We start from the raw sequence: 61850 nt of genomic DNA on the forward strand, positions 1-61850 counted from the left end.
CCAGTTCAGTGGGATGTTTCCAGCCAGGCAGATGAGCTTTGTTCCCAGCTCTTTGCTGGCCCCTTGCTCTGAATTTGGAGGGAGTTGGACTCTGTGGTTTGAGAAGGTCGCCCACCCCCGCCGTAGGGCTGAGCAGGTTCCTTTGGGCACAGGCTGGTGTGGGTAAAACCCCCCATGGGCAGGCGGGTGAGATATTGTGGCTGGAGTCGCAGTGTGGGCAGAGCTGCCAACGTCGGGGTGTCAGGCAGGGACCGGTTCTTGGATTGGGGTTTCTGTGCTGTGGGGTGCGGCTGCTGGCGAGTGTAGGAGTCGGGTTGGGGCTGTGTGTGGGCAAGGCCTGGCCTGTCTCCCAGCACTTGTGAGAGGGAGGGACCGTTCCTAGGAGTGGGGGTGGGTCCGTGAGGCACTGGTGGGACGTGAGCTGGGGCTGCACATGAAGATGGGCTGTTCTATTAGTTCCCTTCCTGGGCCTGTCCTGGAGCAGGCGACTTCTGGGCACAGCTCTGGTTGTGTCCGTCTGTGGCCTCTGTGTGCCAGGCGGGTGTTGCAGTTTCAGCAAAGCCCAACACAGCCCTGGGGTGTTTGTCTCTGGCAGATCAGAGCCCATGTGGGTGTGTCTCAGGACTGGGCATTAGACACTGACCGTGTGACCTGTGCTGGGTGGAAGCTGGAGGCCGGTAGGAAAGTAACAACCACGCGGGTTTTGCCCACAAAAGCTGATGCCCAGATAAATCCATTAGTCGAAGGCGCTGCTGGACTCCTCATTGCTTCTGTAGTACAGACTAACGCGGCTCCTGCTCCCCCAACACCTGTTTGTTAATCTGGGTCTCCCAGACACACCAGTCCTGGTGCTCGGCCCAGTGCTCAGAGCAGTGAGGTGGAAATGACTTTGTGTTTCCTCTGAGCCCCAGCTGTGGTGGGTCCCACCGAGACATGGACCAGGCAGCGGGTGCTGGAACCCACCTTTTCCCTGGGGCTGGGGAGTCACACAAAGGGTCCCTGCCCTTGGGGAATTCTGTCCCAGGAAGGGGAAGCCATGCGTGGCCATCTTCAGCCACATGGGATTTCTTTGTACAGGGTGTGACGGGGTGTATCAATCCGGCATTGGGAACCAGGGCGTTGCCTGGCCCAGCTGGCTGAAAGGGCCCCACCCCCAGTGCTGCTGGGCCTGCTCCCGGAGGAAGCGGAGTATTAAAGCCTCTGGAACCGCTCAAGTGGGGCCGGCTGCAGAAGGAGCCGAGCTGGCGGGAGACCTGGCCCTGCTGGGTGAAAGGGCTCCCCACCCCCGTCCCCAGCTCCGACCCACGGCTCTGACAGCCACCGCTCTGACTGCTCGGCATGACTGCTCCAGCCAGGAGCCCCAGAGGGATTTGCCTGGGGAGGGGCTGTTGTCTTGGCAATAGAAACTCTCCTGGGCGTGTGGGCTGCATCCCAGGGAGGGCTCTGCTGGCACCGTAGCTGTCGTAGGCCATGGCTGTGAGGAGGCAGCCGTGGGCGCCCTGCCAGTCCCTGCCTCTCTCTGGCCCCTCGGGGTGCGGGGGAGCCAGGCTGCCCCCGGCAGTGGCACAGAGGTGGGGTTGCACTCACAGACCTTCTGTGCCTCTGCTGGGGGCAGACGCCTTGTGCACATGGCGACCGCTCTCTCTCGCCGCCCAGCTGAGTGGTGAGAGGCTCCGCCAGCAGCGGCACAGAAGGGAGAGTGGCAATTCCAGCCCAGGCCTCCCTCCCTCCTGCGCTGCTGCTGGCGGTGGGGTTGCCATCCAGGTTGGGCACCGGACCCAATCCCACTGCCCCAGCCCCCGTCAGGCAGTGCCACCAGCAGGGTGCACAAGGAAGGGAGGCAATGGCTCGCCAGGCCACCCTGCCCTCTGCGCTGCTGCTGGGGCGGCGCTGCCTTCCCCGCCGCCCACATGGGCAGACAGAGCTGCCCCCAGCAGGGGCGCAGCAGGCAGGGCAGCAACGCCATCGAATGGCGCCCGGCGTTCTGCGCTGCTGCTGGTGGCCCTGCTGCCTTCCCAGCCAGGTCAGAGGCAGCCGCTCTGCGGCCTCCCAGCGTGGAATTCAGCACGGCCAGCAGTGAGGATGTTTGCACCAGTCCACTGTGGGATGAAGAAGTCACATCGATGAGCTGACTGTCCGGCTGCCTGGCGGGAACAGTGGTGCCGCCGGCGGCAATGACAGAGAAGGAAGAAGGGCAGCACCATGCAGGGCCGCCCTCCCTTCTGCGCTAGGGACGTCAGACAGGAAGTCATTGAATAACGGTGTCACCGCCCCAAACCGCAGCAACTCCACAGTTATTCCACAGCTCCTGGGGGCGGGAGAGCTGGGTGGGAACCCACTTTCCATGTGCACCGGCTCCCGCCTGCTCCCCGACCCTCCCCATCGCTGCATCTCTGCCCCAGGCAGCAGTGCGCGGGCAGGAGACCAGGCAGCTCTGTGGGATCTGGGGCTCATGGGGAGGCAGCTTGAAAACCGGCTCCCCACAGGCACCAGCTCCCACCTCCCCTCCCCTTCCTGCCCCTGATACTGCGGCCGCCAGGGGAGGGGTGTGCAGCCGACAGGATTAACCAAGCGGCCCAGGCGTATTGTTTAATCTTGTCGTCGACGACACACGTTGACACCCCCAGTTTGTGCTGCTGCTGGCACCGGCGCTGCCCTCTGTAGTAGCCCCTGGCCAGTGGCACCCGCTCTTTGGTCCCCCCGTTTGGGGGTCAGGGCTGCCCCCAGCCGTGGGGCAAAAGGAAGTGCTGCAATCCCACCCCAACCCCACTTCACGTCCTCCTGCACCGCTGTTAGCAGCAGCACTGACTGCCCAGCGGGGCGGCCAGAGAGTCGAGGCTGCTGGTGAGACGCCCAGCTCGGAAGGCAGGGCCACCTCCAGCAGTGTCACAGACGTAGGAGTGACAATACCACACGATGCCACCCCTCCTTCTGTGCTGCTGCTGGCAGGGACTCTGTCGTCTGAGCTGGGCCCCTGGCCAGCAGCCACTGCTCTGCGACCACCCAGCTCAGAAGGCAGCTCACACTCAGCAGCAGTGCAGAAGGGCAGGTGGCAGTAACATATCCGGCCCCCTTCCCTCTGTGCTGCGGCTGGTGGAGGTGCTGACTTCGGAGCTGGGTGACCCGCCAGCAGCTACTGCTCTGATGCGGCCCAGATCGAAAGGCCGCCCCACGCCAGCAGAGGTGCAGGAGGAGGGGTGGTGATATCGCACCAGGCCTCCCTTCCCCCTGTGCTGCTGCTGGCAGTGGCGCTGCCGTCCAAACCGGGTGCCCAGACAGTGGCCGCTGCTCTCCAGCCACTCAGCTGGGAAAGCCGGGAGAAATCCGTCATTTTTAATATTTCCAAACATCCGCCCAGGGGAAGATCTGAGGACCAAAGAGGAGGTCATGTCTGGGAACACCCGGATGGCCCGTGACCCTACTCGCGAGCCCCCTACCCTGCCCTGTGACCCCCTTGTGGGTTGGGAGCCCCAGCTGGAGAAAGGCTGCACGAGGGGATTCCCCAATGACCCTGAGATCCAACAGGGCCAAGAGTTTCTGGCAGACCCTTTCCCACCACTTCCATGGAACACGCCGTAACTAGGGCCCCATCGCGTTCTCCTGCCCCCTCGCCCATTTCACAGCCAGGCAGTTCCCACGCTGCTCCGGTTCCCCCTCTCGGCTGTTCCCGTGGGGAATTTCACGGCTTTCTGACCATGCGGGACCTGGCCCGAAATAGGGTGTGTGCAGTGGGGGTGGGGGACAGACCAAGAATGACACTTTCACTCCTGAGCAGCCTGCGGGGCAGGGCCAGAGCAGTTCTACCCTCATTTCTCCTGCCTCTCAGGGTGGCGCTGATCTCCCCACCAGGCGTGGCCGTGTCAGGGAAGCACAACTCCTGTCCCATCCCGGCCTGGCCAGGATAGCAGCTGGGCGCCCCAGGCTCCTCACCGCGTGGGGAGATCAGATTCCACCCCTGTCACACATCTCCTGGCTGTGAAATAGGTGGGGCCCGAGTCAGGTTCTCAGGGACCTTCCTCCCCGCAAGAGCAGGACATTTCTCTCCCCCAGAGCAGGGGTGGGGAACCTGTGTTGGGTCAGGGCCACTGACCCACAGATAAATCATTCGGGGGCTGCACACAACTGAGAGACAACCCCCCCACCCCTCCCAGCGAGGGCTCCCCAGTGCAGGGGGGAGCTCTGAGCTTCAGGGGCCGGATCCCCACAAGCTGGGGGCTGCATCTGGCCCCTGCCCCTGAGGTTCCGTCCCCCTGCCGCAGCGCTGTGCACTTGATGGGAGTCTCCCTGGGAAGGGCCTGGCCAGGCCATGAGCGCCCAGGGCAGGGCTGTGACATGCCGTATTTCTGTGGCTTCTCCGCCCAGTGCCGTGGCTGACGGGCGCCGCAGCCCGAGCTCGGGGTCTGGGGGACGCGGTACGACGGGGAGGCCCCTTGGTGTGTTGAACTCTTCAGCAGGTCCCCGTGGTGCAGCCCCCGTCTGCTTCTCTGCCCTGGCTGGCAGGTTTCTCCTCCGCTGTCCTTGTCCCGTCCCTGGGCTGGAATTCTCACAGTCGGGCCACTGGGTCCAGCCCGCGCCTGGCTCTGAGGGGACGGCAGCTTCTCCCGCCACAAAGCCTGTGGGCTCCGAGCTCCCCTCTGGCAGAACTGCCTTGGGGCAGGGCAGCCTAGTGAGCGGAGTCCATAACCCGCCTCTTTTCTCAGGGCAGTGCGGCCCAATGGCCAGAGTCGGTCCCGTGCCCCTTTTCTCCGGGCAGTGCGGCCCAATGGCCAGAGTCGGTCCCTTGCCCCTTTTCTCAGGGCAGTGCGGCCCAATGGCCAGAGTCGCTCCCTTGCCCCTTTTCTCAGGGCGGTGCGGCCCAATGGCCAGAGTCGGTCCCGTGCCCCTTTTCTCCGGGCAGTGCGGCCCAATGGCTACAGTCCATAACCTGGCCCTGGCGCACAGGGCTGGGCAGGTCCCTGTGCGGGACAGGAGACGGGGGCGGTTCCATCCCCCGCGGGGGGCAGCCCCTCCCTCTCCACGGGAGCCCGGTCCAGGCTGCAGGTGGTGCTGTGGCTCCCGGCCCGGCGTGAGCGGGAAAAGCTGCGACCGAGGCGCTGACTCCCGCCGGCGGCTCCCTCCCTCCCCAGCAGCCGGCGCCTGCCCTGGCCCAGCCCCTGCCGAGCCGCGGGCACCTGGCGCCAGGCTGAGCCGGGGGAGCTGGCGCGTCCCCGTGGCCGGGCTGCTCCTGTCCCAAGAGAGCAAGGGCCTGTCGGACGCGGGGCCCCGGGAACCAGGGCTCAGGGGGAGCCGGGCCCTGGGATGGACACAGCACCTCTCTAGTGCCCCCAGGGCCAGACCCCTCCCACCTATGGGCGCAGGAGCTGCTGCCCCCGCCCCCGTCCCGCCCCCCAGCTGTTCTGTTCCCTGCAGCGTGCGGCTGCCCCAGGGCCTGGCTGGGGCTGGGTTCCCAGGGGGCTGCAGCCCTGGCCCCACAGAAGAGCCGGCGCCTTGGTGCTGGGGAGGGGCTGGTCCCACATGGAGCGGGGGTGGGGGTGGGGGGCAGACAGACGCCCCCTCCCGCGGGCCGGTCCAAGGGGCTCTGGCGCGTTGCGACCGGGCTCCCATTTCCCGGGGGGGGGACAGGCTGGGGGGCATTTCCGCAGGGCCCCGGCCTGGCGCCTGGCGGTGTCACTGCTCCAGGGGCCGGTGCCCAGCGGGTCCCTTACCTCTGGCGCAGCAGCAGTGGGGAGAGGGGTCCGGCACCTCCCTGGCCGGCCGCCCGGTGTCCTCGGCTGGGCCCTGAGGGACGGTCCCGGCTGGGCCCCCAGCTCCCTACTTGGGGACTGTGCTCAGCTGTGCTGGAAGGGAGGAGACGGGGCCCATCAGCGTCCTGCTGCCAGCCCCCAGCCCCCCCCAGGAGCCCCCTCCCCACGTCCCTCTGCTGGAGCCACTGGGGAGAGGGGCCGGACGAGACCCCCAGCTCCTGGGGCAAAGGGCGCTGGGCAGGGCCCTCCATGGGGACTCCCCCCAGCTGCTCCAGGGGGCGAGGAGGGACCCAGGGCCGGGCAGGAGCCTGGCTGGAGCCGGGGCTGGAACATGGGCCCTTAAAGTGCCAGGGGCTCCCTGAGCCAGGAGCAGATGAGCTGGGCCCACGTCTGGCTCAGGCCCGGCTCTGACTCTGCCCCAGGGTCACTCCCAGGTGCAGCCCTGCAGCTGCCGCCCTGCGGCCTGTGGGAGCCGCCTGCCCACGCCGGGGTCCGGGAGCCGGCTCAGAGGTCACTCGCGGGCAGTGCGGGTGGGGGGTGAGTTACAGCCGGGCTCCGCCGCTGCCCCAGGGAAACTGCCCCCCCACCCCCACGCTCCCCTCCCAGCTGTCCTGCTGCCCTCTGGGGCTCTGCCGCAGGTCCCCCGCAGGGCCGGCCCGAGGCCAGACCAGGCCGTGCAGAGCCTGCAGGGGAAGGGGGGGATGGGGGGTCCCAGGTTTACATGAGTTTTGCACAAAATGGCCGCGTGTCCAGTGCGGTTTTTTGGCAAAAAAGCCTCTTTTGCAAAAAGTGTTTGACGGGGATATGCAAATGAGAGTGTGACATATGCTAATGAGCACTTCATTTGCATTTCCTCTTCCCCAGGAGGGCAGCAGTGCAGACACAGCCCCAGAGAGACTCGGGGACTGCGCCAAGGCAGGAACTGCAGAGAAGCAGCTCGACCCCCCAGCCCCTGCTGGCCTGGGACTGGTCGGTCTGGGCTGTGAATCCCACAACAGGAGACCTGGAAGGGACCTCGAGAGAACGTCGAGTCCAGTCCCCTGCGCTCGCGCCAGGACCCAGCACCGGCTGGAGCCTCCCTGACAGGTGTGTGTCCAACCTGCCCTGAGACGTCTCCAGGGATGGAGATTCCACAGCCCCTGGGCGATTTATTCCAGTGTTCGACCACCCGGCCAGGTGGGGAGTTTTCCTCACGTCCGACCTCAACCTCCCTGGGGGCAGGTTCAGCCCATTGCTCCTTGTCCTGCCCTCAGAGGCCCAGGAGAGCAACGTTTTTCCCTCCTCCTCAAGACACTCCTGAAAATACGCAAAAGGCCGGCCCAGGTCACCTCCGGCTCCCAGCGCTCCGCCAGCCCCAGCTCCGCGGGAGGCCTCCCGCCCCCACCCCAGCCCCCACCCACCCTGCTTGGTGGGGGGCCGGGAAAGGGGCGGAGGCAGGAGGGGGCAGCCAGAGGGAGGGAAAGGGGCGAAGGGGAACCAGACTGAGCAGGCTCCAAACCCCTCGGAGGCTCCCACCTTCTCCCCGGGCCCAGCCCCACCGGCCGCAGGGAAGGAGAAAACGCCCACGAGGCTCCTCCTGCCCCGCCCGTCGGTCCCAGTTCTCCCTCCGGCCCCCGCAGAGACCCTGGGGAGGCGCCGGCTGCTGCCAAGCCGCGGGAATCTCTGAGCTTGTCCCCCTCGCGCCTCTGTCCTGATTGGCTGTTGTCAGGGTCTCTCTGTGAGGTCATCCCTGTCCTCCAATCGGCTGAGGTCCTGCCACAGGCCTTTGTGATGTCACTGCTACCCCCACCCCTCCCCCGCAAGGCTGGTGTCCTGGCCCTGGCCAGCCCCTCTGGAGGTTGGAGGGGTTCCCCTGGAGCCCCACTGAATAGCAGCTGGGTCTGGGGAGGAGCCGGCCGGACAGTAACATCCCAGGGGCTGCTCCCTTGGCCCCACCCAACTCATCAGTCCTGAGCAGACAGGCCAGTGTAACCAAGGAGGTGTTAACCAGACACTGGTCTATGCCCTAGTGTGGACACAAGGGCGCTGCTATTAAGGCCCCTTCTCTTGCTAGAGTGTATTGTACGTCCTCAGCTGGAACCACGGCCTGCTGGAGGCTCTGTCACACAGTTAGGACTGACTCTGAGGTCATCTCTTCAGCAGCACACAACCTACTTTCCAGAGGAGAGAAGGTCCATTATCCCCATTCTACAGATGGAGAAACTGAGGCACAGACAGGGGTGGGGCCTTGCCTAAAGTCACCAAGCTGGAAACTGGTGGGCCCAGACCTGCTGAGTCTCAGTCCAGGGCTGGACGTCCTCCCCTTGATCAGGAACTTTTCTGTTAGTCTATAAGGTGCCACAGGACCCTTCGTTGCAGAATAGAGAAGAGTTATTTACTTCTTCCCGTGGCACAAGAACTAGCCGGTGACCAAATGACATCAGCACGAAGCAGATTTACCACAACCCAAAGAAGTGTTTTTTCATATGGCACAAAGTCAGCGTGAGGAAAGTTCCTAAAGCTACTAACGATGCCTCTTGTGGGCAAATCCCCAGAGCTCCAGAGCAACAACTTTCGTGATCGTTCCTAGTAAAGCTCCAGGGGATTTCAGCGTCTCATCACGCCCAGCACCAGGCTTAGTGAACACTTAATGGGGAGATTTATGAGGCTTTCACCTCTTTGGAACTGCGTTGTCTTCCTCTGCTGGCCAGGACGGCAATGATCAGCTCGGACGCCCCAGGACACCCTCGATGTTTGGGAGGCAGCCGGCTCTGAGGTCACAGCCACGGCCAGTCGCAGCAGGTACGGACTTTTCCTTCACACAGTGTGCGGTGCGATGGTGGGGACTGGTTATTAGCATTACGATGAGAGCTGCTCAGGGCTGCACTGCTCAGGAAAGAACAGCCTTAGCCGGGGAGGTAGCATCTGGCACTCACAGATCGAGTGCTCCTCCAAAGGGATCTCCAGATGTTACCTGGAGTTCCCAGAGCAGTCTCAGCAGATAGGGGAAGGACAAACCACGGATGCTTTGCTCCCAGGATGGTCCAAGGTCTTTGTGCCTCTGGCTCTCCCACATCAGGTCTGCAGGACTCAGCTAAGAGATGCCGGGGCAAGGTGGTGGTGTGAATGAAACCGAGAAAGAGCGATGGGAGGTATCTGGGGCTGCAGATGAAACCAGAGTGAGATTGCCCGGGCGGCTGCTTGCTTGTAGAGAAGGTTACCCGTCTGTAGCTGTCTCGTAGCTTTACTGTGGAATTGCAAAGCCCCAGAATTTCAGTGGGAGCCGGACACCGAACGCCCTTCGTCTGCTGGGACCTGCCAGCCCCCAGTGTCCAAAAGCCACCTGTCCGACAAGGGCTGAGGAGCATCCCGTACTATCCCTGTGAGTGTCTCTCTCCTGCTCATAGGCTGGCACCTGGATGGAGCTTTAGGGGTCTCCTCCAGCAGCTGACCCAACAGCTGTGGGTGCTCAGCTCAGCCCAGAGGTGCTCAGGCTTTTACATCAAGCTGTCTGGAGCTGAGTCCTTGGGCGTGGCTTCAGCCTCCACTCCTGAGCAGCTGCAGTGAGTTCGGCAGCCTCTGAGGTTAACATGAAAGTGGTGAGCAATGTCCTGTCCGCTTTCACTGCCTTTGTCCCAAGGAGATCCACCTCCTGGCCTTGTACCTGAGTGCTCCACGGTCGTCAGGGGACTGGCCCTCAGAGCCTTCCTAGCAAGGCAGGTGTGATGGGGTTCAGGGGTCCCCCTGCACTGCACCCCGCCCGCTGGCAGGAGAGACTCTCACTCAGCAGGCACAACAGCAGGTTTATTAGGCAACAGATGTCCAGTTTCTCACAGAAGCAACAGCATAGCCGCCAGAGACAGTCCTTCCAACCTGTCCTGGGGGGAAGACCCCGAGGGGTGCCCCTCTGGGGTGTAGCTTTCCCCCTCCTCAGGCTGGCTGCCTTCCAGCTCTCCCTTTTCCTCGCCTCTAACTGCCGCCCCCGATTCAAAACCCCGCTCAGCTCCTCCCTGCTCTTTGTTTAGGGCAGAGGTGTTATCTGCCAGTTGTAGCCCCAGGGTCATCCTTAGCCACTGGGAGCTGCTGCTTGCCTCGGACATCCAGCCTGACTCACACATGCACCCCCCCCACTCCATCACATCTCTCCCCCCTTCCAGACCGCACTGAGCGGGGTCACTTAGCTAGTGACCTGGGGAATTTCGGGGCCCTCCCTGCGTGACAGGGCATCGGCTATGGTGTTGTTGTTCCCCTTGACGTGGACCACCTCCATGTCGTAGTCCTGCAGGAGCAGACTCCACCGCAGGAGCTTGGCGTTGGCCCCTTTCATGTGATGCAGCCAGGTCAGGGGTGAGTGATCGGTGTACACGGTGAAACGCCGTCCAAACAGGTACGGCTGCAGCTTCCCCAGTGCCCACACCATGGCCAGACATTCCTTCTCTATGGCTGCGTAGTTCTGCTCCCGGGGCAGCAGCTTCTTACTCAGGTACACGATGGGGTGTTTCTCCCCTTTGTCAGTCACCTGCATTAGCACCGCCCCCAGCCCCACGTCCGAGGCATCGGTGAACACCAGGAAGGGCTTGTTGAAGTCTGGATTTGCCAGCACTGGGGCCCTGACCAGAGCCTCCTTCAGCGCGCAGAGGGCCTCTTGGCACTGCTCGGTCCAGACCACCTTGTCAGGCTTTCCCTTTTTACACAGCTCCGTGAGGGGGGCTGCGATGGAGCTAAAGTGGGGCACAAACCTCCGGTAGTACCCCGCCATCCCAATGAAGGCCTGGACCTGCTTCTTAGTCTGGGGTGTTGGCCAATCTCTGACAGCCTCCACTTTAGCTGGCTCTGGCTTTACGCAGCCGCTGCCCACCTTGTGGCCCAGGTAGGTCACCTCAGCCATTCCCACCTTGCACTTCCCTGCCTTGATAGTCAGCTCAGCCTTCTGGAGTCGGTCCAGCACCTGCTTGACTTGGGACACATGGTCCTCCCACCTCTGGCTGAAGATGCAAATGTTGTCCATGTAAGCCAGGGCAAAGCTCTCCATCCCTTTCAGTAGCTGGTCCACCAGACGCTGGAAGGTAGCGGGTGCCCCCTTGAGGCCAAAGGGCAGGACCAGGAACTCGTAGAGCCCCACAGGGGTGATGAAAGCCGACTTCAGCCGGGCATCTTGGTCTAATGGCACTTGCCAGTACCCCTTGGTGAGGTCTATGGTGGTGAGGTAATGGGCTCCCCCCAGCTTGTCTAAAAGGTCATCAGGCCTGGGCATGGGGTAGGCGTCCGAGACAGTGATGGCGTTGAGCTTGCGATAGTCCACACAAAACCGAACAGACCCATCTTTTTTAGGGACTAACACCACGGGAGAGGCCCAGGGGCTGGACGAGGGTTGGATCACCCCCAGAGCCAGCATGTCTTCAACCTCCCGCTCTATGTCCTGAGCCGTCCTCCCTGTGGCTCTGAATGGCACACACTTGATAGGGGCGTGGGTGCCTGTCTCTATCCGGTGGACAGCCAGGTCAGTGCGTCCGGGCCTGTCCGAGAACAGCTGTTGATGCGAATGCAGCACCTCCTTGATCTCCGTCTGCTGGGCAGGGGTCAGCTGGTCTGAGAGGGGAATAGACTCCAGCAAGGAGCCGGCTCCAGTCCTTGTGAGTAAATCCACCAAGGGATCATCCCCCTGCCCCTCCCAGTGTCTGCACACGGCCAGCACCAAGTTCTGTCTGTCCCAGTAAGGTTTCATCATGTTCACATGATAGACCCGGTGGCTGTGGGCCCGGTTCGACAGTTCCACCACGTAATTCACGTCATTTAGCTGTTTGACGACCTTGAAGGGCCCATCCCAGGCCGCTTGCAGCTTGTTTCGCCGCACAGGTATAAGGACCATCACTTGATCCCTGGTGGCATAGGCTCGGGCCCTGGCGTTACGGTCATACCAGACCTTTTGCTTCCTTTGGGCCATGGAGAGGCTCTCCCTGGCCAGGCCCATGAGCTCGGTGAGTTTTTCCCGGAAGGTCAGTACATACTGTACCACTGACTCCCCTTCAGGGGAGGCCGTCCCCTCCCACTCTTCTCTGAGCAAGTCCAAGGGTCCCCGTACCCTCCTTCCGTACAGCAGCTCAAACGGGGAGAACCCCGTGGATTCCTGGGGCACCTCCCTGTATGCAAACAGCAGGTGGGGTAAGTACTTGTCCCAGTCATGGGGGTATTGATTCATGAAGGTTCTCAGCATCTGCTTCAGAGTCCCATTGAACCTCTCCACTAGCCCATTGGTCTGCGGGTGGTAGGCTGTGGCCCAGGTGTGCCGGACCCCACACTTGTCCCACAAGCTTTGCAGTAGGGCCGACATGAAGTTGGACCCCTGATCTGTGAGGACCTCCTTGGGGAACCCCACTCTGCTGAAAATGGACAGCAGTGCATCTGCCACGGTGTCAGCGTCGATAGAGGTCAAGGCCACTGCTTCTGGGTATCGCGTGGCAAAATCTACCACTACCAAAATATATTTCTTCCCCGAACGCGTTGCCTTGCTGAAGGGGCCCACTATGTCTATAGCCACTTTCTGGAAAGGCTCCTCTATGATGGGCAGTGGCCTCAAGGCAGCTTTCCCCTTGTCCCGGCTCTTCCCCACCCTCTGGCAGGGATCGCAGGACAGGCAATACAGACGGACAGCTGCAAAGATCCCTGGCCAGAAAAAGTTCTGTAGCAACCTTCTCCTGGTGCGGTGGATCCCCTGGTGTCCTGCGAGCGGGACATCATGGGCTAGGTACAGCAGCCTGCGCCGGTACTTTTGGGGAACCACCAGTTGCCTCTGGACCTTCCATGGCTCCGCTTTGCGTCTGGGAGCCCATTCCCGGTACAGGAACCCCTTTTCCCACAGGAATCTCTCCCTGCAGCCCTCCCCCAGCTGTGGAGCTGGGCTGAGACTGGCCAGTTCCCTCAGCTTCTGCAAGGAGGGGTCTCTCTGCTGCTCTGCCTGGAACTCTTCACCTGGGGCAGGGGCGGAAGCTACTTTCCCATCCCTGCCTGGCTCCAGCACCCCTGGCCTGTGAGATCTGGTTTTTGGGAACCCCCTTTCTCTCAGGGTTGGCCCCTGTGGCTCCTGTGACTTTGGCTGGGCCTGTACCCCTGAATCTGGGGAGCGCACCCCTCGTTTTCTTTGGCTACGGGTCAGGACCAGGGCACGAGGGCGTTCACCTTGCCAGTTCTCCAGGTCAGCCCCCATCAGTACATCCGCCGGCAAATGGCTGTGCACGCACACTTCCTTGGGGCCTTCCTTCTTCCCCCATTTCAGGTGCACCCTCGCCATGGGCACCTTGAAAGGGGTCCCATCAATTCCTGTTATCGTCAGGTGGGAATCGGGTATCATGCAGCCCGGTGCCACCACCCCGGGTCGGGCCAGCGTCACGTCAGCGCCTGTGTCCCAGAACCCCGTGACCTTTTTCCCGTCTACCTCGAGGTGTTTGAGACACTTGCTCCACAGAGGTAGTGCCGCCCCCACTCTGTAAACTGGCCTCTGAGCATTTGGTCCCCCTGAGGAGCTGGTCTGTGGGGCGGATTCGGCCCAAGCCGAGTGCCCATTGTCAGCACCACCCGCCTTGGCCGCCAGCCCCTCTGGCTTCTGGGACCCCACCCAGTTGACTCCATGACCCCCCGGCCTGCTCAACCTGTCTGGGAGCTTGGGGCACTGGGCTGCTCTATGCCCCTTTCGCCCACAGCGATAACAGCCTGGGTCTTGTTGTGTCCCTCGGGCCGGCTGCTCTGTCCGGGCTCTGCTTGGCTCTCGGGGGGTGGGTGGCTGGCCCCTCTTTCCTGGGCTTGCCCAAGAGGTGGTCCCCTCTGTCGTACAGTTAGGGACCAGTCTCTCTGAGATTCTCGGTTTCTCCAGGACTCCCTCTCCCTCCGGGACTCCCTCTCTCTCCGAGACTCCCTCTCTTTGTGGGGCTCACTTTCAAACCTGGCCCGGCTGTTTGTGAAGTCATCTGCCAGTTTCCCTGCATCATGTGAGTCCCCCGGCTTCCGGTCCACGAGCCACACCCTCAGGTCAGGTGCGCACATCTCGTAGAATCGCTCCACGACCGCCAGCTCGATCAGGTCGTCTACGGACTGGACTCCCATTCCGAACGCCCACTTCTGGTAGTATTGCTTCAGGCGGGAGGTTGTATCTACATGGGTTTCCTCTGGCCTCTTCTGCGCCTCCTGGAACTTCTTCTTGTACATCTCCGGAGTCAGCCCGAACTTATGCAGCAGGGCCTGTTTGAACCGTTCATAGTCCCCAGGCTGCAGCCCCACCAGCTGGCTGAGCACCGCTGTGCCCTTCTGGCCCAGCAAGGGGGTGAGGTGCCGGAGCCACTCATCTGGGGGAACCTCATGCAACTCACAGGCTCGCTCAAAGGCGGTAATGAACTCGTCCATGTCCCCTGTGTCCTGACACTGGGCCAGCACACACGTCTCCAAGTGACTGGCCACCCCGATCCGTCTGGCCCTCTCTCCGCTTACCGCAGCTGGGGTCTCTTGGCGTCTCGCCTCTGCCATGGTTCGCTCATGCTCCCGCTCTCGCTCTCTCTCCTCACGCTCTCTTTCTCGTTCCTGGCGCTCGTGCTCACGCTCTCTTTCTCGTTCCTGGCGCTCGTGCTCACGCTCTCTCTCCCGTTCCTGGTGCTCCAGTTCCCTTAATTTCACTTCGAGCTCCAGCCGTCGCAGCTCTGCGGCAGGGGACTCTGCCCGCGATGGACCACCGCTAGCTGAGCGCGACCTGGCGGGCACCGCGTCTGTCTGACGGCGTCGAGCCCCTGCTCCTGTCGGAGAGTCCGAAACGCTTCCCGAGGTGGACCGGCCACTTTCTGTCGGGACAGGCTCTGCCCCCCCGGATCGGTCATTCTCTTCCAGCTGTGCCATCAGCTGGGCCTTGGTCGCCTTCCCTACGGTCAGGCCCCTCTCTCTGCACAGCCCCGCTAGCTCTGCCTTCAGGAGTCGGGTATAATCCATCTCCCCACTGTCTCCCGGGGTATCCACTCACCAGCAGCAGCTGCAGGAATGGCTCTGTTCCCCCTCTGGCTCTTGTGAGACTCCTTCCTTCTCTGGTGCTCAGTCAGCCACTGCTGGGAGCTCATCCGTGGGTGCAGTGCATCCCACTTCTGACACCAGTGTGATGGGGTTCAGGGGTCCCCCTGCACTGCACCCCGTCCGCTGGCAGGAGAGACTCTCACTCAGCAGGTACAACAGCAGGTTTATTAGGCAACAGATGTCCAGTTTCTCACAGAAGCAACAGCATAGCAGCCAGAGACAGTCCTTCCAACCTGTCCTGGGGGGAAGACCCCGAGGGGTGCCCCTCTGGGGTGTAGCTTTCCCCTCCTCAGGCTGGCTGCCTTCCAGCTCTCCCTTCTCCTCGCCTCTAACTGCCGCCCCCGATTCAAAACCCCGCTCAGCTCCTCCCTGCTCTTTGTTCAGGCAGAGGTGTTACCTGCCAGTTGTAGCCCCAGGGTCATCCTTAGCCACTGGGAGCTGCTGCTTGCCTCGGACATCCAGCCTGACTCACACATACACCCCCCACTCCATCACAGCTTAGCTCAGCCCAGAGGTGCTCAGGCTTTTACATCGAGCTGTCTGGAGCTGATTCCTTGGGCGTGGCTTCAGCCTCCACTCCTGAGCAGCTGCAGTGAGTTCGGCAGCCTCTGAGGCTGACAGGAAAGTGATGAGCAATGTCCCGTCCACTTTCACTGCCTTTGTCCCCAGGAGATCCACCTCCTCGCCCTTGTGCCTGAGTGCTTCACGGTCATCAGGGGACTGACCCTCAGAGCCTTCCTACCAAGGCAGGGAGCTGCAGCATCGCCCTGTTTCACAAAGGGAAAGTGAGTCGCAGTCCGTGGTTTTTAAAGGGCCCTGGAGAGGTCAGGAGTGAGAGGATCAAGGGGAATTGGTCACCCACCTCCATTATTCTCCTTGGAAGAGCGCACACCAGGAGAGGGCGTGAATTGTTTATGGGCACAAAAGGGCTCCAGCTACCCTACAGTTGTGTAGACAAAACTGGGGTTTTGTTGGGTGTCGTTGACAAACCCTGTGAAGCAGCTATGTACAAAATGTGTTAAAAAGCCTTGTAGATGCTCTGGGCGGCGGGAGAGGGGGGGCAGTTTGTTGACAGATCGGATTGAAAGATCGACCTGCTTTTATGTGCAGACACAATCTGTGGGTAGAAGTTTTGGAAGGACACCTCTTCCAGCAGTAACTGCTGTCAACAGAGGATTCTAGTGTCGACGTAGCCAAGTTGTGTCTGGTGGGACAAAAACTGTATCTTGGTCTCTGCAGCCCAAGGTCAGTGGCTTTCCCACAAAACCGTTCTCCTGAGTTTCTCACAGCAACTTCACCCTCTTGTCTGCAGTTGACATTTATCTACAGAAACAGTTGACTATGCAAGTACATAATTCTGTCAACAAATTGTGGATGACAAGATCTGTCTTTAGTCATTTTTTAAAAAGTGATCTGAAATTTTAAGAGCAAAATATTTCTTTCATGGAATCCTGGGTCAAAATTTTCAATCTTTACATTTTCAAGTAGTCAAAAAGTGAAATAAAATTAAACTTAAAAATTAAAATTATTTTCTCAACTTCTCATTCATTTTTCTCCCCTTTCTTTCCTCACCCCTCTTATTTTTCCAATGAGCAAACTTAAAACCAGGAGAAAATGCCTGGGAGTGTCTGGAGAGTATCCAAAAAAATAAAAATAAAAATAAAAAACCCCTTGAATTCAGGTCTTTTTTCCAAAGACTGAATCCAGGTGACAGATTTTGCTCAACAGTTTCACAATTTTCATGGAGATTAAGTGTCTGCATCCTCTGGGTGTTTTAAATATCTTCTCCGTCTTAAAAAACAGACAACATGGACTGAAAACACAGAGACAAAGACAAGCGGCTCTTCCATCAGATGAAAATGAAGAACTCCGGGAAACTCACCTTCATATGGACAAGAGAAGACAGTGAACATCTCAACCCAGTGACAGTGAGGAGCCCAAACAAAATGCACAAACCAAATGTCCCTGACTCTGCTTAAAGCCTGAGCAAGACCGGGTCTGTCGCTGTTATTTACAGAGAAATTTCAGCAGGTGTTAGTCAGAAGGGTCCCAACAGGAAGGAAACCAGGACAAATGTTTTAATTTGCAGTCATATTTCTGATGTGCCTCAGACCTGGTCTCTTTTTCCCCCTACAGATGACCTCTTCCAAGAGTGACCCTGGAGGGAACCAGACCATCTTCGATGTGTTTGTCCTGGTGGGGTTCTCGTACATTAACGAACTGCAAATCCTTCTGTTTGTGGTGCTTCTGGTCATCTACCTGCTCACCCTGATGGGGAACCTGCTGGTTATCCTGCTGATAAAGCTGAACCCCTCCCTCCACACCCCCATGTATTTCTTCCTGGTGAACCTGTCTGCCTCGGAAATCTGCCTCACCAGCAGTGTGGTCCCTCAGCTGCTGGCTCACCTCCTGGTGGAGGAAAAGACCATCTCCATTGCAGCTTGTGCAGCGGGGAAGTACGTCAATGCCATCATGGGCCTCACGGACTGCTGCCTCCTCGCAGCCATGGCCTACGACCGCTACGTGGCCATATGTCACCCCCTGCGCTACACAACCATCATGAGCGGCCAGGTGTGTGCTTTGCTCACGGGGGCTTCATGGGCTGCTGGCACCTCAGTGGGAGTTCCTCTGAACACGTGGCTTTTCAGCCTGCCCTTGTGTGGCTCCAACCGCATCCTTCACTTCTTCTGCGATGCTCCACCAGTGTTGAAAATGGCATGTGCCGACACATCAATGATTAAGGCTGTAGGCCGTATGGTGATAGTTCTGTTCACCGTGTGCCCTTTCCTGTTGATACTCCTGTCCTACGTCCGCATTATCTCCACCATCTTCAAGCTGCCATCAGCAGAGGGAAGGCGTAAAGCCTTCTCCACCTGCTCCTCCCACCTCACAGTGGTGACTGTGTTCTATGGAACGGCCCTTATGACCTACCTGGTGCCCAACACTGGCTCCACTACAGAGAGTGACCTATTGATTTCCCTATTGAACACAATCATCTCACCTGCGTTGAACCCCATAATTTACACTCTGAGGAACAAAGAGGTGAAAGGAGCCTTGAGAAAAAGTGTACAGAAAAGCAGCTTTTCTCACCACTGGAGAAACTAGAGACTGAGAAGTCAAGTGAGTCAAAATTGGGTGGTGGGGGTCCTGGTGAAGGGAAATTAGTAAATATTTTACTGAATTTCTCACAACTCTCAACTTCTTTGTTCTTTTGAAAGACTTTATGCTGTCTGGAAAATGGAAGAGAAACTTTTGTGGCCAATTTACCCCACTATTTAAAATGTCTCTCTTTTTTGAAATTCGAAAGGCAGAACGGTTTCCTCAGATTTACAATTCATTGGGACCCCCACCCCCACCCGCTCCCTTCAAAGGAAAAGGTTTAGTCAAAGTACAGTCCTGATTTTCAATTTTCAAAACTGGAAATGTCAAAGGAAAACAGAGCTCCAAGGAGAGATGTTTCATTCCAGTTCCACCTCCGCCAGCCATGTCCTTCCCAGGTCAGACTATGTGAAGCTCTTTTCTTTACTACCCCTTGCTCCTGACGATACCATGTGGGATGCTGACAGGGAGAGGGTTGGGGGCCGTCCTGATACTGCAGAAGGAGGTGCGAAGGGGTTGGTTGTACCTCCAGACCCACCAGCAGTGTACTAGAAGCAAGAGCAAGGCCAAGGACAGGGCAGGCTCCTTGCACAGTGAGGAGGGAGGAATAATACCAACAAAAATTGAAAGTGGCAGAGCTGCTTAATGACCTCTTTGTTTCAGTCTTTACCAAGGAGTCTGCTGGAGAAATGGGGAACATGGGGAGTCCCAGCGGGGAGGGGGTAGGTATGGAAGATAAAATAAAGAAAGAACAAGTTAAAAATGACCTGGAAATTTTCAATGTCTGCAAGTCACAAGGACCTGATGAAATGCCTCCTAGAATACTGGCAGAGCTGAAAGAGGAGATATCTGAGCCCTTCGATATGGTCTTTGAAAAGTCCTGGAAGTCGTGTTAATCTGGATCTGCAAAAGCAACGAGGGGTCCTGTGTCACCTTATAGACTAACAGAAATGGATGCGTATGAGATTTCATGGGCAAAGACCCACATCGTGCAGCACCAGCAGCTGAGGAATTGGGTCTTTTAAGTAAGTAAGGAATTTACCTGAAAACATCTGGAAGACAATCAGGGGCTGGGTAACAGCCAGCACAGATCTGTAAAGTACAAGTCATGTCCAACCAATCGGTTCTCTTTCTGTGACAGGATAACAAGACTTGTGGACAAGGGAGAAGGGGAGGATGTGGTGTACCTGTGTTTTAGGAAGGCATTTGACATGGTCTCGCATGATCTTCTAATCAATATACTCGGTAAATACAACTGAGATGGGGCTGCTGTAAGGTGGGTGCATAACTGGCTGTACAGCCATTCTCAGAGAGTCGTTATTTATGGGTCACAGCCCTGCTGGAAGGGCAGAACAAGGGGGGCTCTGCAGGGGTCTGTTTGGGGACAGGCTCTGTTCAGTATGTTCGGCGATGTGGATCTGGGCGTGGAGAGTGCGCTGCTTACGTCTGTCGGTGATACCAAGCTGGGAGGGAGAACAGGGTCGTAATTCAGAATAATCTGGGCACACTGGAGAAACGGCCTGAGGTCAATAGGGTGAAGCTGAGTGAGGACAAGTGCAAAGTGCTCCCCTGAGGAAGGCCCAATCCGTGTCACACCCAGCCGGGGAAGTGGCTGTCGAGGGAGGAGTCCTGCAGAAAGGGATCTGGGCTCAGAGCGGAGCACAAGCTCCAGAGGAGTCAACAGGGTGAGACTGTGGCCACAAGCGCCAACCTGCTTGTGGGCGGCACTGCCGGGTGTTGGGAGCCAGCCAGGAGCAGCAATTCCTTCCCCCCGCTCTGCGCTGAGCAGCCTCCGTGGGGCTCGTGCCCAGGGCTGGCCCCACATTTGCAGAAGGCTGTGGAGAAGGGGGAGCAGGTGCGGAGAAGAACCCAAGGCTGGTGGAAGGTGCAGAGAACATGAGCTGTGGGGGAGCCGGACAGACCTGGGCTCCTTTCGCTCAGAAAAGAGAAAGCTCCCAGGGGCCAGGGGAGCGGGTCTCAAGCAGAGAGCTGCAAGGAAGAGGGGTAATTGTGGTGCCCCCCAGCCAGCCCCCAGCCCCTCCCACTCCCCACTGCCCCCCTCTCCCCACCCAGCCCCTCCTGTAGCAGGGAGTCCCGCAGGCTCTGGGTGTCCTGATGACAAAGACGGGACCTGATCCTGCCCTGGGGCTGAGGCGGGGGCTGAGCATCTCTGGTGGGGCTGGGTGCAGCTTTCACTCCCAGGGCTGCCAGAGGCTCCTGGGCTCTGTGGGGCTGTGGGTGCCCATTGCGCAGCCCCTCGGTCTCTGGGGCAGGCAGCCAGTGCCCCACGCCCACCCAGTGGGAGCAGGGACCAGACTCCCAAGTGCCACGTCTGCCAGGGCAGCACTGGTGGGTGCAGCTCCTGGCTGGGGGCCACTCAGGGACGTCCTGGGGGGACTCGGGAGCCCGAGGGATGGGGGGGCAGGACCTGGGGGAGGGCAGAGAGGGGCTGGGGGAGGGGCAGAGCCAGAGGTGGTGCTCGGCAGCACTCGGGACGGGCACTGCCCCTTGGGCTCCTGCCAGCACTTCAATTGCTAAACGGGGGGGGTCCTCGTGTGCCCCTCTGGGGGCCGCCTGCACCCCTCCCCCGCCCCCTCAGGCAGCAGGGCTGGGACATGGGGCAGGATGGGGATGGGAAGGCAGAGCTGAGAGAGGAACTCGGGTCAGGGGCAGAGAGGAGCTCGGTTTAGGGGGCAGAGGGATCTGTGGGGCAGGGCTGGTGGAATTCACCTGGCCCTGGAGCAGGTTCCCGTCCCCACAGAGTCTCTGTGCCCCAGGGCCGACATCGCAGCCGGGGCGTTCTGCCGCCGGGGCCCTGAGGTCGGTGCCCGAGCAGTCCCCACCCGCCGTGGGGAGAAGGGCCACGCCAGCCCAGCCGGGCAGGGGCACCTCTGTGCCGGGACTGGAGCTGTGCCCTGGCTGTGGAAGCCATTTCTGTCACCGGTGTGTAGAGCGGCACCGACCCTGGGGCTGGGGGGCCAAGTGAGGGGTCTGATGAAAGTTGGAGATGCCCTGAAGCTGTGTGTGACCTGTGTGTCGGTGCCGTGGTTGTGTGAGAAGTTACACACATTGGCTCTGTAGCTGTGTTAGAAATGTCTGAGTGGTGAGAGTCACACTAGGGGGTGTGACACACACACACACACACACACAGAGAGAGAGAGAGAGAGAGAGAAAGAGAGAGAGAGAGAGAGAACCAGGCTGCTGGGCCAGACACCAGGCTCAGGCGTCGAATACACATCTCTGGGTAGTGGGACTTGTCGTCCACACCAGCCCAAGGGGTCAGGTGGCCTGGGCTGAGCAATGGGGTTGAACTCGGACGCCCAGACGTCCATCCCAGCTGCCATGTGACTGGACTGGGCCGTGCTGGGGAAACCAGCCACCGAGGGCACTTTCCCACAGCGGCTCACCGGGGTCGGGTGACTCTGAGCCGCCAGTGCTTGTGGGAAGGAGAACGGACCATTCGCTCCCCCTCACCCCAGCCAGGCTCCCCCACTGCCCCAGCCCCTCCCAGGGCCCAGTTCAGCCCTGGGGAAGTGGGTCCCCCTGCACCTCTGGAACGGGTGGAGCTGCCTTGGGCTGCGCCAGGCCTGGATTGGGCCCTCACAGCACAGGGTACGGCCATGCGCCAACATCAGGCCAGACGCAGAGGGGACCCCGCCCCATGTGGCCTCCCTGCCCCCACCCCCTCCGCGCCTGCCCGGCTGGCTCCCCACGCACAGGGAGGAGAAGGTGTCCCTGTAACGGTGCCACAGGGGGATCCTGTCCCTGGGCCTCTCCTTCCCTCGGTGGGGGGCAGCTGGGTGGCAGCGTGACCCCTCGCTGGCCTGCAGCCCCTTCTCACCCTCCGTCAGTACCAGCTCCTGGCAGTGCCCATGGGCCTGTCTCAGCTGCTGCTGCTGCAGTGGGATCAGCACGACACCCCAGGGTGCCCCCCACCCACAGGCTGCCTCCCGCCCTGCCCCCGAAGGGTCTGCCCCAGTGTCCTCCCAGCGGGTGGGACAATCCCAGGGGCAGGGCGAGCCCACCTGCCCCCTGCCCACACCTCACCCTGCGCCCCAGGGATCTGGAGGGTGTGACGGCATCGGGGAGCCCCCGGCCCGGCTCCCCCCTCCGCAGCCAGATGTGGCGCCCAGCCGGCCGGGGGAGGAGAAGGGTTATTGCTTGTCAGACACCGCGCAGGGCACAGCAGCGGTGCGAGCACAGGCGCGAGGGGAGGCAGCCTGATTCCTCCGGTGGGGCCGGGCTCACGGGCCTGCTCCCACTTTCCTGCGCCCCGTCTGCTGTCCCCATCCTCCCCAGCCGAGAGGAACTGCACTGCCAGGCCCTGCCCCAGCCTGGGACCGTCCTTGCCTGGCCCCTGCGTCCCTCCCTGGGAACAGCCGCCTTGTCGGCTCAGGCTGGGACCGGGGTCTGCTCAGCGCACGTGTGGGGCGACTCGTCGGGATCCAAACCAGCCAGGAGAGACCGGTGGGTGCAGGCAGAGAGCTGGGGGGCCAAGACAGGGGGGCCAGGGCTGAGCGGCTGCGGGGCCAGAGCTGGGGGACGAGGGGGGCAGGGCTGGGGGGCTAGGGGAGCATAGCTGGGGGAGCACGGCTGGGGGTGCTGTCAGAGGGGCAGGCTCAGCTGCCACCCCGGCCGCTGGGGGCCAGGAGACCGTGGATGGGAGGGACCAGCTGACACCTCTGTCCCTCGGGCTCCTCGCAGGGGCTGCTGATCTCCTGCACCCGGATCGTCCTCCTCTCCATCGGCCCCTTCGCCCCAAGAAAGCGGAGCCGGCCGGGGACTCTGGGCGGGGAAGAGCTACGTGCTGCCGGTGTGGGGAACGCAGAGGGGCCAGACCCTGCCGGCTGCCCTGGGAACTCCGGGCCCAGCACAGACCTGTGTGCGATGGATCGTACTGTGAGTAAGGGCTGCGGCTGAGTGACAGGACAGCGGCTTCCAGCCCAGCCCTGCCCTGCCGTGACTCGCTGGGCGACCTTGGCTGAGACTCTGCCCCAGGTCTGGGCCTGTTTCCCCATCTGTCTCCCCGGGAGGTTATGGCTGGGAGATGCCATCCGGAGAGAGGAGAGCAGGGGTGAGGTTCAGCCCTTGTCCTCAGGCAATGGCCCCACCCTGCCATTCACCAGCCATGGAGTCTTTATCACCCCAATGCTGCAGCGCACGGCGGCGTTACTGGGTGCTGTTATATAGCACCTCTTCCCCACCCCAGAAGTTGCTGCATTTCAGCACTGGGGCAGTGACTCTGGGGCAGCACTGCAGTGCGCTGTCAGGAGATGGTCTGGTTCCCTCCAGCTTCGCTCTTGGAAGAGGTCATCTGTAGGGGGACAAAGAGACCCGGTCTGATGCACATCAGAAATGTGACTGCAAATTAAAACATTTATCCTGGTTTCCTTCCTGTTGGGACCCTTCTGACTAAAACCTGCTGAAATGTCTCTATAAATAACAGCGACTGACCCGGCCTTGCTCAGGGCTTTAAGCAGAGTCAGGGACATTTGGTTTGTGTGCTCAAGGGGTTGACTGTCTGGTTCTGGCTCTTTGAAGTCAGGTTTCTCTGGCCTCCTCATTGTCGTTCGAACGAGCTGTTCATTGTTCTCTTCCGTCTGATGGAAGAGCCACTTGTCTCTGTCTCTGTGTTTCCAGTCCATGTCTCGCTGGTCTGAAAGGCGTGGTGAGAAGGAATGGTGCGGTTGGCTTTGCCCATTGCTGTAGATCCCCCTGGTGCAGCCCAGGGCTGAAGGTAACGACTATGTGTTTGAGGTACTCTTGTATGGCCACACCCAACCCACGGGCTGTGTAAGATATGTCAGTGGAGGTGGAGGCAGGTGACCGAATCATAGAATCATAGAAGAGTAGGACTGGAAGGGACCTCGAGAGGCCATCGAGTCCAGCCCCCTGCCCTCATGGCAGGACCAAGCACTTTCTAGACCATCCCTGAAAGCCATCTGTCTAACCTCTTCTTAAATATCTCCAGTGATGGAGATTCTACCACCTCCCTTGGCAATTCGTTCCAGAGTTTGATCACCCTGACAGTTAGGAACTTTTTCCTCATGTCCAACCTGAACCTCCCCTGCTGCAATTTCAGTCCATTGCCTCTTGTTCTAGTCTCAGAGGGAAGGAAGAACAAATTCCCGTCCTCTGCCTTATGACACCCTTTAAGATACCTGAAAACTGCTACCATGTCACCCTTCAATCTTCTCTTTTCCAAACTAAACAAGCCCTAAACAAGGCTGTGGGGGAGGGAGCCTTGGGGAGCAGGAGGTGGGAGGGGAAGAGGTGGGTGGTGGAGGAGGAGGGGGAGCTGGGAGGGTTGGGAGGCCAGCGCAGGCGGCAGAGGGTGCTGCAGTGACGGCAGGGGGCTGTGGAGGAGGCCTCGTTGTGCATGGTGGTGAAGAGCAGGACATGGGGGTGCAGAAGTCAGAGGAGCTGGGGGGACACAGGGCAGGGGCTGGGAGGTGCTGGGTGGTTGTACATCAGGGAGATGATAATTGACAGGGACGGGCCTATGACACAGGGATGGGACAGGGCTGAGGTTTTGGGGGGTGGGAGGGTCTGGGGTGAGGGCAGGAGCTGGAAGTGCAGATGTCACAGCAGAGTTTGCTGTGGGGGGGCCTCAGGGCAAAGGTGGAGGGGGATGGAATGAGGGGAGGGGGCTCAGGACAGAGGGTTGAGGGGGCGTTAGGGCCGGTGTTTGGATGGGGGGTCCTTGCCAGGGTGTGATGGAGTATGTGCAGGGTGTGGGAGGGTTGGGGCAGCTCAGGGCAGGGGATGGAGGGTGCCAGATGGAGGGTGCAGTGTGGGGGTCAGTGCAGAGTCTGGGGGTGAAAGTGTCACCGCAGCCGAGTTCCCAAATACGATTTCTCAAACGAGGGCACATTCTCTTCTCACTCGTATGTTAATGATGCGAATAATCACACCAGTGCCCGGATTCCCCTGCAGTGACACCTCACACCAGCAAACGGACACTGCAGAGCCTAAACACGCTGGAAACCGTTTTCCGATGGAGAAGCCCCCTGGAATCTGAAAGCAGTGGGGGACTTTGGCCTTTTTGCCCTGCACAGCGTTATTCTTCCTTCAGTGTTAGTGAACGACCCAAATCATTCCTGCCTCCCTCACAGCCAGTTCTGCAATACATTGGTTGGTGTCGACATAAGAGACAAGACCCAGGTCCAGCTCCTTACATGGTGTAAATCGAAACAATGCCAGGGGTGTTAAAGGAGCTGAACTGAGGACAAGAAGTAATGGGCTTAAGCTGCACCAAGGGAGGTTTAGGCTGGACATTAGGAAAAAACTTCTCCACTGTCCAGATGGTTAAACGCTGGAATAAGTTACCTGAAGGGGCTGTGGAATCTCCATCTCTGGAGATGTTTCAGAGCAGGTTAGACAGACATGTACCAGGGATGTTCTGTCCAGTGCAGGGGACAAGACACAAGGACCTCTCAAGGCCCCTTCCAGTTCTGGAGTTCTATGGGTCAACAAGTTACATCAGTCGTGGGGTTTGTTCTGTGATGTTAACAAGGAAATATGCAAGAAAGATCCTGTGACACAGGAGACATTTCCTGCAGATGTTTTACTTCAGGCTCATTTGTTGACAAGAAACTTCATAATTGCAGGTGTGACCGTGAAGTGACAGAGGTGAATTAAAAATGAGACACAATAAAAGATTTTGCCTGCCTGAACTGCCTCACTATGGGGCTCTCACAGGACTGCAGCAAATAACAGTGAGCTCGTTAAGTGGGAACCAGAGTGACAGAAGAGACACACTGAGTGGAAAAGCCCAGAACTGGAGACTGTGTTCTTCTGACTCTCAATGACACACGCTCTCCAAGAGAACAAAGAGAGAACGTGAAATCACAGGAGCAAAGGAAAGGGTGGGGCTGAGCTACGCCCAGTGCACATCACAGAACCTTTTCAAACAGCTGTGAGTGATATTTTCTAAACATACAGAAGCGGTGAGAATTCTTGTGTCTCTCTTAAGAGCTTCTTTGGGGAACCTCCACTGACAATACAAAGGACTTTCCTGCGCACTAAATGCAGAGCTGGCCGGGAAATGGAATTTCCATCCCATGGGAAATGCCGGTGTGTGTTTTCACCCTGAATCAATATGAAATGTTGAAGGAGCAAAAACCCAAATTATAGTTCAGAAGAGCCCGTAGGAACTCAAATGTGCAACACAAAACGGCCATCAACATCCATAATTACTCATGGAAAACATCCATATTGATGAATTTCTTTTTCCAGAATGCATTTTGGTTTACGTGTATTTCTTGGTTGACATCTGGACAGGCTCTAAAGAAATGGAATTACTTCATTATTTGGGATTATTTAGTTTACAGAAGAGAAGAGCGAACTGGGGATTTGATAGCAGCCTTCAACTTCCTGAAGGGGGGCTCTAAAGAGGATGGAGAGAGGTTTTTCTCAGAAGTGACGGGCGGCAGAACAAGGAACGAGGGTCTTAAGTTACAGTGGGGGAAGTCTAGGTTGGATATTAGGAAAACTATTTCATGGGGGGCGGGGGGGCGTGAAACACTAGAATAAGTTACCAAGAGAGGTGGTGGAACCTCCATCCCTACAAGTTGTTAAATCCCAGGTTGACAAAGTCCTGGCTGGGATGATTTAGTTGGGGGTGATCCTGCTTTAGGCAGGGGGCTGGATTCAATGACTTCCTGAGGTCTCTTCCAGCCCTGGCATTCTATGATTTACTCACCACTGAGAATAAGGTCCAGGGAGATTCTTGTCATTGAAAGCTGAGTGGTAATTTCAGTGCTCTTCAGGTCACCCAGACAGTCCCTTTAGAAACGGGAGACCATGCAATAAATTAACAAAGCCCCATTGTGTAACGAAAGGGCTCAGATAAATTCAGCTATGAGAGACCCCCTCTAAATTATTGGGCTTCACCTTTGAAGCATGCACTGTGGTCGTATTCAGGAGAGGATATTCTGATGAGAAGAGATCAGATGGAGCCCACCCAGCTGACTGCTCTCACATTCATAACCAGCACACACCTTACAAAAGAAAACAAAAAACCAGTCCAGTAGCGCTTTAAAGACTAACAAAATAATTCATTAGCGCTCCTGGACTGCTTTTTTGTGTTGATGGGATGTAGACTAACACGGCCGTCTCTCTGTTACCGTTCAGCTTACAAAACAACAGTTACACTCACATTCAGTGGGTAATAACGGTGATGAGGAAGAGGAGGAAGGCTGGGGAGCAGAGTGGAGAAAAGACGAGAGCTGTGAGAAGAAAAAACACCAACATCACCACCACAAAAAGAGTCAGGCATGGGGGGGAGGAGGAGGTGTGGGGCTCATCTGTCACTCTGCTGGGCACTATGGATTGAGGGGACCAGAACTTCACCTAGTGCCTATGACCCCCACGCCCTGAAATCCAGCGCTTGGCCTCACCCAAGATAGCTACATTAGGTAAATTCTGAATGAAAATGCTCAATTCTGAATGACAGACAGACAGACTGACAGACAGACAGACACTCAGGTTCTCCACACACATATGTAGAAAATTCAGATGAAGGAACCAGTGAGGTGATTTGGCTCCCGTTGCAGAGTGGGGCACAACACTGAGGGTTGCAGTGGGAGGATGGCTGGGGGCTGAAGGCTCCTTTTCCCTACCTTGTTCAGGATGGGCAGTTCCATCTCCCAGCTGCTGCTGGTGCTGGACGTGCTGAAGGAAACAGGTGTGTTTATTACATTCACTGGCTTCTGGGACCAAGTCCCTCAGGCCAAATTTCTTGCCGTATTCCCCAGAGGAAAACAACACTGTCTCAGGCTGCAACAAACAAAAGTCACTCAGAGAATCGGTTCGTAGGAAGTTGTATCATCGTCATCCTCATCTTCACCTGTATTTTCTAAATTAAAATCATTCTGAGATTCGCTCTCCTGGTAAATTATTTGACCTGTTTTGCCTACAAGGAGGACTGATTTGTCCCAGGAAGACACCCCAGAGTTGGGCCTGGGACAATCCCCAGGGCTCATGGCTGCAGGTTCTTGATGCTCCGACTCTATTCTCAGAGCCATGATGAGATCCCCGGAGCTCTGACTCCCGCCTGCTCTAACCATTACACCCAACTCCTCTGCCACAGATGAAAACAGAACCCAGGAGTTCTCACTCCCAGAGCCACTGCCCAGACCACAGGGCCAGCTTCCCACTGAGCCAGAGGAAGCCAGGGCCACCCCTGCTAGGGCCCTGGCCTTGGACGGGGTAGAGCAATGAAGGCCCATGTCCCCCCTGCCACCATATACAGGAAGGGGACGGAACTGGTGGCCTTAAGCTCCACTCTGCGCCTGAGTCTGGGGAGAGTGACTGAGGCAGAGATTGTCCAAGTGACCTTGGTGGTTTGGGCACCTGTTATTAACAGGAAATGGAAGCGGGTGCTCAAATCCGCTAGGCAGCTCTGAGCTGGCACCTGAGATGTGTGCGGAGCTGCTGCCGCTCTCAAGGCCGGGAGGGGATCTGGGCTCAGATTCTCCTGACTCCTGCAGCTCCATCCCGCGAGCTGGGCGGAAGGACTCAGACGGGGCAGCGAGTGGTCCGGTGGCACCTGAGAGACTGACAGCGACGAACTCAGTGGGCAGAACCCGTTTCCCAGCTGAGACGAGCCCCACGGGGGTTTTGCTCCAAAAGCTGCTCACGTGTGTGTGCGCAGGGCTGATTTCCTAGGGGCGGGGGCAGCGCTCACACCCAAACCGCCCCCCCCCACAGGAACTCACACCCCAAACTGCCTCCCCCGCTCCCATGTGGTTTCACCCCCCTCCCCCGTAACTCCTCGAGCCGCCGGCGCAGCCGGGGGGAAGCACCACATCAGGCTCCAGGCTGGGGCCGGACACGTGGGGCAGGAGAGGGGCCATGGGTGTGGCTCCACTCAGCCCCGCCCCCTGCTGGCCCCAACCCCATGGCAGTGCTGGGAACACGGGGGGGGGGGTCTGTGTGTGTGTGTATAAGTGTGTGTGTGTGTGCGACTTCATGTGTGTGTGTGTGTGTACTGCATGCCCCGCCCCAGGGCAGAGCCCCCCCCGCGCTGTGTGTGTGTGTGTGTGTGTATATATATATATATATATAAAAGGAATGTGGCAGCAGGAGGGCAACGCTGCTGAAGGCCGGGAGGAATGTGTCTCCCAGAGATCATCTGCATGAGAATGCAAAGGGTGCATGTGTGAGACCTTTCAGGCAAAGCCTGACAGGTAGCAAGTCAGCCATGAGATTTTGTCTGTTGTAAACACATTGCTGTAAAATCACAATTTATGCCGACACTCAGTGTGGGAGTTGTGGGATCTCACATTCCTTACATCAGCAAATCACAATCCTCTACTCAATGGAGAAACATAATCCAGAAGAGTTATTTACTTCTTGAAATGGCACAAGAACTAGCCGATGGCCAAATGACATTCGTAAGGATCAGATTTACAACAATCCAAGGGACGTGTTTCTTCACACGGCACAAAGGCAACCTGTGGGACTCTTTGCTGGAGGATGTTGTGAAAAAAATCTCTCTCTCTCTCCTTTCCTCCTTGTCCTTGTTTCTCTTAGAGATCCCAAACGTCTGTCAAGGCTCAGACAGCCTTGTAGAGCTCTGGTCTGGACACCTTCAATGGGTCCATGATGTCAACTGTCCCCCACTAAGCAATTTGCTCCAACACCCAGCTGCTAGGGCAAGACCAGACCAGGCTCCAGAAAGAGCTGCTGCCAGGTTGTGGCACTCCAGGCGTGGCACAATGAGAGGGGATAACACAACAGCGTGCTCAGACTTGCCCCAGGTGGCTGGTCCCTGCCCAGGAGACACCTGTGTGGGGCTGGTCTGTCCCCTGGAACATCATTTGTACAGCTTGTCCTGCCACACAAGGGACGTCAGTGCCTCTGCATCCGCCCACTCTCGAGGCTGCTCTGGGGACCCTTGTTTGACATTCGAGAAGCACAAGAAGTCCTGTGGCAACTCATAGACTAACCTGGTTTACAGCATCAGATGCATGAAGCGGGTCTTTGCCCATGAAAGCTTTTGCTCCAAAATCTCTGTTAGTCAAAAGGTGCCACAGGACTTTGTGCTGTTCTCGAAGATACAGACTAATAGGTCAGATCAGACAGGGGCAAGTGGCCCATTGTCAGAGTCTAATGGGGAGATATATTAACACCCAGGGCAGTGAAGCTGCTTTTGGCAGGGTCCGGCCACTCCCAGCCTCCCCCCACAACCCCGTGCTGCAGCTGGTTCTCCACCCCCCAGAGCTGGGGTGCTCCCGCAGCTAACTTTGGGATGGGGCCCAGTGCTGCGGCCTGGCCCTGGACCCCATGTTCCCCCCTCTTCTGCACTGGAGCTGGGGCCTGGGCCAGGAAAGCCACAGAATGCAGCTGTAGTGCGGATGCTCCCTGGGTCTGTCAGCAGAAGGCCACTGTAGCGCAGCCCCAGCCCGTCTGTCTGATGTGTGAGCTGAGCAGATCTACGTGAACAACAGGGGTGAAAAGAACCACGCTCAGTTCTGTTTTACACACAGCAGACAATGCCATGTTCCCGTGTCAGCCTTCCAGCTGGCTCTGCTCTCCGCACTGGGAATGCCAAGTGCACACACCACCTCAGAGGTGGGGACCTCGGTGTCCCTGACAGGTAGGGGGGAGAAGGTGGAGGGGGGGCAGTCCCTGTCCACAGGTCCCCACCAGGGAGAGGGAGGAGGGGCTGGGCATTGCTGAGAATGGGGAAGGGGTGCAGGCCGGTCCGTGGGCAGTCAGGGCGGTGCTGCTTGGCCCTGGCATCTCCCCAGGGTGGGGGGAACCCCTGCTGCAGTTCCTGGGGAGAAGTTCTGGGTGGGGCTGCCTTCTTCAGCCCACTTTAGCTCTTGGAGTGGAGGGGCCTTTACACAGGTCGTGGGGAGTCTGGATCCTTGGCGGAGTGGGGGTGGAGCAGCCCGTGATGCTGGTCCCAGGCCCAGGTTGAACTGGAGTGTGGGTGGACAACCTCAGCCCCCCTTTGGGGATGTCAGGCCTCAGCCACAGGACTGGGGTTGGTGGCACCTGTGGGTTAGGACTGGGCCATGGTTCTCTGCCCGGGGCTGAGGTGATCTGAGGTGGCTTTCCTGGCCCAGACCCCAGCTCTGGTGCAGAACAGGGGGCAACATGGGGTCCAGGGCCAGGCCGCAGAACTGGGCCCCATCCCAATGTTAGCTGGGGGAGCTCCCCAGCTCTGGGGGACGGGGGAAACCAGCTGCAGCACTGGGTTGTGGGGGTGGCCTCTGCCCCAGCTCTGGGCGAGGAGGCCGGGGAGGTCGTGAGGGCTGGGGCTGATCCGTGGTGCTGGACACGGCCACAGAGTGATCCAAGAAAGTGGGGGTAGATGGGGGCGTGTTGGCCAGCTGCAGTCCCTGCTCTGGTGGCAAGTGAGGTGATGACGTGTGGGTTGACCTTGGCCAAAGGCTGTGTCAGGGGGCCATGCGCCCAGCCCAGAGCTGATCTGGGGTCCTGCCTCCAGCTCCAGGGGAGTCAGGGGGCAATGAGGGCAGGGCTGATCCCCACCAGTGAATTCGCCTGAACTCCTTGGTGAGGAGAATGTGCCATTCTGGCCAGTCTCAGCTCTCAGGGGTGCTGCGGTGGCTGGGACAGGTCCCCCCACCCTCCATTGCAGTCCCTCCCCCTCCTGAAGATGGGGCTTGCTACCCCCGGAGCACCATGCAGCTGAGCTCAACCTCTCTCCCCAGAGCTGGGGCTGTGGTGAGGACCTGGGGTGGCCTTGGCTCGGCTGCCTCCCCAGAGATGGGTCTGCCCCCACCTCACCTCACTGGTGCTGGCTCTGGCCCCCCTGTAGCCTGAACTACCAGAGGGGAGGGACCAGCCCCAGCTGTGGGGAGAGGGGACCAAGCAGCTGTGTGGCTGGGGCTGTGCTGTGGCTGCTTCCAACCTCAGGTCCACCCAGCCGGTGGGGGTGCGGCAGTCTTGGCCCCAGCTGTGATGCACTGGCGAGAAAGCCAATCTCGTTTGCTTTTCTGAGCGCCATGCCCACTCCTTGTGATTCATCAAGGGAGTGACCAGGCACTGGGCCAGACAGCACGTCCCCAGCAACGACAGATCACAACACAGTAACTCTAACCTTGGAACCGATCCCTGCAACAAACCTCGCTGCCAGCTCTGCTCACAGATCTACCCCAGTGACACCATCACAGCACCTAACATCAACCACATCACCAGGGACTCCCTCACCTGCACAGCGACGAATGGAATATCTGCCATCGTGTGCCAGCAATGCCCCACTGCCATTTACACTGGCCAGACTGGACAGTCTCTCCGTAAAAGAATAGATGGACACAGCTCAGACATCAGGAAGGGTAATGGACAGAAGCCGGTGGGAGACACTTCCATCTCCCTGGACACTCAGTGGCAGATTTAAAAGTAGCAGTCCGAAAACAAAGTCATTTCACAAATCAAATGGAGAGAGAAATTTCTGAGCTGTAATTTATTTGTAAATTTGACTCCATCAACCAAGGATGAAACAGAGACTGGGAGTGGCCGGCCCCTTTCAAAAGCAGCTTCTCTGCCCTGGGTGTTAATATCTCCCATTTAGACTCTGACAATGGGCCACTTACCCCTATCTGATCTGACCTGGTTTTTCCTCTTTTGATACACACGACTGACAATGGGCCATTTCCACTCTGACTGAATAGACCTTGTCAGCTCTGGCCCTCCCTTTTACTGGGACCCCACTCTTTAAATACCCCTCTGTGTTTGGTTTTTATAGAAGGCAAAGGGCAAATAAGCTCGGCTGGTTTAACGAACGAAAGGGATAAACTTCAGTGGCATTGGCCAGCCCTGTTCTCCTCTTGTTTATCAGGCTGTTGCCACAGAACATTAGCGTGCAGTGAGTGGTTTGCTTCATGGAAATCCTTCTTCAGCGCAGAATTGAATCTGCATCACTGTGCCTGGGACGACCAGAGGCGCCAGAGGACATCAACATGCAACTGAAAACAGCAAAAGTCAGACGTCATATTTTTTTGCACACGCTGGCTCAGGCAAAGCCCTGGTGTCACCACACTGACAAGAGGAGGTTACACCAGGGAACAGCTTGGCCCATGGCTCTGAAAATTTCTTGCAATTTTCTAGCAGTATTTCAGGGGCCATGACACAATTAATGTTGCTGTTAATTAATACCCAGAGGGCCTAATTGCAAACCATCCTTCCCCTGGGGAATAAGAAACTTTGGAGTCCACTGAACTATTCTTGTGTGAGTTTAAATCCCCTGTTCCCCAGTTGTTGCAAACAGGTTAGCTAAAGGGGCTGGGAATATTAAGCTGGACTTTTACACGTATGAATCCGGGTCCCTTTGCGGCTGTCCACATATTGATAAAACGTGTCATGGCAATTTGGTAGCTTTGGCATATTTCCCAATGTACATGATAAGAAATGCCCTGTCTATGGTTCAAGGCCCAGGACATGTGTGAGGTCAATAGGTGGAGAACTAGTGACTCCCAATGGAGTCTGACCTGTTCCTCACCATTCCTTCATTTAACACTCAGTAATTTTAGCCTGGGAAGGTATGAATGTATTTTGAGCATTTATGGAAATTTAGGTGCAGAATGACTCATCAGCGAACTAAAAACACCAAAAAGTAGCACTAATTAAACATTCCAGCACATTCATTAATATCTATATCACATCTACCATCTTCTTTGAGAAGTTTTCCATAATTCTTTACCCCTGAGATTTTCAGATAAACCAAAGGAAATGACAAGGACAATGGTTTGTATTGTCCCGAGTGAACTTGTCCAAGATTCAAACATTCTAAGGACATTAAGGAATTATAAAGTAATCCCAGCTGCAGAGTCTCAATTGATTCCTGAATGTAACCCAGCAAGTGGAACTGAAAATGAGGATACTGTTCAGAGAACTAACACATCTTTCGTTAGAGAAAATTCACAGATCCCAATGCCAAAAAGGCCCAGTTCAATCATCTAGCTGGATCACCTGAGCTGCGTCTACACGTGCACGCTACTTCGAAGTAGCGGCAGTAACTTCGAAATAGCGCCCGTCACGTCTACACGTGTTGGGCACTATTTCGAAGTTGAAATCGACGTTAGGCGGCGAGACGTCGAAGTCGCTAACCCCATGAGGGGATGGGAATAGCGCCCTACTTCGACGTTCAACATCGAAGTAGGGACGTGTAGACGATCCGCGTCCCGCAACATCGAAATAGCGGGGTCCTCCATGGCGGCCATCAGCTGGGGGGTTGAGAGATACTCTCTCTCCAGCCCTTGCGGGGCTCTGTGGTCACCGTGGGCAGCAGCCCTTAGCCCAGGGCTTCTGGCTGCTGCTGCTGCAGCTGGGGGTCCGTGCTGCATATACAGGGTCTGCAACTAGTTGTTGGCTCTGTGTATCTTGCACTGTTTAATGAAAGTGTGTCTGGGAGGGGCCCTTTAAGGGAGCGACTTGCTGTTGAGTCCGCCCCGTGACCCTGTCTGCAGCTGTGCCTGGCTCCCTTATTTCGATGTGTGCTACTTTGCCGTGTAGACGTTCCCTCGCTGTGCCTATTTCGATGTTGGGCTGAGCAACGTCGAAGTTGAACATCGACGTTGCCAGCCCTGGAGGACGTGTAGACGTTATTCATCGAAATAGCCTATTTCGATGTCGCAACATCGAAATAAGCTATTTCGAAGTTGGGTGCACGTGTAGACGTAGCCCTGTAGAGCATTGGCCAGTGAATGTCCCCCAAAACAATTCCTTTTGAGTTAGAGCAGAATTTGAAGCAAATCCAATCTTGTTTTGAAACTTGCCAATGATGGAGAATCCACCATGAACCACTGGAAATTGTTTCCATGATTAATTAATCTGTGTATTTCAATTGTCTTAATGTCTAGACTGCTCATAAGTTATTGCCTACAGTTTACTTCTATAAGCTAAATATAAGTGGCTCCTTCCATTTCTGCCAAAAGCCACTTATCTAGAGCATGGATAGATCCTTTAGCGTTTTCTGAGACCATTTCAGTTATTCACCAAGGCTTTCAGTGTAAGGTCTCAAGCAAAAATGGAAAGAAGGAAAATCCAGGGACCTTTAGACAGGTCAGCCTTACCTCAGTACCTGGGAAAATAGCAGAGGGGATCCTCAAGGAATCCATTTTGGAGCACGTGAATGAGGGACAAGTGATTGAAAGTAGTCAACATGGATTCACCAGTGACAAGTTCTGTCTGACCAATCTGACGATCTTCTATGGCTCTGTGGACATGAGGAAGTCAGTGGATGTGATGTACCTTGAGTTCAGCAAAGCTTCTGTTACAATCTCCCACAACATTCTTGCTCATAAGTTGATCAGGTATGAATTGGATCCATGGACTATAAGAGAGATAGAAAGCTGGCCTGATGGTCAGGCCCCACAGATAGTGCTCAATGGCATAATATCTCGATGGTGGTTGGTTTCAAGCAGAGTGTCCCAAGGTTCGGTTCTGGGGCCACTGTTGTTCAACACCTTTATTAATGACTTGGATGAGGGATGGGATTGCACCCTCAGAAAGTCTGTGGATGACACCAAGCAAGGAGAGAGGTAAATAAGTTTGAGAGCAGACATAGGATCCAGAGTGAGCTGGATAAATGGAAGGATTGGGCCAATAGAAATCTGATGAGGTTCAACAAGGAGAAGTGCAGAATCCTGTGCCTGTGACAGAAGAATCCCAAGAAAGAGAGAAAGAAAGAAAAGGGGGTAAAGCTGTTATTAAGGATGCAAATGGTCCTTTTCCCCCAGAGGCAGAAACTGAAAAAAATCTGGAAAAAGAAAATTCCAAAATATTGAAACAGCAACAGAGAACCCCTACAGAGAACCCCCCTCCCTGGTTTTACCCCATTACAGACGTTCACTCATGACAATTGGTTTCTGAAAGTAACCACTTTACGAATCCCTTTCCGCAGGGACTGTTGGACCTCCTTGTTCCTGAGGCAGTAGATGATAGGGTTGATCAGGGGAGTCAGGACGATGTAGAAGACAGAGAATGTTTTGTGTAGGGCCTTGGGCACGTTGGCTGTTGGAACCACATAGACACTGATCACGCACACATAGAAAACGGTCAGCACAAAGAGGTGACAGGAACAGGTGGAAAAGGCCTTTTGCCTCCCGGTGGTGGACGGGATTCTCAGGATGGCAGCGATGGTACAAATGTAGAACGTCAGAGTCAGCAGCAAGTGTGCAAGTGACCCAATGGCAGCAACAACAGTTGTCAGCAGTTCCACAGTGCGGGTGTCCTCACAGGACAGCTTTATGATGGGTGCATAATCACAAAAGAAATGGTCAATTTCTTTGGAACCACAGAATGGCATTTCCCACAAGAAAGTGTTTGCTATAATGGTGAACCCAAAGCTGATGATCCAGGACCCTGCCACTAGCTGGCCACACACCCGGCCGTTCATCAGAGCAGGGTAACGCAGGGGATGGCATATCGCTAAATACCGGTCGTAAGACATGACCGCCAGTAGCACAGGTTCTACAGTGGACAAGCAACCAAAGGAACACAATTGCACAATACAAGCCTTAACAGGAATGGGTGCGTCCCGAGTCAGGAGACTGGCCAGCAGCCTGGGCAAGAAGGTGGAGGTGTAAATGATCTCCAGGAAGGACAAGTTCCCTAGTAAGTAGTACATGGGGGTGTGAAGCTGCTGATCACACACGACCAGTGCAATGATGAGGCCATTCCCAGCCACAGTTGCAATGTAGGTCACCAGAAACAGCAGGAAGAGAAGGGGCTGCAGCTCAGGGCCATTCCCAAATCCCAAGAGGATGAATTCCACGATGACTGTTTGATTTCTTCCTTCTGCTTTCTCCATGGTGCGTATCTGCAAAAAGAAAACCATGAAGTACTGATGGAGCGCGCACGGTCAGGCTGTGCTGTCAGCTGTACTGGCAGAAACCTCACCTCACAACTTCTCTCCACTGCAACAATGAAGTTGTCAAGAGTCAAAGGAAGACACAGGCTGAGCTTCCAATATGGTCAGAACAAGAGCACAGGAACCCATTGAATTACACCCATGTCCCTTCTCTTTCCCTCAACCCCTGCTGCACTTGAAATCCCACGGTGGGGCTGGGATTCTGACACATCTTTCTGGTATCTGTGCCGCAGTGAGACTTGGAGAAGACAAAACTCAGAAATCGTTGGCTTGCAAACGAGAGCTATTCCGCGTTCAAACACGGGCATTGGAAATAGCTTCATTGTGGTCCTGTCATCTCTCCAAATGGAGAAGACATATGAAAAATCCCCCACTGGGCAGTGGAAGCTATTTTGAGTTACCCACTAGCCCTGCAGCCAGGAGGTTAAGTTCCCAGCTTGGGCAGATCAGCAAACGAGGGGTTGAAAATAGCAGTGGTGAGAACAGGGCAGCACAAGCAGCAGTGTGGGACAGGCACTGTGTCCCTATCTGAGCTCTCAGATTGGCTTGGGCTTGGGCATGTCGCCTGGGCTGCGAAGGCCACACTGCTATTTTTAGCCCAGGTGCTCATTTTGCCTTTGGGTCGACTGCAGCTGGGAATTTCATGGCCCAGGTGAAGTGCAGGTCAAACCTCTAGAATCCCAAACTCTTTCAGTCGGCAAAATCCATAACCCGGTGTGATTTTATGAAGCTGGATGACCCCTTGTCGTGGTTGTAGCCAGGTTTCCTGTGGTCCCATCCATTTCCTTCCAGCCACCAGTCCTGGGTCTCAGTGCTCAGTGTTGTTATTTAACTGTAATTTACCCCGTGTGTCTTCTAAGAGCCCCGTAAAATCGAAAATTCCTCAAGAGAGAAATAAAATGAAAATAGACCCAGAGAAAACAGGAGGGAGCAACAAAAGGAGATAACATAGAGAGACAGAGAGTGAGCGTGTGCGTTTGTGTGAGAGAGAGGCTGTTATGTCTCCAAATGCTATGAACAAGAAAATGGATACATGTTTAAAGAGAAGTAGCTGAGCCGTGATGTTAATACAAAGGTATCAGAGTCCGTAAATCTGCAATCACCTGCTTGTTTTTCCCTGTATCACTTGTTGATAAGTCCTTATCGCCTGGTGCTATAACCACTGACTTATAATGCACGTGATCCAGCTCTGGCTTCCCCACGAGCGGAAAAGGATCACTGAGAGAAGTGCAAATAGAAATCTAGAAAACACACACACACACACACACACACACACACACACACACAGAAGAAAGACCATTGTATTTGTTGGAACAATTCTACAAGCAAAGAAACACATGTGGTGAATAATGGAGTGCACACACCGATAACAAATAAACTGGATTGATTCATGGAGAATAGCTCGGATGGAAATCAGTCTTTCCCAGAGCTGGGAATGGGTGAGAGGAAATGGATCACTTGGGTTGTGTCTACTCGACAAAAATAACATCAAATTTGCTTACTTTGTAACTTTGTAAGCTACTTTGAAGTAGAGCATCTACACACACCCTACTTCAGACTTCAAAGTTGGGCTCCCTACATCGAAGTTAACTGTGAAGTCGTGGAAAATGTGTGTAGACTCTCTGTGGACAATTTAGAGAAGTGCACAACTTCAAAGTTAGCTTTGAAGTTAGTTCGTAGTGTAGCTGAACCCTTGATGATCACCTGTTCTATTCATTCCTTCTGGGGCACCGAGCACTGTCCACTGTCAGAAGAAAGGACACTGCAGTATATGGACCTTGGATCTGATCCTCCATGTTCTAAACTGGATATCCGTGTGTTCCTCCTTATTCTGCATGTTTTGCCATGAACTACTGAACTTTTTCTCTTTCCCCTGGGGCTGGACAAGCAGTGATGTTCTTTCAGACTTGGCACATGCTGGAGCAGGTCTTCATCTTTTCTAAATCTGATTACTTCATTGTCACTGTGCTGTGTTACCTTTCCCATCGATCATCTAGTGCCAGCTGCACCCTCGTCCTCACCCTTCCTTCAGATATTCTGAGCGAAGATAAAAATCTGTGTCATATATTTTCCAGTTATTCCTCCCATTGGTAGTCCTCACTGCCCACAGGAAATGGAGCTCTGCGTTCCTACTGCCTGGCTGGGCTTTATTGCTCATCTTGGGCTATTTTGTTGTCATTCCCTTGCATGGAAAAGAACTGCTTCCACACTGAACATAACAGAGTCCAAAGAATTCCTGATCCCTAAGAAAAAGCAATAGAAGAAAGGGAAAGTCTCATCTGAATGGAAATTAATTCAGAGAGTCCTTTTGATCTCAAATGAAATCTCTGTTCGTGGGATAAGTATTTCAGAGGGAGTCGTGTTAGTCTGTAGGTTTGAGAACAACAAGAACTCTTGGGGCACCTTATAGACTAACAGATATTTTGGAGGATAAGGATGAGCCACAGAACAGGTCTTTGCCCAGGAAAGCTCATGCTCCAAAACATCTGTTAGTCTATCAGGTGCCACAAGACACCTTGCTGTCGATGGGATTTGTGAGCTGAGCAGAGCTCCTAGAATAACAGAAAACAAGGACCACTGGCAGGTCTATTTTACAAAAAGAGGAAAATTGAAATACTCACAAGGAGAAACCAATTGGGAGATAAATCTCCCAGTTCAGTCTGAATTCTCTGGTGCCAAACGGAGGCTAAGAAGACCCCTGAGCTGCCACAGGACCAACATTCCAGTCTTATTTTGTGTTGGCTCAGGCAGGGACACGCCCAGCTGCAGTTACACACAGAGTCTCTGAGCAGCTCTGGTGGTAACCAAGGAAGGAAAAGCTCCAGCTCCCTGCCTAGGAACTGCGACTGCCCTGCCCGGCCCTGCTCAAAGCACTGACCCAGAGGAGCTTGTAACCGGCTTTGCCTCTCCCTCTGCGTGCAGAGGATTAGCCACAGGTGTGTGACCAGGCTGGGATTCTGCCCTCGATATTCCATGTAGAGACACACGGCTTAGGTTAAACTACACCCACATTCACTTGCTACTAACTGTTGATTTTCTGGGCTAGCAAACAGATCGAAGCAGGTTAACGGGCAAACCCACCAAGAGGCACAGTGAGCATAAGGCCCCAGTTAGACGGGTTATGGATTAGCAGGTTCTCACCCTGACTCCTGATACCGGGAAACTGGCAGAATGGCCAGGCACGAGCTGCAGCTGATTTGCGGTTTGGGTTTTTCAGGTGCCCATAGACAGCCTGAGATCACTTTAGTCGGGTCCAGCCCTTCCCCCCCGTGTAGCCTTTTTTCTCAGCTCTTTCCAGGAGTGCTCTTGTGTGGAGTGCAAAGAGGAAGTGAGGAGCTGAGTCCCTCCCATTTATAGCTTCAGCGCAGGGCAGGAACGCTTTGTTTCCAGTCTTGGGTCTCAGACCAGCGGGTGGAAAAACACCGATTTCCTAACATGGCGCCCAGAGTTCTGGGATTTCATCACTTGCCCCCGTAGACTCACAGCTGCTGTTATTTACAGGCTCTGTGGGGAGTTGCCGGGAAGGCTCACCCGGGGGGTAGGAGCTTCTCTAAGGCCCATCGTGTTCCCTAAAGCTGTGGGAGCTGCCCCAGCGTCTGAGTGTGGGTCTGTGGGGTCCAGGGCTGATCTGTAGCACTGGGCCAAACATCACTGTGTCCTGAAGACCTCAGGGGCCGGATCAAGTCCCCATCTGGTCCCAGTCCCAATCCCAGAACCGGCTGTTAGGGGTAGAGGCTGGTGCCGGGCCAGCTCCCCACCACAGCCCTAGATACTGAGGGGGGCTTTGCCCCAGGAGCGATGCACTCAGGGACGGTGGGACTGGGCTCTGGGGACAGGTGGGCACACTGAGGCTGGTCCACTACCAGTGATGGGGCCATGGTACAATGGCCTGAGACCCTGCTGTGGGGAGCTCTGGGGCTCCAGCTGCAGCCTGGCCTGTGGGTGTGGGAGGGGGACAGGATCCCTCTGCCTGGCCCAGGCACATGTGTCAAAGCTACCAAATGACTCTTCACTCTTTGCCAGCATTTAGACAGGGGGCAAAGACCCACTTTGTCAGATGTGTGTCGTGGAGATTCCAAGGTCTAATTATACAGGTTCTCGGAAAAGGGGGAGTCCGGAGTTGATGAGGTGAATTCAGTCATAGGGACCCCGTCCAGAAGTTAATGGGAGGTGTGAACAGCAAGAGAGGAGAAGCTGTTTCTGTGGTTGACCAGCCACTCCCCATCTCTCTTCAATTCTTTGTTCATGGTGTAAAATTTGCAGATGAATTGGAGCTCGGCAGTTGCTCTTTGGAGTCTGTTTTGAAGTTTTTTTGTTGTAGGACTGCGACTTTTAAATCTGTGACTGAGTGTTCAGGGAGACTGAAGTGTGCTCTGGGCAGGCTTGTGTGTGTTACTCGTCCTGATGTCTGATCTGTGTCCATTTATTCTTTTGTGCACAGACTGTCCAGGTTGGCCAATGGATATGGCAGAGGGGCATTGCTGGCACATAAGGGCCTATATTACATGAGTAGATGTGCAGGTGAATGAGCACCTGACGGTGTGGTTGATGTGTTGGGTCCTGTGATGGTGTCGGGGTTGGAGATGTGGAGGCAGAGGTGGCAGCGAGGTTTGTTGCAGGGACTGGTTCCAGATTTAGAGTTCCTGTGGTGTGGTCGATAGTTGCCGGTGAGGATTTGTTCCAGGTTGGCAGGCTGTCAGTAGGCGAGGACTGGCCTGCCTCCCAAGCTCTGTGAGAGAGAAGGATCATTGTCCAGGATGGGCCGTAGATCACCGGTGATGCACTGGAGAGGTTTTAGCTGGGGGCCGTGTATGATGGCCAGTGATACTCTGTTATGTTCTTTGTTGGGTCTGTCGTGTATCTTGTGGCTTCTGGATACCCGTCTGGCTCTGTCGATCTGTTTCTGCACTTCCTTAGCTGGGGGTTGTAGTTTTGGAAAGCTTGGGAAAGGGCTTGTGGGAGTTTGCCTCAGTCTGAAGGATTGGAGCAAATGCGGCTGTACCTTAGTGCTTGGCTGTGTACAATGGATCGTGGGCTGTACCCTGGATGGAAGCTGGAGGCACATCGGTCAGACATGGAGGTGAAAGAGCCGCTTGGAGACCCCTTCCCCACTCCTCAGCCAGAGCCAGGAGACAAATCAATGCACACTGACAAAGAAAGAGCAGTCCAGTAGCACTTTAAGAACTAACAAAATAATGTCTGAGGTGATGAGCTTCAGATCTGAAGAAGTGGGTCTGTGCCACGAAGCTCATCACCTCAGACATTATTTTGTTAGTCCTTAAAGTGCTCCTGGACGGCTCTTTTGTGTTGATCGTGTATAGACTAGCACGGCTGTCTCTCTGTTACAGTGCGCACTGCTGTCACATTTGAGAGAGAACCCAGCCCCAAAAGGGGTTGTGCCCCTGCCTGTCCTTCAACACTGGTGTCCTGAATGCTCTGCAAAAAAATAAAATCAAATAAAATATTAACACACCACAGGCAGCGTCCTGAGTATGTGTGTGCTGAGTTTTCTGTGTTGTCCCAGCCTTGCCATCCAGTCAGTGAGTGGGTGGGCTTCCCATGGTCTTTTTGGGCAGGCAGTGCTTTCCCTGGCCTATGTTACCTACTGCCCACGTTCACCCTGGTCCCTGTCACTCACTTATCCATTGCTCGAGTGATCCCTGCGTCTTGCCTCGGCCTAACATTTCTCAAAAGCAGTGCTCTGCTCTGTTCAGCCCTGGTGTAGACCATTCAGAAGCACAGAAGGGACATTTGCTCCTGTAAAGAGACAAAAAGCCCAGGCTATGACTTTGACTGCCATGGACCAACTCTTCCACTTCGAAAGGGCCGTGAGTTGGGTTGAGAAGAACAGTAGAATAATATCAGAGAGGTCGCCGTGTTGGTCTGTTGCTCTGAGAACAACAGGAAGTCTTGTGGCACCTTATAGATGAACAGATATTTTGGAGCATAAGCTTTCGTGAGCAAAGACCCGCTTTTTCAGTTGTTGTAGAATATTCAGTAGAATAATTGAGCCATAGACTCCTAGAGCTCGACGAGAAATCAGGAATTCATCAAGTCCAGCCCCTGCTCCAAGCAGGGCCAACCCAGACTAACAAAATTCTTGCACATAAGGTAAGGAAGTATGGATTCGACACAGGGACTGTAAGGTGGATAAAAAGCTGGCCGGGTGATCGGGCCCAAAAGGTAGCGATAAATGGCTTAATGTCTGTTTGGTGGTCGGTTTCTAGTGGATTGCCCCACAGATCACTTCTGGGGCTGATAGTTTTCACCATCTTTACTAATGCTCTGGAAGAGGGGATGGATTGTACCCTCAGCACATTTGTGGGTGACACTGAGCTGGGGAAGAGGGTAGGGTGAGTCCACATCTGGAGTATTGCATCCAGTTCTGGCCCCACAGTACAGAAAGGATGTGGATACATTGGAGCAGGTCCCGCAGAGAGCAACCAAAATGATGAGGGGACTGGAACACATGACCTGTGAGGACAGGCTGAGGGATCTGGTTGTATTGAAGTTCCAGAAGAGAAGAGTGAGGGGGGATTTGGCAGCAGCCTCCAACTTCCTGAAGGGGGCTCTAAAGAAGATGGAGAGAGGCTGTTCTCAGTAGTGAGATGGCAGAAAAAGGGGCAACAGTGGGAGGTGCATGTTAGATATTAGGAAAACTATGTCACCAGGAGGGTGGGAACCACTGTGATGTATTGCCTAGAAAGGTGGTGAGATCGTCTTCCCTAGAGGTTTTTAAGTCCCAGCTCGACAAAGTTCTGGCTGGGATGATTTATTTAGGGTTAGTCCGAACGGGACTGGACTAGATGACCTCCTGATATCCCCTAGAAACCTAGGAGTCGATGATTCTTTGACTAAATCATCCACCCAGGGCTTTGTCAGCCAGAACGTAAAGACCTCTAGGGATGGAGATTCCACCACCTCTCTCGGTAACACATTCCAGTGCTTCACCAGCCTCCGAGGGAAATAGTTTTTTTTCCTAATATCCAACTGAGACCTCCAACACTGCAATCTGAGACCATTGCTTCATATTCTGTCATCTGTCTCCGCTGAAAACACCCTCTCTCCATCCTCTTTATACTCCAACTTCATGTATTTGAAGGGTGCTATCAATTGTCCCCACAGTCTTCTCTTCTGGAGACTAAACAAGTCTCAATCCCACAGCATTGTCTCGTAAATCATGTGCTCCAGCCCCCTGATCATTTTGGTTGCCCTCTGCTGGACTGTCTGGACTGTGTCCACATACTTTTTGTAATGGGAGGGGATCCAGAATTAGACACAATATTCTAGATGTGGCCTCACCAGTGTCAAATAAAGGGGAATAATCTCTTCCCTAGATCTGGCATTGTCCCTAATAAAGAGCCCAGTATGCCATTAGCCGCCTTGTTTCTTTGTTTCTTAGCTCTCTCTGAAAGGAAGGTTGAGAATGTGAGGAACCCACACGTGAAGTCATCCCAAGTGCATCTTTCTGGGTTAAGGGATTTTTTTTTCCACTTAGGTGGTGGCAGCTGCAGCCCAGGGACAGGACATCTGGGACCTTGGGGAGGTTTTTTTTTTTGTTTTTTTAAAGAAGAACATTGCAGGAAAGTTATTTTGTAAGGTTTTGTGGGACCCCAATTTGTGCCATCAGAGTGTCAGAGTGGGGGGCAGGCCTGACACGTGCACCAAAATAGCTGCCCAGGTCTTAGAAACGCATCCATTGGCTTGAAATGCTTTTGGAGCTAGCGGACGTGCTATTCCGACATCCCTGAACACCTTATAGCAGGAGGAGTACAGGGATGCCTTGACATAGGGCTTTATTTTGGTATGTGGCACCAGTGAGACAGGGCCACATGCTGATACACCCTGTTTTCAGGTGAGGTTGTCTCATAGACACAGCCTGTGAGAATGAGCTTATCACCCATTTGGAAAGAGCAGGAAGACAGGCAGAAGTGATGGACTCAGGCAGTTTCAGGGTATTTTGCAGAGGCATTTGATAAGTTTGTACACCCAAAGCCTTTGACTTTCAAATGCATTAGGGAGCCACATTCACTTCTGGTCCTTAAAACTCAAAGCCAATATACACAATGGAACTTGTCCACTCTGAAAGGGCCGTGAGTTGTGTTGAGATGAACAGTAGCTCAGGGACTTTTACACACTTTCCTAGTTACCATTAAATATTAATATAACCATTAAATTTTAATATTAAATATTAAATTAATATTAATATTAAATATTACCATTAAATAGACGAGCACGGCTTCCTCTCTGGTACTGTTAGAACAAAGCCAGTGTGGGACAGGAAGTGTTTAGAAGGAACAAAACCATTGATTTGAATTTCATTCTGGTTGTACAGAGCAGGACTGTGGCTGCTCCCTTCGCTCTAGGGACAGAACTGCCCTGACAGCAGGTCCTGCCATGGGAACGGGAACCAGGCGAGTCCCCAGGCCCGCAGGCGGAGCGACCCCACGGCACAGCGCCAGCAGCGGGTGTATTGTCGGAACAGGGGAATCCCACTCCTCCAGCCACGTATTTCTGCACCTTTCGCCCTTTGCTAAATGCCCCTCAGATCCCTTGTCAGCTGCCTGGGCTCTAAGCTGGACAGACCCACTCCAGGTGCTTTGTCAGCCCTGCTCCCCTGCTCGGAAAGTTTTCCGCTTCCCCCAGGGCCCTTTACTTGAAGTCAACAGCCTCTAGAGCCTGAAGAGCCCCTGCTCAGAGAGAAGTGTCAGAGAGGGGCCGACTGAGTCTGTATCTTCAGAAACAAAAAGAAGTCCTGTGGCACCTTATAGACTAACATGCTCAGAGGGGCACTAATAGGGCCGTTCCTGATCAAGGAGAGCATGTCCAGCACTGGACTGAGACTCACCGGGCCTGGGCCTATCACTTTCCTGCCTGGTGACTTTAGGCAAGGCCATGCCCCTTTCTGTGCCTCAGTTTTTCCACCTGTAGAATGGGGATAATGAACCTGGGAGTCAGTCCTAACTGTGTGACAGAGCCTCCAGAAGGCCAAGAGTCCAGCTGAGGATGTACAATACACTCTAGCAAGAGAAGGGGCCTTAACAGCAGCACTGTTGCATCCACGCCAGGGCTTAGACCAGTGTCTGGTTAACACCTCTCCGCTTCCACTGGTCTGTATGCTGAGGACTGAAGAGCTGGGTGGGGCTGAGGGAGCAGCCCCTGGGGCATTGCTGCCCAGCCTGCTCTGCCCCAGACCCAGCTGCCATCAGGTGGGGTCCAGGGGAACCCCTCCAACCTCCAGAGGGGCTGGCCAGGGCCAGGACACCAGCCTTGGGGGGGGAGGGGTGGGGGTAGCAGTGACATCACAAAGGCCTGTGGCAGGACCTCAGCCTATTGGAGGACAGGGATGACCTCACAGAGAGACCCTGACAACAGCCAATCAGGACAGAGGCGCGAGGCGGGGACAAGCTCAGAGATTCCCGCGGCTTGGCAGCAGCCGGCGCCTCCCCAGGGTCTCTGCGGGGGCCGGAGGGAGAACTGGGACCGACGGGCGGGGCCGGAGGAGCCTCGTGGGCGTTTTCTCCTTCCCTGCGGCCGGTGGGGCTGGGCCCGGGGAGAAGGTGGGAGCCTCCGAGGGGTTTGGAGCCTGCTCGGTCTGGTTCCCCTTCGCCCCTTTCCCTCCCTCTGGCTGCCCCCTCCTGCCTCCGCCCCCTTTCCCGGCCCCCCGCCAAGCAGGGCCCAACCCGTGGGGCTGCGCAGGGGCTGTGCTGGGACAGGATTTCAAGTATTTAAGAGTGTCTTGAGGAGGAGGGAAAAACGTTGCTCTCCTGGGCCTCTGAGGGCAGGACAAGGAGCAATGGGCTGAACCTGCCCCCAGGGAGGTTGAGGTCGGACGTGAGGAAAACTCCCCACCTGGCCGGGTGGTCGAACACTGGAATAAATCGCCCAGGGGCTGTGGAATCTCCATCCCTGGAGACGTCTCAGGGCAGGTTGGACACACACCTGTCAGGGAGGCTCCAGCCGGTGCTGGGTCCTGGCGCGAGCGCAGGGGACTGGACTCGACGTTCTCTCGAGGTCCCTTCCAGGTCTCCTGTTGTGGGATTCACAGCCCAGACCGACCAGTCCCAGGCCAGCAGGGGCTGGGGGGTCGAGCTGCTTCTCTGCAGTTCCTGCCTTGGCGCAGTCCCCGAGTCTCTCTGGGGCTGTGTCTGCACTGCTGCCCTCCTGGGGAAGAGGAAATGCAAATGAAGTGCTCATTAGCATATGTCACACGCTCATTTGAATATCCCCTTCAAACACTTTTTGCAAAAGAGGCTTTTTTGCCAAAAAAAACGCACTGGACACGCGGCCATTTTGTGCAAAAATCATGTAAACCTGGGACCCCCCCATCCCCCCCCTTCCCCTGCAGGCTCTGCAGGGCCTGGTCTGGCCTCGGGCCGGCCCTGCGGGGGACCTGCGGGCAGACCCCAGAGGGCACCAGGACAGCTGGGAGGTGAGCGTGGGGGTGGGGGGGCAGTTTCCCTTTGGGAGCAGCTGAGCCCGGCTGTAACTCACCCCCACCCGCACTGCCCGCGAGTGACCTCTGAGCCGGCTCCCGGACCCCGGCGTGGGCCAGTCTGTTTGGGTCCGTTCGGGTCTCCCAAAGCGGAGGGAGACGAGACACCTGGAGCAGGGGCTGGGGGACGGGTGAGCCGCGTGGGGTAATTGTCTGCACTCCCGGCGGCGGCAGTAAGGGAAGTCAATGGGCAGGGAAAGCCGGGGTCCTGGCCAGTGGCTCCCACCCTCCCGCTCACCCCTCCCTCCATCGCTGGCAGGGCGAGAGAGGCGGCAGGGGGCGTTCACAGCTCCTTGTCTGGCTCCAGCAGCACCGGGCTGGGCTGGCTGGACTCTGTGCAGGGCGGCGAGGCCAGGCCAGGGCCTGCAAGGAGCTCGTCCCGACTCAGCCCCTCCAAGTCCCAGTGGGCATCTGGCAGGACGGTCCCTGTCCCATTGCTCTGCTGAACTTCTACTGCTCAGTGGTGAGGCCCTCTGGGCCGGCCACCCAGCTACATTCAGCACCAACAGCCCCTTCCACTCCAAGTGGTGAGAATCACATTGCTCCACCCAGCATTACCATGCAGCCACCTCTGGGGTGGGACGTGACAGCTGCCTGACAGCGCACTGCAGTGCTGCCCCAGAGTCACTGCCCCAGTGCTGAAATGCAGCCACTTCTGGGGTGGGGCAGAGGTGCTATATAACAGCGACCAGCAATGCCGCCGTCCACTGCAGCATGGGGGTGAGAAAGACTCCATGGCTGGTGAATGGCAGGGTGGGGCCATTGCCTGAGGACAAGGGCTGAACCTCACCCCTGCTTTCCTCTCTCCGGATGGCATCTCCCAGCCGTAACCTCCCGGGGAGACAGATGAGGAAACAGGCCCAGACCTGGGGCAGAGCCTCAGCCAAGGTCGCCCAGCGAGTCACGGCAGGGCAGGGCTGGGCTGGAAGCCGCTGTCCTGTCACTCAGCCGCAGCCCTTACCCACAGTACGATCCATCGCACACAGGTCTGTGCTGGGCCTGGAGTTCCCAGGGCAGCCGGCAGGGTCTGGCCCCCTCTGCGTTCCCCACACCGGCAGCACGTAGCTCTCCCCCGCCCAGAGTCCCCGGCCGGCTCCGCTTTCTTGGGGCGAAGGGGCCGAGGGAGGGGAGGACGATCCGGGCGCAGGAGAGCACCAGCCCCTGCGAGGAGCCCGAGGGACAGAGGTGTCAGCTGGTCCCTCCCATCCACGGTCTCCTGGCCCCCGGCGGCTGAGGCAGGAGCTGAGCCTGTCCCCGCGGCTTAGGCTGGAGCTGAGGCTTCCCAGGTGGCTGAGGCAGGTATAACCCTTCTGGGTCTGGCCTGATGTTGGCGCATGGCCGTACCCTGTGCTGTGAGGGCCCAATCCAGGCCTGGCGCAGGCCAAGGCAGCTCCACCCGTTCCAGAGGTGCAGGGGGACCCACTTCCCCAGGGCTGAACTGGACCCTGGGAGGGGCTGGGGCAGTGGGGGAGCCTGGCTGGGGTGAGGGAGAGCGAATGGCCCAGGGGGTGTCGGGTAGGACAGGTCTGGGTGGAGGCCGAGACCCGCGGGAAGTGAGTTAGTTACACAGGAGGGAGGTGCGGAGGGAGAGCGGAGCAGCCGGCTGGTTCCACAAAAGTACCTCTGCCAGCCCCTCCGGCAGCCACAAGCCCCACAGGCAAACCCCCAGATTCTCCAGCTGCTCCACCCCCCGACCGACAGCCCCTGCTCGGGGGAGAGGTCACTGAAACCTGGGTCACCAGCTGCACCCGGCTTCTTCCGGCCCCAAAGGGTCCAGCCGCAGCCCCAGGTCAATCCAGGCTTGGCTCTCACCAACCAGCACGCTGGGCCTGGCCTTCAGCATCCACGTGTACAGGTGTGTTAACACCGACAGACAGACCCGAGCAGAGAGTGGGTGGAGGTGGCACATTCCAGACGTCCCCCACGGCCACTGATGCAGCCAGCCACGTCCTGTGCTGATGTCTTGAAAGTCTCTGAACACCCCCCACGGGGCGGGAGCCCAGGGGACACTGGCTTAGTTCCTGCAGACTGGAGATCTGGGTGCTGGAGCACTGGAACCGGAACCCAAACTGGGAGCGAGGTGGTCACCGCCAGGGCATCTGACGGCTTTCCACGGGGAGGGGAACGTCCTTTCTCCTTCCCACAGGCACTGGCGGCTCAGAGTCACCCGACCCCGGTGAGCCGCTGTGGGAAACTGCCCTCGGTGGCTGGTTTCCCCAGCACGGCCCAGTCCAGTCACATGGCAGCTGGGATGGACGTCTGGGCGTCCGATTTCAACCCCATTGCTCAGCCCAGGCCACCTGACCCCTTGGGCTGGTGTGGACGACAAGTCCCACTTCCCTGAGATGTGTATTCGACACCTGAGCCTGGTGTCTAGCCCAGCAGCCTGGTTCTGTGTGTGTGTGTGTGTGTGTGTGCGCGCGCACACCCCCTAGTGTGACTCTCAGCACTCAGACATTTCTAACACAGCTACAGAGCCAATGTGTGTAACTCCTCACACGACCACGGCACCGACACACAAGTCACACACAGCTTCAGCGCATCTCCAGCTTTCATCAGACCCCTCACTTGGCCCCCCAGCCCAAGGGTCGGTGCCGCTCTCCACACCGGTGACAGAAATGGGTTCCACAGCCAGGGCACAGCTCCAGTCCCGGCACAGAGGTGCGCCTGCCTGGCTGGGCTGGCGTGGTCCTTCTCCCCACGGCGGGCGGGGACTGCTCTGGTGCCACCGACTTCAGGGCCCCGGCGGCAGAACACCCTGGCTGCGATGTCGGACCTGGGGTGCAGAGCCTCTGTGGGGACAGGAACGTGCTCCAGGGCCGGCTGAGTTCCAACAGCCCTGCCCCACGGCGACCTCTGCCCCACAGCCCCCGACTCAGCCCCAGGGCAGGATCAGCTCCTCCCTCAGCCCCAGGGCAGGATCAGCCCCCACCTCAGCCCCAAGGCAGGATCAGCCCCCACCTCAGCCCCAGGGCAGGATCAGCCCCCACCTCAGCCCCAGAGTAGGATCAGCCCCACCTCAGACCTAGGCCAGGATCAGCTCCCATATCTGTGGTCAGGACACCCAGAGCCTGTGGGACTCCCTGCTACAGGAGGGGCTGGGTGGGTAGAGGGGGAGAAGTGGGGAGTGGGAGGGGCTGGGGGCTGGCTGGGGGGCACCACAATTACCCCTCTTCCTTGCAGCTCTCTGCTTGAGACCGGCTCCCCTGGCCCCTGGGAGCTTTCTCTTTTCTGAGCGAAAGGAGCCCAGGTCTGGCCGGCTCCCCCACAGCTCATGTTCTCTGCACCTTCCACCAGCCTTGTGCTCTTCTCCGCACCTGCTCCCCCTTCTCCACAGCCTTCTGCAAATGTGGGGCCAGCCCTGGGCACAAGCCCCACGGAGGCTGCTCAGCGCAGAGCGGGGGGAAGGAATTGCTGCTCCTGGCTGGCTCCCAACACCCGGCAGTGCCGCCCACAAGCAGGTTGGCGCTTCTGGCAACAGTCTCACCCTGTTGACTCCTCTGGAGCTTGTGCTCCGCTCTGAGCCCAGATCCCTTTCTGCAGGACCCCTCCCTCGACAGCCACTTCCCCGGCTGGGTGTGACACGGATTGGCCCTTCCTCAGGGGAGCACTTTGCACTTGGCCTTATTCAGCTTCACCCCATTGACCTCAGGCCGTTTCTCCAGTGTGCCCAGATCATTCTGAGTTACGACCCTGTTCTCCCTCCCAGCTTGGTATCACCTACAGACGTAAGCAGCGCACTCGCCATGCCCAGATCCACATCGCCGAAGATACTGAGCAGAGCCTGTCCCAAACAGACCCCTGCAGAGCCCCCCTTGTTCTGCCCTTCCAGCAGGACTGTGAACCATCAATAGTGACTGTAGCCAACCAGGCTCGGGCTCCCCAGAAACGAGGCTGCACCCAGAAGGCGAGGGCTATATTTGGTTTATTGAAAGCGCGTGACACCCGCGACGGGAGCCCCGGAGACGCCACAGTCACCAGTGGGGGAAAACCCGACGCGTTGGAGCTTCGCTCGGGGAGAGGCTCTGTAACAGGCCTCCTAACACTAGCTGATCAAGCTGAACTCATTAACATAAGATTGCCTAAAATTGCCCATGCATTTCTTATCACTCTCTCTTGTGGCCTGCTGCCAGCGTAGCCTTGAAGTCTTGTTCTGCAGCAGTTCCCATGGCAGTTACTGTGCAGCTTTTCACCCCGCACAGACTGGGCTGTTTAGATTCTCCTGAGGATTCCCAGAGCGGTCGGACTGCACTCTCGACCGTTACAATGTCCTCTTGCACCCTCCAGCGACTCTCTGAGAACGGCTGTACAGCCAGTTATGCACCCACCTTACAGCAGCCCCATCTAAGTCGTATTTGCCGAGTATATTGAGAAGAAGACATGCCAGAGTGTATCAAATGCCTTACTAGAATCTAGGTACATCACATCCACCCCATCTCCCTTGTCCACAAGCCTTGTTCCTGTCACAGAAAGCTGTCCGATTGGTTGGCCATGATTTCTTCTCTACAAATCCATGCTGGCTGTTACCTAGCCCCTTATTTTCTTCTAGATGTTTCCAGATGAATTCCTTAATGACTTGCTCCATTATCTTTCCTGGCACAGAAGTTAAACTGACTGGTCTGTAACTTCCTGGGTTGTTCTTATTTCCCTTTGTAGAGATGGGCACTTTATTTGCCCTTTTCCAGTCTCCTGGAATCTCTCCCAACTTCCACGACTTTCAAAGGTGATAGCTAAAGGCTCAGATACCTCCCCTTTCAGCTCCGCCAGTATTCTAGGAGGCATTTCATCAGGTCCTCGTGACTTGCAGACATTGAACATTTCTAGGTCATTTTTAACTTTTTTTTTTTAATTTAATCTTCTAAACCTGCCCCCTCCCGATGAGCTTTCACCATGTCAGCCATTTCTCCATCGGACTTCTTGGTGAAGACCAAAACAATGAAGTCATTCAGCAGCTCTGCCATTTCCAAATTTCTTGACATTGTTCCTCCCTCCTCACTGTACAATGGGCCTACCCTGTGCTTGGTCTTCCTCTTGCTTCTAATATACATCTGGTAGGCCTGGCGGTACAACTACCCCTTCTTGCCTCCTTCTGACCTCAGTATCAGGACACCCTCACACCTCTACCTGTCAGCATCCCACATGGTATTGTCAGGAGCAAGAGGGTAGTAAGGAAAACTCCTTCTCATAGTCTGACCTGGGAAGGACACAGTTCACAGAGGTGAATGAAATATCTCTCCTTGAATGCTCTATTTTCTTTTGACATTTCCAGTTTTCAAGTTTGAGAATCAGGACCAGACTTTCACTAAACGGAGTTCTTTGTTATTTTTTTTCTCAATGAATTATAAATCAGGGGAAACCGTTCTGCCCTTAGTATTTCAAAAAGACTTAGACATTTAAAATTTTGGGGTAATTTGGCAAAAACAGTTTCACTTCCCATTTTCCAGACAGCACAAAGTCTTTCAAAGGAACAAAAAAATTCAGAGTCTTTGTGAGAAATTCAATGAATTGTTTATGAATTTCCCTTCACTTGCGCCTCCCGCCTGCTCCAATTTTGACTAATTTGACTGCTCAGTCTCTAATTTCTCCAGTGGTGAGAAAAGATGCTCTTCTGTACAGTTTTTCTCAAGGCTCCTTTCACCTCTTTGTTCCTCAGAGTGTAAATTATGGGGTTCAACAGTGGAGAGACGATCGTGTTCAATAGGGAAATCAAGAGGTCATTCTTTGTAGTGGAGCCAGACTTGGGTACCAGGTAGGTGATAATGGCCATAACATAGGACACAGTCACCACGGTGAGGTGGGAGGAGCAGGTGGAGAAGGCTTTACGCCTTCCCTCCGCTGATGGCAGCTTGAGGATGGTGGAGATAATGCGGACGTAGGACAGGAGTATCAACAGGAAAGGGCACAGGGTGAACATAACTGTCAGCATGGGACCTACAGCCTTAATCTGTGACGTGTCGGCACATGCCATATTCAGCAATGGTGAGAAGTTGCAGAAGAAGTGGGGGATGCGGTTGGAGCCACAGAAGGGCAGGCTGAAGATCCACATAATCAGAGGAACTTCCACCGAGATGCCAGCAGCCCATGCAGCCCCCACGAGCAGAGCACATGCCCGGCCACTCATGGTGGTTGTGTAGTGCAGGGGATGACATATGGCCACGTAGCGGTCGTAGGCCATGGCTGTGAGGAGGCAGCATTGTGTGAGGCCTATGATCGCGAAAACGTACAACCCCGCTGCACAAGCTGCAATGGAGATGGTCTTTTCCTCCACCAGAAGGTGAGCCAGCAGCTGAGGGACCACACTGCTGGTGAAGCAGATTTCCGAGGCAGACAGGTTCACCAGGAAGAAATACATGGGGGTGTGGAGGGAGGGGTTCAGCTTTATCAGCAGGATAACGAGCAGGTTCCCCGTCAGGGTGAGCAGGTAGATGAACAAAAGTACCACAAACAAAAGGATCTGCAGCTCCTTAAGGTACGAGAACCCCACCAGGATGAACACATCGGAGATGGTCTGGTTCCCTCCAGCGTCGCTCTTGGAAGAGGTCATCTGTAGGGGGACAAAGAGACCAGGTCTGATGCACATCAGAAATGTGACTGCAAATAAAACATTTGTCCTGGTTTCCTTCCTGTTGGGACCCTTCTAACTAAAACCTGCTGAAATTTCTCTGTAAATAACAGCGACTGACCCGGACTTGCTCAGGGCTTTAAGCAGAGTCAGGGACATTTGGTTTGTGTGCTCAAGGGGTTGACTGTCTGGTTCTGGCTCTTTGAAGTCAGGTTTCTCTGGCCTCCTCATTGTCGTTCGAACAAGCTGTTCATTGTTCTCTTCTGTCTGATGGAAGAGACACTTGTCTCTGTCTCTGTGTTTCCAGTCCATGTTGTGTTTGTTGCATTTCCAACAGCTCTCGATGGGGCCGTTCTGTGTGAATGGGATGGAGCTGGACCTGACGGGGGTCTAATTCCCTCAGTGAATGTGGCACTGTGTAAGTTGTGTCACTTCCAGTGGGAAAGTGCATTTCCTGCTCTGCGTCTCTGCTGTCTCGCTGGTCTGAAAGGCGTGGTGAGAAGGAATGGTGCGGTAGGCTTAGCCCGTTGCTGTAGATCACCCTGGTGCAGCCCAGGGTTGAAGGTAACGACTATGTGTTTGAGGTACTTTTGTATGGCCACCCCCAACCCACGGGCTGTGTAAGATATGTCAGTGGAGGTGGAGGCAGGTGACTGAATCATAGAATCATAGAAGAGTAGGACTGGAAGGGACCTCGAGAGGCCATCGAGTCCAGCCCCCTGCCCTCATGGCAGGACCAAGCACTTTCTAGACCATCCCTGAAAGCCATCTGTCTAACCTCTTCTTAAATATCTCCAGTGATGGAGATTCTACCACCTCCCTTGGCAATTCGTTCCAGAGTTTGATCACCCTGACAGTTAGGAACTTTTTCCTCATGTCCAACCTGAACCTCCCCTGCTGCAATTTCAGTCCATTGCCTCTTGTTCTAGTCTCAGAGGGAAGGAAGAACAAATTCCCGTCCTCTGCCTTATGACACCCTTTAAGATACCTGAAAACTGCTACCATGTCACCCTTCAATCTTCTCTTTCCCAAACTAAACAAGCCCTAAACAAGGCTGTGGGGGAGGGAGCCTTGGGGAGCAGGAGGTGGGAGGGGAAGAGGTGGGTGGTGGAGGAGGAGGGGGAGCTGGGAGGGTTGGGAACCCAGCGCAGGCGGCAGAGGGTGCTGCAGTGACGGCAGGGGGCTGTGGAGGAGGCCTCGTTGTGCGTGGTGGTGAAGAGCAGGAGATGGGGGTGCAGAAGTCAGAGGAGCTGGGGGGACACAGGGCAGGGGCTGGGAGGTGCTGGGTGGTTGTACATCAGGGAGATGATAATTGACAGGGAAGGGCCTATGACAGCAGGGATGGGACAGGGCAGAGGGTTTGGGAGGTGGGAGGGTCAGGGGTAAGGGCAGGAGCTGGAGATGCAGATGTCACAGCAGAGTTTGCTGTGGGGGGGCCTCAGGGCAAAGGTGGGGGGGATGGAATGAGGGGAGGGGGCTCAGGACAGAGGGTTGGGTGGGGTTAGGGCAGGTGTTTGGGTGGGTTGTCATTGCCGGGGTGTGATGGAGTATGTGCAGGGTCCGGGAGGTTTGGGGCAGCTCAGGGCAGGGGATGGAGGGTGCCAGATGGAGGGTGCAGTGTGGGGGTCAGTGCAGAGTCTGGGGGTGAAAGTGTCACCGCAGCCGAGTTCCCAAATACGATTTCTCAAACAAGGGCACATTCTCCTCTCACTCGTATGTTAATGATGCGAATAATCACACCAGTGCCCGGATTCCCCTGCAGTGACACCTCACACCAGCAAACGGACACTCCGGAGCCAAAACACGCTGGAAACCGTTTTCCGATGGAGAAGCCCCCTGGAATCTGAAAACAGTGGGGGACTTTTGCCTTTTTGCCCTGCACAGCGTTATTCTTCCTTCAGTGTTAGTGAACGACCCAAATCATTCCTGCCTCCCTCACATCCAATTCTGCAATACATTGGTTGGTGTCGACATAAGAGACGAGACCCAGGGCCAGCTCCTTACATGGTGTAAATCGAAACAATGCCAGGGGTGTAAAAGGAGCTGAACTGAGGACAAGAAGTAATGGGCTTAAGCTGCACCAAGGGAGGTTTAGGCTGGACATTAGGAAAAAACTTCTCCACTTTCCAGATGGTTAAACGCTGGAATAAGTTACCTGAAGGGGCTGTGGAATCTCCATCTCTGGAGATGTTTCAGAGCAGGTTAGACAGACATGTACCAGGGATGTTCTGTCCAGTGCAGGGGACAAGACACAAGGACCTCTCAAGGCCTCTTCCAGTTCTGGAGTTCTATGGGTCAACAAGTTACATCAGTCGTGGGGTTTGTTCTGTGATGTTAACAAGGAAATATGCAAGAAAGATCCTGTGACACAGGAGACATTTCCTGCAGATGTTTTACTTCAGGCTCATTTGTTGACAAGAAACTTCATAATTGCAGGTGTGACCGTGAAGTGACAGAGGTGAATTAAAAATGAGACACAATAAAAGATTTTGCCTGCCTGAACTGCCTCACTATGGGGCTCTCACAGGACTGCAGCAAATGACAGTGAGCTCGTAAGTGGGAACCAGAGTGACAGAAGAGACACACTGAGTGGGAACGCCCAGAACTGGAGACTGTGTTCTTCTGACTGTCAATGACACACGCTCTCCAAGAGAACAAAGAGAGAACGTGAAATCACAGGAGCAAAGGAAAGGGTGGGGCTGAGCTACGCCCAGTGCACATCACAGAACCTTTTCAAACAGCTGTGAGTGATATTTTCTAAACATACAGAAGCGGTGAGAATTCTTGTGTCTCTCTTAAGAGCTTCTTTGGGGAACCTCCACTGACAATACAAAGGACTTTCCTGCGCACTAAGTGCAGAGCTGGCTGGGAAATGGAATTTCCATTCCATGGGAAATGCCAGTGTGTGTTTTCACCCTGAATCAATATGAAACGTTGAAGGAGCAAAAACCCAAATTATAGTTCAGAAGAGCCCGTAGGAACTCAAATGTGCAACACAAAACGGCCATCAACATCCATAATTACTCATGGAAAACATCCATATTGATGAATTTCTTTTTCCAGAATGGATTTTGGTTTACGTCTATTTCTTGGTTGACATCTGGACAGGCTCTAAAGAAATGGAATTACTTCATTATTTGGGATTATTTAGTTTACAGAAGAGAAGAGCGAACTGGGGATTTGATAGCAGCCTTCAACTTCCTGAAGGGGGGCTCTAAAGAGAATGGAGAGAGGTTTTTCTCAGAAGTGACGGGCGGCAGAACAAGGAACGAGGGTCTTAAGTTACAGTGGGGGAAGTCTAGGTTGGATATTAGGAAAACTATTTCACGGGGGGCGGGGGGGCGTGAAACACTAGAATAAGTTACCAAGAGAGGTGGTGGAACCTCCATCCCTACAAGTTGTTAAATCCCAGGTTGACAAAGTCCTGGCTGGGATGATTTAGTTGGGGGTGATCCTGCTTTAGGCAGGGGGCTGGATTCAATGACTTCCTGAGGTCTCTTCCAGCCCTGGCATTCTATGATTTACTCACCACTGAGAATAAGGTCCAGGGAGATTCTTGTCATTGAAAGCTGAGTGGTAATTTCAGTGCTCTTCAGGTCACCCAGACAGTCCCTTTAGAAACAGGAGACCATGCAATAAATTAACAAAGTCCCATTGTGTAACGAAAGGGCTCAGATAAATTCAGCTATGAGAGACCACTTCTAAATTATTGGGCTTCACCTTTGAAGCATGTACTGTGGTCGTATTCAGGAGAGGATATTCTGATGAGAAGAGATCAGATGGAGCCCACCCAGCTGACTGCTCTCAGATTCATAACCAGCACACACCTTACAAAAGAAAACAAAAAACCAGTCCAGTAGCGCTTTAAAGACTAACAAAATAATTTATTCGTGCTCCTGGACTGCTTTTTTGTGTTGATGGGATGTAGACTAACATGGCCGTCTCTCTGTTACCGTTCAGCTTACAAAACAACAGTTACACTCACATTCAGTGGGTAATAACGGTGATGAGGAAGAGGAGGAAGGCTGGGGAGCAGAGTGGAGAAAAGACGAGAGCTGTGAGAAGAAAAAACACCAACATCACCACCACAAAAAGAGTCAGGCATGGGGGGGAGGGGGAGGTGTGGGGCTCATCTGTCACTCTGCTGGGCACTATGGAATGAGGGGACCAGAACTTCACCTAGTGCCTATGACCCCCACGCCCTGAAATCCAGCGCTTGGCCTCACCCAAGATAGCTACATTAGGTAAATTCTGAATGCAAATGCTCAATTCTGAATGACAGACAGACAGACAGACAGACAGACAGACAGACACTCAGGTTCTCCACACACATATGTAGAAAATTCAGATGAAGGAACCAGTGAGGTGATTTGGCTCCCGTTGCAGAGTGGGGCACAACACTGAGGGTTGCAGTGGGAGGACGGCTGGGGGCTGAAGGCTCCTTTTCCCTACCTTGTTCAGGATGGGCAGTTCCATCTCCCAGCTGCTGCTGGTGCTGGAGGTGCTGAAGGAAACAGGTGTGTTTATTACATTCACTGTCTCCTGGGACCAAGTCCCTCAGGCCAAATTCCTTGCCGTATTCCCCAGAGGAAAACAACACTGCCTCAGGCTGCAACAAACAAAAGTCACTCAGAGAATCGGTTCGTAGGAAGTTGTATCATCGTCATCCTCATCTTCACCTGTATTTTCTAAATTAAAATCATTCTGAGATTCGCTCTCCTGGTAAATTATTTGACCTGTTTTGCCTACAAGGAGGACTGATTTGTCCCAGGAAGACACCCCAGAGTTGGGCCTGGGACAACCCCCAGGGCTCATGGCTGCAGGTTCTTGATGCTCCGACTCTATTCTCAGAGCCATGATGAGATCCCCGGAGCTCTGACTCCCATTCCCACCTGCTCTAACCATTACACCCAACTCCTCTGCCACAGATGAAAACAGAACCCAGGAGTTCTCACTCCCAGAGCCACTGCCCAGACCACAGGGCCAGCTTCCCACTGAGCCAGAGGAAGCCAGGGCCACCCCTGCTAGGGCCCTGGCCTTGGACGGGGTAGAGCAATGAAGGCCCATGTCCCCCCTGCCACCATATACAGGAAGGGGACGGAACTGGTGGCCTTAAGCTCCACTCTGCGCCTGAGTCCGGGGAGAGTGACTGAGGCAGAGATTGTCCAAGTGACCTTGGTGGTTTGGGCACCTGTTATTAACAGGAAATGGAAGCGGGTGCTCAAATCCGCTAGGCAGCTCTGAGCTGGCACCTGAGATGTGTGCGGAGCTGCTGCCGCTCTCAAGGCCGGGAGGGGATCTGGGCTCAGATTCTCCTGACTCCTGCGGCTCCATCCTGCGAGCTGGGCGGAAGGACTCAGACGGGGCAGCGAGTTGTCCGGTGGCACCTGAGAGACTGACAGCAACGAACTCAGTGGGCAGAACCCGTTTCCCAGCTGAGACGAGCCCCACGGGGGTTTTGCTCCAAAAGCTGCTCACGTGTGTGTGCGCAGGGCTGATTTCCTAGGGGCGGGGGCAGCGCTCACACCCAAACCGCCCCCCCCACAGGAACTCACACCCCAAACTGCCTCCCCCGCTCCCATGTGGTTTCACCCCCCTCCCCCGTAACTCCTCGAGCCGCCGGCGCAGCCGGGGGGAAGCACCACATCAGGCTCCAGGCTGGGGCCGGACACGTGGGGCAGGAGAGGGGCCATGGGTGTGGCTCCACTCAGCCCCGCCCCCTGCTGGCCCCAACCCCATGGCCGTGCTGGGAACACGGGGGGGGGGGTCTGTGTGTGTGTGTATAAGTGTGTGTGTGTGTGCGACTTCATGTGGGTGTGTGTACTGCATGCCCCGCCCCAGGGCAGAGCCCCCCCCGCGCTGTGTGTGTGTTTGTGTGTGTATATATATATATATATATAAAAGGAATGTGGCAGCAGGAGGGCAACGCTGCTGAAGGCCGGGAGGAATGTGTCTCCCAGAGATCATCTGCATGAGAATGCAAAGGGTGCATGTGTGAGACCTTTCAGGCAAAGCCTGACAGGTAGCAAGTCAGCCATGAGATTTTGTCTGTTGTAAACACATTGCTGTAAAATCACAATTTATGCCGACACTCAGTGTGGGAGTTGTGGGATCTCACATTCCTTACATCAGCAAATCACAATCCTCTACTCAATGGAGAAACATAATCCAGAAGAGTTATTTACTTCTTGAAATGGCACAAGAACTAGCCGATGGCCAAATGACATTCGTAAGGAGCAGATTTACAGCAATCCAAGGGAAGTGTTTCTTCACACGGCACAAAGGCAACCTGTGGGACTCTTTGCTGGAGGATGTTGTGAAAAAAATCTCTCTCCCTCTCCTTTCCTCCTTGTCCTTGTTTCTCTTAGAGATCCCAAACGTCTGTCAAGGCTCAGACAGCCTTGTAGAGCTCTGGTCTGGACACCTTCAATGGGTCCATGATGTCAACTGTCCCCCACTAAGCAATTTGCTCCACCACCCCGCTGCTAGGGCAAGACCAGACCAGGTTCCAGAAAGAGCTGCTGCTAGGTTGTGGCACTCCAGGCGTGGCACAATGAGAGGGGATAACACAACAGCGTGCTCAGACTTGCCCCAGGTGGCTGGTCCCTGCCCAGGAGACACCTGTGTGGGGCTGGTCTGTCCCCTGGAACATCATTTGTACAGCTTGTCCTGCCACACAAGGGACGTCAGTGCCTCTGCATCCGCCCACTCTCGAGGCTGCTCTGGGGACCCTTGTTTGACATTCGAGAAGCACAAGAAGTCCTGTGGCAACTCATAGACTAACCTGGTTTACAGCATCAGATGCATGAAGCGGGTCTTTGCCCATGAAAGCTTTTGCTCCAAAATCTCTGTTAGTCAAAAGGTGCCACAGGACTTTGTGCTGTTCTCGAAGATACAGACTAATAGGTCAGATCAGACAGGGGCAAGTGGCCCATTGTCAGAGTCTAATGGGGAGATATATTAACACCCAGGGCAGTGAAGCTGCTTTTGGCAGGGTCCGGCCACTCCCAGCCTCCCCCCACAACCCCGTGCTGCAGCTGGTTCTCCACCCCCCAGAGCTGGGGTGCTCCCGCAGCTAACTTTGGGATGGGGCCCAGTGCTGCGGCCTGGCCCTGGACCCCATGTTGCCCCCTCTTCTGCACTGGAGCTGGGGCCTGGGCCAGGAAAGCCACAGAATGCAGCTGTAGCGCGGACGCTCCCTGGGTCTGTCAGCAGAAGGCCACTGTAGCGCAGCCCCAGCCTGTCTGTCTGATGTGTGAGCTGAGCAGATCTACGTGAACAACAGGGGTGAAAAGAACCAGGCTCAGTTCTGTTTTACACACAGCAGACAATGCCATGTTCCCATGTCAGCCTTCCAGCCGGCTCTGCTCTCCGGACTGGGAATGCCAAGTGCACACACCACCTCAGAGGTGGGGACCTCGGTGTCCCTGGCAGGCGGGGGGGAGAAGGTGGAGGGGGGGCAGTCCCTGTCCACAGTTCCCACCAGGGAGAGGGAGGAGGGGCTGGGCATTGCTGAGAATGGGGAAGGGGTGCAGGCTGGTCCGTGGGCAGTCAGGGCGGTGCTGCTTGGCCCTGGCATCTCCCCAGGGTGGGGGGAACCCCTGCTGCAGTTCCTGGGGAGAAGTTCTGGGTGGGGCTGCCTTCTTCAGCCCACTTTAGCTCTTGGAGTGGAGGGGCCTTTACACAGGTCGTGGGGAGTCTGGATCCCTGGCGGAGAGGGGTGGGGCAGCCCATGATGCTGGTCCCAGGCCCAGGTTGAACTGGAGTGTGGGTGGACAACCTCAGCCCCCCTTTGGGGATGTCAGGCCTCAGCCACAGGACTGGGGTTGGTGGCACCTGGGGGTTAGGACTGGGCCATGGTTCTCTGCCCGGGGCTGAGGTGATCTGAGGTGGCTTTCCTGGCCCAGACCCCAGCTCTGGTGCAGAACAGGGGGCAACATGGGGTCCAGGGCCAGGCCGCAGAACTGGGCCCCATCCCAATGTTAGCTGGGGGAGCTCCCCAGCTCTGGGGGATGGGGGGAACCAGCTGCAGCACTGGGTTGTGGGGGTGGCCTCTGCCCCAGCTCTGGGCTAGGAGGC

The 61850-nt window shown here is 55.8% G+C and overlaps 1 protein-coding gene across 4 annotated transcripts; it reads right to left on the reverse strand.

Moving 5' to 3' along the window:
• Positions 1-51122: 51122 nt before the first annotated feature.
• On the reverse strand, positions 51123-60710 carry LOC142005048 (olfactory receptor 10A4-like). 4 transcript variants are annotated; one of them, XM_074982728.1, is made up of 6 exons: positions 59957-60710; positions 59024-59166; positions 58224-58380; positions 57757-57826; positions 57301-57383; positions 51123-53753 (listed from the first exon to the last, which is right to left on the reverse strand). In XM_074982728.1, exon 6 carries the CDS (start codon positions 53751-53753, stop codon positions 52785-52787), a length of 969 nt encoding a protein of 322 aa, XP_074838829.1. In that variant the 5' UTR covers positions 57301-57383; positions 57757-57826; positions 58224-58380; positions 59024-59166; positions 59957-60710; the 3' UTR covers positions 51123-52784. The 4 variants fall into 4 exon arrangements, with proteins under 4 accessions (XP_074838829.1, XP_074838826.1, XP_074838828.1 ...); XM_074982725.1 differs by lacking the exon at positions 59957-60710 and having other exon boundaries at positions 59024-59286; XM_074982727.1 differs by lacking the exons at positions 57757-57826; positions 59957-60710 and having other exon boundaries at positions 59024-59286.
• Positions 60711-61850: the final 1140 nt, after the last annotated feature.

The sequence above is a fragment of the Carettochelys insculpta genome, chromosome 32 (assembly GCF_033958435.1).
Source record: "Carettochelys insculpta isolate YL-2023 chromosome 32, ASM3395843v1, whole genome shotgun sequence".
Taxonomy (NCBI): domain Eukaryota; kingdom Metazoa; phylum Chordata; order Testudines; family Carettochelyidae; genus Carettochelys; species Carettochelys insculpta.

Bases quoted from the DNA above. Each gene is read 5' to 3' on its own strand.
- LOC142005048 (XM_074982728.1), bottom strand. From the start codon at position 53,753: ATGACCTCTTCCAAGAGCGACGCTGGAGGGAACCAGACCATCTCCGAT.